The following is a 60,948-nucleotide window of genomic DNA, read 5'->3' as shown; positions in this document are numbered from 1 at the left end:
GAGTCTGAATTTTCATTGAATTAGGGCGCATCTTTCTAGGTCTCCATTACCTACAAAATAATAAGTCTTTTAATGTGAGGAACAGAAGGAGAAACCTATCTATACAGCTGACTGGTTGGAAGGAGAAGAGATCTTTCAAAATCCTAAGTTCATGCTTGTGAGAAAGACATAGCTCTGGAAGGGAAAAAGGAAAAGGAAAAGGAAAGTATAGGCTAGAAAAAGAGGCTCAGCGATATATTTTTTTAAACCATTACATCCAGATAAGCATTGCAGTTTCTAAGCTTTGCATATGAAAGAAAATTACAGAACAACTAAACACAACCCACCAGGAGGCAATGTACTCTCTTTGTAGGCATGTAGACTTTAGTATAGACTGATAAAAGCAACATTGTTTATCATTAGGCTTGAGAACTGCCTTCAGCTCAGGGAAGTTGCTTAGGCTGCTGATGCCAGATGAGTGTGATATTAGCTTTAGCTAATAGCTAATAGCTAATAGTGGATCATTTGAATGTCCAAGTGAGTAAGTCAGACCTAGTATGTACTGTGGTGGAGGGATCTTCCATACTTTTCATCTTCTTAATGAGGGGAAATGGGTATTGATAGAAACAAATACTACTAGTTTTGTTTGTAACTGGGTGTTGGATCAAACAGGGTACTCAAAAGATTTTAAATTCCGTCCTGCTAACCACTGACAATGTGATGTTGTAGGATGTGTTCTATGTTGTTCATTCATGTGTAGGCTGTCATTGCATAATAATAATTATAGTAAATGCCTTATTTATTACTCACTTTTAGTAAGACAACAAAGTATTTAGTTGTAAGTTTTTTTCTTTTTCATTTAGTTTATTTTTTTAATGCAAACAAACAAATAAAGTAGTTTCACTGCATCAGATCTCTTTTTAATAAAGTTTCACATATTATAAGATGGCTATTTGCATGGTTTAAAAAATTGTCATGAATATTTTTAAATGTTATTTTTATTATCTTTAAGTAGTTGCACAAAGGGATTACCATTCAATATGTCAGTTTGAGTCAATGCATCTTGATAATTATCACCCCTTCCATCATTCTCCCCATCCCTCCCAACCCCACATATTCCCTCAATTTTCCTAGCTTTATAGAATATGTATTCAATATTATGACTGCATTCTCTTAGTGGTTTTTTTCTTTCTCAAAATTACCTATCATTAAACAAGAAGAAGGGGAGGGGAGGAGTAGTAAGAAGAGAATTGTCCTTCAAGTATTTAGTCACCATACTATGGCAGTTACACATCTCCCCAAATCACAACTCTCCAAACTTATCTTCTCAGACCATTCCCTTCAATCTCCAACTCACTGGGATGAATCAGCCTTCTCTTTATTTACTCCAGTCTCTCCTCTTGGGCCTAGAACTCATCTCTTCCGACTTTCTCAGACTTAATTTTCTTTCTTTTTTTTTTTTTTTTACAGATTAATCTTACTTTATTTTTTATGAGTACATTTCTTTTTATTGTAAAGATACTGTACAGAGGGATTACAGTTACGTGAGTAAGGTAATAAGTGCATTTCTTTCTTTTTTTTGGGGGGGTCCGGTCATGGGGCCTGAACTCTGGGCCTGGGCGCTGTCCCTCAGCTCTTCAGCTCCAGGCTAGCGCTCTACCACTTGAGCCACAGTGCCACTTCCAGCTTTTTATTCTTTGCTTATGTGGTGCTGAGGAATCGAACCCAGGGCCTTGAGCATGCAAGGCAAACGCTCTACCACTGAGCCACCTTCCCAGCCCATAAGTGCATTTCTTATCAAGCATTGTTACCCCCTCCTTTGTTTTCCCCTACCATTCCTTCCCTCCCCACCTCTCCAACTCCTCCCTCCCCCAGTTGCAAAATTCATTTTCAACATAGTGTCTTGTATATCTCATTGTTACAATGGGTCAACCTGTATCATTGTTTCAGCATGTTATTTCTCTTTCCCTCCCCAAATTAGAAAAATGTATATACAAGATGCAGGACACCGGAATCAAAATACAGTGAAAACAGGGGTTATACCATGGGGGACGAACATACAAAAGAAACAAAAACCCCCATGTAGTACATTAACAGCAACAGTGACAAAGATAAAACCTCTTGTGTCCCTATCTTGGGGTTCATTGATTTTCTCCACTATCAGTTTTTCCTTTTGCATTATTCTATGAAATCATCAGCTGTGTTGCTTGTTAAGAATGGACAGCAAAGCAAGAGCTGTCTGCCTTATCTCCATATCTCTGAAACAGTGTCTTTCCTCCATTGATAGCAGAAAGGGTTGTCTACACACTACGGCCTGTTCCACCTGTTCTGCATATCATGAGGAAAGCCTCAGACATTTCTCAACCCAGGCCACTGACTCCTAGTAGGCATGCCCAGGCCCCACATCACAACTTCTGTTGTCAAGATGACCAACCATCATATGCTCTTTTCAGTGGCTTCTCTAGCCTTCCCTTACCCAACTTCTCAGCAACAAGCGTTAGTGCCTTCCTCTGGACAACTCTTCTGGCCCCCTGGCTCTGCAGCATGATATTTCCTGTCAGCCTTCCTTCCTTCTTCCTTAATTTGATTCTTTGCAATACTTTTTGCTAAGCACTCTCCTCTGACTTCAATGTTAGCATTTGTCAAAATTTGATATGCGGCCCTTTTCATTACTTTTCAATAGTTAGCTGAAGAATGTTCCCAACGATTCTATATCTGAATCCCTGAGCCTGTGCATTATCTTATATTGTAAAAGAGACATTGTGGGTATGATTATGTTAAGGATCTGGTGATGGAGAATTTATCTTGGATTATTCAGCTTGGTCTTAAATTTAATCACAAGTGTCCTTATGAAAGAGAGGCAGATGGAAATTTGACTACAGAAGAAGAGGCAGAAGCAAGATAGGGGAAGAGGCCACAAGGAACACACAGCTTGAGAAAGCAGAAAAGACCGGGAATGGAGATTCCCTTCTTGAGTATTATCCAGAAGAGTTTGATACTGCTAACACTCTGAAACTAATTTCAGACTTCAGAGTCCAAAACCATAAGAGAATAGACGTGCGCTGCCAAGTGTTTCAGCCCTCTCTCTCCATAGTTAATTTCACCCATCTGCAAAGCTTTGAAACACATATTTATGCTAATTGAGTCAGAAATGTAAGCTAATTAAGTCGGCAACACATTTCTCTAACCCTACAGGTCTCATCTGCTCGAAAGAGTGCCCTGCAGTAGTCTTCTGGCCTTCTGCATTCCTCTGTCATGCCTGCCCTTTCCACACATCCCTGTAGTATTCTTCCAAATATGACCATATCACTTTTTCTAGTTAAACGCGTTAATGTATTTCCACAAACTTTTAATAGCCCCTAGAGTTTTTACCTTGGCTATAAGACCCAGTCTAACTTGGCCAATGCTTTGTCTAATTTCTTGGATTCTCTTCTGCTTGAGCTTTTATCAGTTCCTATATCTTTGTAGATCTTTCTTGTCTGAAAGCCTTTGTACATGCTCCTTGCCCTTCCCCTTCACCCTCTTCAACATCCAGATTCCATACTACTTTATGAGCTCCTTAGATTACCTTCTCTCAAATGAGTCTCTTCTATTATCTCCCATCTCTACTGATTTCCTTTGTAGCACTTATCTTACGAAAAAACAATTCTATGTTTATTAGTTTGACTTTTGTCTGCCTCTGCCTGGAATATATAAGGTCCATAAAGCAATGACCCAAGCTTGGCTCACTTATGCATCTGTAGCAAAATGATAGCAAAATTACATACCAGTTGCTCAGCAAATACATCCCATCATTACTATTTTGACTTTATTTGGTTGAAAAAATTATTTTTATTGTGAAAATACCATACAGAGGGGTTACAATTACATGGGCAAGGTAATGAGTACATTTCTTATCAAGCATTGTTGCCTCCTCCTTTGTTTTGAAAATGTTATTATATTCAAATGCCAAGTACCTTAAACAAACAAACTAGAATTATGGGAGAAGCTGTGACCTCCTCCTAACAAATGACACTGTGGCAATGGTTAAGGGAAGGGCAGACTTGAGAGGAGAGTGTGTAATTTAATCCCTAAATGTATCTTACAATTATGAAATGCACCTTCTCATTATAAAAAGCGATGTTATCATCAAAAGCAAAGTCTGAGAAGTTGTTATGGCCAAGACTGATAACTAAACATATCATACCATCCTACTTGGGATCCTGGAGCAGAAGAATATGCATATATGAATATGTAAAAGAAATGTGAATCAACCAAAACCCTTCTTTAAAGTATTAATAACAGTTTGCTAATTGTCACAATACATTTTGTAGGATAGCAGTAATAAAAGTACATGGGTGTGAGTGGGGTATCCAGGAACTCTGAACCATTGGCTTACTTTTTCTGTAAGTCTAAAAGTGATCTAAAATGAAAACTAAAATAAGATCTAAAAATTCATCTATTTTTCTTAAAAGAAGCAATGTTAGCTACACTTTCACTTGATGTATAAAATTCCTGAGGTTGTTCATGATAGCTATGAAAGATTAAATGTCTGTGTTTCAGCAGACATTATAAATCTATCTATATATCCTATCTAGCTCTTTGATGTAGAGGGTATTATCCCTATTCAGTAATGGAAAAAACTGAGGTGTTGAGATTGTTAGTGACCTATCCCTGGTCGCACAGTAAATATGTGGCAAATTCAGGAGTGAAGGCTGACTTTTGTCTTTGTTCCCTCTGAAAGAACATCAGTCTGTGTCAGGTGGCTTAGTTTAGTTCTTGCAGTTGGAAAGATAGCACTTTTATTATCCCTTAGATGCCACTTTTTCTTTTTCACGCGTGTGCAAGCTTGAACTCAGGATCTTAGTGCTGTTCCTGAGCTATTTTCCTCAAGCCTAAAGCTACTAGTGTGCAACAGCTCCACTCTTGCTGGATAATTGCAGATAAGAATCTGGCTGGTGTTGCAAGGCAATCCTCTAATCTCAGCTGCCAGAGTAGCTAGGATTATAGACAGTGATTCTCAGCTTTAGATAGCTTTGAAAGTCTTCAATTTAGACCATAAAAATTTACTTTTTTTCTTTTAAAATAATCACAAACATGAATGCTGTTACTTCCTTTTTTTCAGCCCCAGATTTTATTATATTCATTACTTGGGACACAAACTATACAAACACACCAACACTTGGTTTGCCTGTCTGCGTGCGTTCTTTATGTGGATTAGCCAAAGCTGATCTTTCTCCAGCAGGTCCCAAGGCCTGTGGCACCCCTGGGAGCTCTCAGAGGTACACCTGTGGCTCAGCTGGTGCCACTTATTTCTACCCTAAAGCCACAGTACCGCCCTTTCTGCCTCTTCCCCCACCGCTTTCACAGTACGGCACTGACTGTTCCTCGAAGCTTTTAAGAAACTACCTTCCTTCCTCTGCACGGCTTTCTCAGCGTTGGGCTGGGTGGAGGCTGCGCCCCGCAGTCGGCAGGTGCCCGGGGCGCTAGGGTCCCCGCGGAGCACCGCGCGCCGGGCAGCGAGGAGGCGCGCACGGCAGCCCCGCGCACCCTGGCGGCGCGGCTCGCAGCGGGGAGACGGAAGATCCCGGTGTGGGGAAGAGTTGCAGACGCGGGGGGGGGGGGGGGGGGGGGGGAGGGACGAGGGGGGGAGGAGACTCTTCGGGAACGCCCCTCTTGCGGGGCGGGCGCGGGGTCTCGGCAGCCGCGCCCACCCCGCGGGCCGTCCGCGCGCTTCCGGAAGCTCCGCGCCCTGAGCCCCGGTTTCCCGCGGTGGTGCCGGAAGAGCACTTCGCGGCTCGGGGCACCGGCGGAGCTGGGGGCCGCTCGCGGGGACCCGGGGCCGCGCCCTGCTCTCGGGGGGCTTTTCGCGCCTGCCCGCGTGCAGAGCAGCCCAAAGGCCGGTCCGCGGAGCGCGCGGGGCGGGCATCGTCCCCGCCCAGCTCTGCCCGCCGCCAGGTCCCGGCCCAGCCCGCGCGGCTGCCGGGCTCACCGGATGCCGAGACAAAGGGCCGCGGGATGCGCGGGCGGCTGAGGAGCGGAGCGAGCGAGAGCGACGGCCGCGCGCGGGGCCCGTGACGCGGCGGAGGCACAGCCCGTGCTAGCGGGCCTGCCCTGGCCAGCCCCGGAGCGCAATCGCCATGGCCATCGCCCACCTGGCCACGGAGTACGTCTTCTCAGATTTCCTGCTGAAGGAGCCCACGGAGCCCAAGTTCAAGGGGCTCCGCCTGGAGTTGGCGGTGGACAAGATGGTCACCTGCATCGCGGTGGGGCTGCCCCTGCTGCTCATCTCGCTGGCCTTCGCGCAGGAGATCTCCATCGGTGAGGCGCAGGGCGCGGGCGGCCGGGCCGGGCCGGGCCGGGTTTGCAGCCCTCGAGGCCGGTGAGATGCGGTTGTGCTGGGGCACGCCCCCCGCCGCACTCGGAACCGCAGTGTGCTGGAAGGCGGGGAAGGAAGGTGGCCCATTTGTTTATGGGCTGAAGCCTTTGTCCACAGCATCTTGTGTCCCCTTCGACCCTACTGCCCTGTTACTCAGCCCTTTTGTGCTCTGGGCCCCACTGATCACACTGTCACAGGTCCTACCCCAATCACTTGAATGGCTTCCTTGCGCCAAGTTCCCCTCCGTCCCCTCCCTACCAGTGTCGGTGCCAGAAAAGTTGGGGTGGCCGAGTGGAGGATGTGAAGAAAGCGCTCCTTAAGAAGTATGTTCTCCTGTTGCTATTTTACATCCTATCGATATTGACTTTAGTTCTCAAGGATTGTGAGTGATGGGAAAGACTCCACTTGTTGGGTATTAGATCCTCTACTTAAACAGAATAGAGATATACAAACCTCTTCACATACATTCCCATTTCTGGGAGATGTAAGTCTGAGATTTAGCCTCCCAGACTTAAAAATCCTCTTCATGTAAATTCCCATTTCTGAGAGCCTATGATTCATACCTTCATCCTAGCTACCCAGGAGGCTGAGATCAGCTCAGGTAGGAAAGTCTGTGAGATCTGATCTCCATTTAAGCACCACAGTCTGGAAATAGAGCTGTATCTCCAGTGGTAGAGCGCCCTTCAGCCTTGAGCGAGTAAGCTTAGGGACAGCGTCCAGCCCGTGAGTTCAAGACCCAGTACTGGCATGCACACACAGGTTTGTGAAATTAAAAGTTAGGTGGATTGGGCAAGATCATGGGGCTCAGTGGCTGGTTCTGTGTAACAGATGTCCTGACTTTCAGTACAGGAGAGTGAATGAATTAATAGGAAGATGGTGTGGGGAAAGTGTGTGGCTTAGGACAGAGGATTGGGTGGAGTTTTGATAGTCAGAGAAAGGTCATTTGCTGAGAGTTTGATATGGCAGAGAATGTTCCTTGTTCCCAGAAGGGAAGACACAGGGAGTGTCCTAGCCAAGGGTTTCTGGGATCCTGAAGCAAATGTGGGCCTGCATCAGATTACAACAGACTAGATGGACAGTCCCAGGAGTGCATAGTGATTGATTGAGTAGAGGACAGACTGGTTGTTAACAGCATTTAGAAATAAGTTGGATAAGGCTGGGCGCTGGTGACTCACGCCTGTAATCCTAGCTACTCAGGAGGCTGAGATCTGAGGATCACAGTTCAAAGCCAGCCTGGGCAGGAAAGTCCGTGAGACTCTCTAATTCCATTAAACCACTAGGAACCCGGAAGTGGTGCTGTGGCTCAAGTGGTAGAGTGCTAGCCTTGAGCTGAAGAGCTCAGGGACAGCGTCCAAGCCCAGAGTTCAAGCCCCATGACCGACCCCAAAAAAAAAAGTTGGATGGTGGTTTGCAGAATCAAGATGTGAAGGAAGAGAGATGGTATGGCTAGGCAGAGTGCATGCCATGGTGGAGGTCATCAGTTGAGATCTGCACAGATGGTGCAGAGAGGAAGGAGAGGAAAGGGTATCTCTGAGAAACCAAGCAGTAATAAGAAGCACTTGACTCCTTGAGTTGTAATCAGACTGTAAAAAGGAAAGACTGGTTGAACTTGTTAAAAAGTTATAGATTGGGAAGAATAGATATTAAGGAAAATGAGATGAGTTTTGTGTTCTGCAGCACTCAGGGTTGAGTTTGGCAGGAAGTTGTCAGGTTTAACTGCAGAAAGTAATTTCAGTTTCCCTAGTCTTTGGCCAGGCATAGTCATATGCATTTCCTTTTGCTTTCTGGATGGATGACAGGGAGTTGTGGCCTCCGGCTGAAAGGGAAACCAAGTTGCATGGGTCTTAGAGATAATTTCTTGCTTCAGCAACCACTTCTTGAGTACCAGCTATATATTGAACCATGCCAGGCAACAAGGACCTAAGAATAAAGGCACCTCATTTGGAGAGTGGACACTTATTTGGGGCAGAGGACTAGGAGAGAAAAGTTGATTACTCTCTCCAGGACTAAAGCCCACTTGTAGTCCATTCCTAAGCCACCTGCATCACTATTGCCTTAGATAGGTCCAGATTGTGGGGTTGTCCAAAAGGTATTTTTTGGAGGGTGGGTTTATCCAACAAAAGGTTTATCCAGCACTGCTGAGGAGGGTGTGGAAGTATTTTGAATCATGGTCTTCTTTGTCCAGCAGGACTGTGCTACTTACCCAGACACTAAAGGGAACTGCTAGTAGGTAGCATCTTTCAGCAGTCTGTGACTCAGTCAGGTGCTGTGCTCCAAGGGCCAGGATGGTGAAGCTTAGCAGGCACTTGGATGAAGCATAGTCAAGGAAGTTCCCACCTTTGAAGTGTTTCAGGAGTGCCACAGCAGGAAGCTAGGCATGTGAAATGAAGCCTAGGACCAGGAGAGACCAGCCAGGTTATTCAACCTACACAACATGTTTAGATACATTAAAACATAAATTTGGATAAAACCAGAGGGATCTGCAGAAGTATATATGTAAATACATGGAGTTTGTACCTGGGATCTTATCATACAACATTTAAATTTGTTCAGCAATAGAGTTGCGTGTCCTCAGACCAGGAAAAACAACAACAACAGCAAAAAAAGAGAGAGAATCATAACAACAAAGAGGAGGTGGAGTAATTTAAATGGAGCGTGTGACAGCGCTGCATCCTTCCTCTTCTGATAATAGTACCTAGTCTCCAGAGGGGAGAGTCATTATGGTCATCTTTTGCACATTTGTTATGGCCTATTCATGTGTTTGCCTCACATACAAGATACTAAATCTTTTATTGATCCCTAGAGGCTGAAATCTTGCATGGCCATTCTACAAACATTTGTTGAGTAGATGACATGTGTGATTTTGGTGTCTTGAGATGCATATTAATGAGCCAGATGAGCATAGCACGTGTGAGATACAGAATCTGCCCCTTGGAAACACAGTCCAGTGGAGAAGTTGGACACAACCTTAATAATCTAAGAGTCATGGGATCTGGACAGCATCAGCGGTTTAAACTATAGTTGTAGTGGGAAGGGGTAGAAGGAGGGGTTTCTTCTGAATCACAGGAACAACTGGAGGTGTTGAAAACAAAGTTTGATTTGAGCCCTGGATTCAAATTCCAAGGTTATAAAGCAGAGTGAGATGAAATAGAGAGGTGAGACACATGGGGATGCCAGAGTTTGAATGTCATGGAAATGTGTGAGTTGCAGTTGGTATGCAAGGGGATACAGGTGCTTCTACTGTTTTCCTATTTACATTGAGGTACATGCATTCAGTTAGACATAGGAAATCACCATGGATCATCACACATGTCAATTTTCCTTTTTTCTGTTTGGACTGATGAACTAATGTATATAAATTTGACTGATTGTTATTAAAATCACCACAGGGGGCTGGGAAGGTGGCTCAGTGGTAGAGCGTTTGCCTTGCATGCCCGAGGCCCTGGGTTCAATTCCTCAGCACCACATAAGCAAAAAGAAAAAAGCCGGAAGTGGCGCTGCAGCTCATGTGGTAGAGCGCTAGCCTTGAGCTGAAGATCTGAGGGACAGCACCCAGGCCCAGAGTTCAGGCCCCACGACCGGACCAAAAAAAATAATAATAAAATGAAATCACCACAGGGCCTTAGGTCCTTTCACCTATATATTCAGTAGCTTACAAGTATAAGTCCTTGTGTGGTGGGTGCTGGTGTGGAACTGTCTGGGCTGGTAAAGATTGTGGTGGAGGGCTGGGAATATAGCACAACTGGTAAAGTGCCTGATGAACAAAAGTTTAAAAACAAACAAGTGATGGGGACCAAGAGCAGAGTACCCCTGCCTTTCTCCCTCATCAGATCTTGCTCTGCCCACAAGTGAGGTGACCAAAAGTTAGGCTTGGCTTGGTCACCAAGGTGGAGGGCAGCTCTGGGATCTTTTGCAGCAGCCCTCATGTTCCCTATCATTCTCCCTAGTCACATCTTCCCTGTGGAAAGTGCTCAGTAGAAACTTGGTGAAGGAAGTGCTGGGACCCAGTAGTGTACTCTCCTGGGTCCTCTCTGGCCAGACACTGCCCTGAGGGAACAAATATTTCAGGTATGGGTCCCAGTTGCTTGAAGTTTTTCTCCTAAATGCCATTTAGTAAAAATTAGTGCTGTTCTGTCAGGACAGCTGGACTTCCTCACAGATTGCCTCTGATAAAAGTCATAAAGGATATCCGTTACTGGGGCTTGATCTAAGGGCTTGTACATCACCCCTGAGGTTGTTTTGCTCAAGGCTCACACTGTACCTTGTATCCACAGCTCCATTTTGAGTTTTTGATGTTTAATTAGAGATAAGAGTTTTATGGATTTTCCTGCTTGAGCTGGATTCAGACTGGGATCCTCAGCTCTCGGCATCCACAGAGTAGCTAGGATTGCAGATGTGAGACACTGGTTCCCTGCTTCCTTAGATAGTACTTGCGTGGTATAGATAGTACTTTTGTGGTAAAAAGGAATCTGTGTTCAGATCCCCGCAAGGCTGTACTGTGGGAGGATGAGAGATATCATTCTCTGTGGGTCAGATATCACACATCCTCACTGTCATGAAGGCAGGAGAAAGTACAGCTCTATACCACACAAGGCCCTGTATTCTTTTTTTTTTTATTGTAAAGATACTATACAGAGGGTTACAGTTACATGAGTGAGGTAATGAGTACACTTCCTCTTGAACATTGTTACCCCCTCCATTGTTTTCCCCCTACCATCCCCTCCTTCCCTACCTTCCCCAAGGTTCTTTTTTTTTTTTTTTTGATTGTGATTAAGTGATTACATAATTTCTGGAAATTCACAGTATTGTGGAATAGTGATGCTCATTTAAAGTCACAAGTTCATTCTAACTTTCCTGGAGCAAATTGTCTATCACAGTCTGTAACATATAACATGTTATACACCATACATGTGATCAGCAGCATGGGGATATTTAGTAGTGGTTCGACCAGATGAGTGGGAGTTCTTTTTTCTTAAGTCCTGTTAGTTTTGTCATATCACCTAACATTTTGGATTTAGCATCCACTTAGGGAGACCATGTACCGTTTGTCTCTTCGCTCGGCTTACCTCGCTCAACATGATTCCTTCTAGCTCCATCCATTTCCCTGCAAATGCCATTGTTTTGTCATTTCTAATGGCTGCATAATATTCCATTGTGTATAGATACCACAATTTTTGGATCCATTCATCTGTGGTGGGGCATCTGGGTTGTTTCCATATCCTAGCTATTGTGAACAGTGCCGCAATAAACATGGAGGTGCACGTGTCCTTGTATATTGGTTCCTGTTGTTCAGGGTAGATGCCTAGAAGTGGTATGACTGGGTTGTAAAGGAAGTCAATCTTTAGCTTTCTAAGGACCCTCCAGACTACTTTCCAAAGTGGTTGTATAAGTGTACATTCCCACCAGCAGTGTGATAGGGTTCCTGTTTCTCCACATCCCCTCCAGCATTTGTCGTTGGCTGATTTGTGGATGTGAAGGCCCTGTATTCTTAACACGTCTGTTCCTATGGAGGTGCAGAGAAGTTCAGGAAAGAGCGAGATGACGACTTACTGTAGAATACAAGCTCTACATGGAGTCTCATGGACTTCTCTTTTTAACCATCATCCATCTGAAGCCTCAGCCCCTGATGCCCAACTTAAGACAAAACTTTAAGTAGACCAGACACTGAATAGAATTCATATTCTTAGGGTGTTTTTCTTTTGTTTATTTTTGGTTTTGATGGTACCCTAGACTTAGGGCTGTGATAGGTCCAGTCCTTTGATTTTTGGGTGCCATAGCCTGGCTTATACCTTCAGGAGAAAAACAACCCAGGCTCTTGCTAGGATGTTTCTTGTACCAGCATAGCCTCATTTCTGGGCACAGACAGATAGGGTCCTTAGGAATTCCGCCGTGCTCTTGTGCTGTCTTTTCGGGCAGGCATTCGGCCAGTCCCAGTGAGTCAGACGGAAGATACCATGGCTGCCACTTAAAGAATCCTTGCTTTGCAGGGGGGGAAGGGGGAGGAAGGAGAAGGATTGGGATTGGGGGGGATGGGGGAGGCTGGGAAGGGATGTGAAGGGTGAGGAGGCTGCAATGCTTGGTAAGAAATGTACGCATTATCCTGCCCATGTAATTGTAACTCCTCTGTACAGTATGTTCACAAATAAAATAAAATAAAATTTAAAAAAAAAAGAATTCTTGCTTACAGTTTCTCTTCTGTACTTCCCGTAACTGTGGCTGGAGTCATCTACTCTGTTGTGGTTGAATTTAGTCATGTCACTTAGAATATCCTCAGGCTACTTTTCTGTATGTGCCTGCTGATGAAGTTGGTTGATTCTTTTGGGAGGGTCTATGAGAGTGTGCTAGTATTTACAGTCTTATGGCATAGGTTCCATAACAGCACACCTTCACACCAAGTGAAATAAATGTAGGAACTTGAAGAAAACTAAAACTCTCATGTTGGTGTGGCAGATGGTGAATGTTCTGGCAGAGAGAACAAGTAGGCCCCTTATAGACTTGGTGCTTCAGCTGGCTTGGAGGCTGGTGCAGCACCACTGCCCTGAAGCCTGACACCACTGCATGACGTTTGTGGTACTAGAGGGCATTTTCCAGATGAATTTAATTTCCTGTTGCCATATATACTCTGCGTCTCTGTGTTTGCATGTGCCTGTGAGGAAGTTCAGATGATGCAGAAAAACTATTTTGTTGGAAAACTCAATTTGTGCTCTCACAAGAAAATGAGAAAGGCAGCTGGGTGCCAGTGACTCACGCCTGTCATCCTAGCTTCTCAGGAGCCTGAGATCTGAGGATCATGGTTCAAAGCCAGCCCAGACAGGAAAGTCGTTGAGACTCTTAGCGCCAATTAACCACCAGAAAACTGGAAGTAGCACTGTGGCTCAAGTGGTAGAATGCTCACCTTGAGCTGAAGAGGGGTAGCACCAGGCCTAGAGTTCAATCCCTCTGACCAACAAACCAAAACAAAAACACAAAATGAGAAAGGCAAATAACACTGTGATGTTACCAGGAAATACTGTTACATATCTCTTCTACAACAGGTGCCTCAGCTTCAGAGCTCGCCGCACATTGAAAATGATTTTTCTGGAGTCACACTCCAGAGTACAGGCTGAAGTCCAGGTTTCCAAAGGGGTGTATTCCTTTAAGTTCCAGAGGCCCTTCAACACCAGTTTGTTTCTGTCACTGCTGACACTTCTAGTGTTTAATGTGCTATTCTTACAGTTGAAGTGACATCTTGGTTTTAGCTTGTAGTTCTGTATTTGCCTTGGGATTTCACAAGATGTGTTTCTGTGCTCTCACTGCTGCTCCTGGCAGTATTTGGAGACCTTTCCTTCCCTTCTGGCTGTTTGCCATTGTCTTTTGGCCTGACAGCTCTCAACTTGTTATTCTTTGCCTATGAAATCCTTCCCTACCCCTCAGATATCCACCTTAACTATCTCTTTTTAATTTTTTTTTTAAAGCTAAACATGTAAAAAAACATGTTTCATTCTGAAACAACTTGTTTCCTATTTAAATTAATCAGGTAAAAGTATAGACATGATTTATTAGGAAGTGTTAAATTTCTCTCCCCCCCCTCTCGTATGTGTGTTAGTATCAGGGCTTGAACTCAGGGCTTAGAGGTCTTGCTTGGCTTTTTGTTCTCAAGGCTGGCACTCTACTACTTAAGCCACACTTTACTTCTGGCTTTTTGCTGGTTAATAAGAGTCTCCTGGACTTTCCTCTCTGAAGGCCTGGCTGAGATCTGAGTATCTCAGCCTCCTGAGTAGCTAGGATTACAGGCATAGGCCATCAGCACCTGGCTGAAAATGTCTTTTTTTTTTTTTTTTTTTTGGTCGGTCATGGGGCTTGAACTCTGGGCTTGGGCTCTGTCCCTCAGCTCTTCAGCTCAAGGCTAGCACTCTACCACTTGAGTCACAGTGCAACTTCCAGTTTTCTGGTGGTTAATTGGAGATAAGAAACGCATGGATTTTCCTGCCAAGGCTGGCTTTGAATGTGATTCTCAAATCTCAGCCTCCTGAGTAGCTGATTACCGGCAGGAGCCACCAGGTCCCAGCTGAAAATGTCTTTTTAAAACTGTCTTTCTTTCAAGTGTTAATATCTGCTCTACATTCGAGGTTCTGGGATAAAGATTCTGGACGTTCTCAGAAAGCACAGCTGTGCCTCTTGTGGAGAGACTACTTTTCTGAGAGCTCTTACTTGGTTGCACCTTGGTAGGTAGGATGGGTGTTACTTGTTGGTACTAGGTGGTTGTTTGCAATCAGATAGCTGTGCTGAGGCAAAAATAGAATGAGGTCAGAGTGGAATGAGGCTGGTGCTCAGTAAAAGTAAGTTAGCTGACTGAACCCTGGGTAAGCGTTATAATCTGAAGGCACTTGGCAGAAATGTGAGCCACCCCTGGATTGGAGTCAGGCTCAGGCCTTTCTGTGGGCTCTGCAGGCTTGGCTGGGGTGAGTGTTGGTGCTGGTGACTATGACTGTGACCATCTGTCGTTCCCTCAGTGCTCCTGACAGGAGGACAGCTCCAGGACTAATAGTTATAACATTCTTCTTCTTAATAAGGCTTCATTCCTTTTGTGAAAACACTACTGAGCCTTTGTGTTCTCATTCATGGGAGCAGAACTGACATGTTTTCTTTTAAGAAATGAAAGAACCCTTTTATGTGCCTCTCTTCTTCCTCCCTCCCTCCCTCCCTCCCTCTCTCCCTTCCTTTCTCCCTTCTTTCCTTTTTTTTTTTTTTGCCAGTGCAGGGATTTGAACTCACAACCTTGTGCTTTCTTGGCAGGAATTCTACCACTTAAGCCACACCTCCAGCCTGGCTTTTTGACTGGTTATTCTAGATATGGAATCTTGTGGACTTTTGCTGTACAGGCTAGCTGTGACCTGTGAACATTTGCATCTCACCCTCTTCAGGAGATAGGATTACTAGCATCAAGTGGTTTTTTTTTTTTAAATAAGTTTTTTTATTATGAAACTACTGTACAGAGTATAGTATATAAGCAAGGTAATGAGTACATTTCTTATCAAGCATTGTTGCCTCCTCCTTTGTTTTCCCCCTACTATCCCTTCCCTCCCATCTCCACAACTCCCCCACCCCCCACTAAATTGTAAAGTTCCTTTTTCAACATAGTGTCTTGTACATCTCACTGTTACATTGGGTCAACCTGAATTCCTATTTAAACATTTTGTTTTTTCCCTTCCCCTCCCCAAATTATACCGACATTGAATACAGTGAAAACAGGGGTAATACTGTGGGGGAGAAACATACAAAGAAACCAAAGAAATCACATAGTACCTTATAAATACGTTAGAAACAATAGCAAGAAAGAAAAAAGCACTTGAGTCCCTATCTTGGGGTTCATTTTGCTTAACATCATCTTATCTGGTCATATGTACATAGCTTTTGACCTTTTCTGCTTGTCCCAGACATATACTAGTTATCCAGGCAGTATTTTTTTTTAACAGCCAGGTCCAGATATCCATATGTGTGACCACAAGCCATCTCCCCTTGGATTATCATCTCCTCTCCCCCTCCCCTAGTATGAGGACATGACTAAAGTTAGTTTTTGGATGCAATCCTGTACTTTCTCAGTTCAGGAACCATTATGTTTCATGCCTGCCTTGTCCTTTTCTTCATTGTTTTTCTCCCTTTACATTGAGCACTCATGCGTGTGCTTTATTCTTGCTACAAACTGGAATCTTCCAGCGAAGCAGTGGACAGGTCCTGGGAGCTCACCACCGCCCAGGGGAGCTGGCTTCCCTGGGATGCTGGCTACATAAAGTGCTGTGGACAAGAGCTGTGGTGAGGGAGCCTCAATGGTGTGGGGCAGACCTAATGGCTTTGCCCAGGAAGAGAGCCGTGGGCTGGATGGCCCACTAGTGAACGAAGCTGTTTAGTTTTTTGTTTTTTAAAGAATGGAGTACTTTATTTTTTTGAGAAACTGAAGGAAAGTTGTTGTAATTGGTCCTGAGTGTGTGAATGTATGTGTATGTGCATGCATATATGTGTGTGCATATACTGTTCATGGGTGCTGTAAAGAGATGAGCAGGGATCTGATCATGAGATTTGGGAAATTGGATTTTAGATTTCATTCAAAGTAAAAATCAAGGCTCTCTTTTTGCTATGAAAATTTTGAAATCTTAGCTCAAGTCTGGGTGTGATGGTACACTTATGTAATCCCAGTTACTCTGGAGACAGGCACAGCCTGGGAAAAGTTAGGGAGACCTTGTTTTATAAAACAAATCAAAGGACTAGGACATGGCTAAAGTTACAGTGTTTGGCTAGCATTCAGGAGGCCCTGGGTTCTATCTCCAGTGCCAAAATAAAATTAATAAAGTAAATATTACCTAAGATGCTTGGTGAAGAATGGACAAATGTTGGCCATTACTCACCAACGGGTGTACTTTGAGACCTTCAGCGTCAGTATGTCTTGGTGCTTTGAGTAGGGCAGCTGTTTCAGAAAAGTTCATCAGAAGCTTTTGCTGATAGCTCTATAGGAAGCCTGGTAACTCCTTGTCCTGAAGATGCTGCAGTTGATGTGGTTAAAACTGAGGCTTTTTTCCCCTTATAGTGCTTCATTGGAGGTAACAGTCTCATGGACTTTCCTGCCTAGGCTGGTTTTGAACCATAATCTTCAGATCTGAGTTTTAATTTTCTTTTCTTTTCTTTTTTTTTTTTGGTCGGTTGTGGGGCTTGAACTCTGGGGCCGGGCGCTGTCCCTCAGCTCTTCAGCTCAAGGCGAGCGCTCTACCACTTGAGCTACAGCGCCACTTCCCTGAGTTTTAATTTTAATATTATCTTTAAGTAGTTGTATAAAGGGATTTTACTTCAACACATCATTTTATGAGTACAATGTCTCTTGATCAGCAGCACCTCTTCCGTGGTTTTCTCCTGTCTATCCCAATGAAAACACCCTCCCCCTGCCCCACCTCAAGTTAGGTGGTTCCATTTTCATCTATGTATATTTTGAGCATTGAGTATTGGGGCTGTGCCACCACTCCTCTCCATTTGTCTGTCACCCTCTCATTAAACTCCATCAGCTTCATCCATTTTGTTAAACTGTTGGTTTCAATCCATTCCAGAACATACCATACTTTGGTTAGTTTAATTGCGTATTATTTGCGTATGGCCTTGTATATGTAAAATCAAGATTTTTAGACACCAAGTCCAAACTTCAAGAGTTTCATGTTTTTAGTCTGGCTACTCACCTGTACATACCATATAAAGAGACATGGTGAAGGGCAGAGAAAGGAGATGTATCCCATGGTAACTGTGGGGAGACAGCATTTCAATACATCTTCAGCCACTTTCAGGTATTTTCCTCTGGGTACAGACATTTTTCTTGGGATAAGTAGAGAGATTTGGGAGCATGGAGTAAGAAAGTTATGCATAGTTAAACCATCCCAACTCACAGGCAGGCTCTGAGGTACTTACAGGTGAGAAAGTTTATGTAGTTAAAGCAGGTAATTCAATTCCAAGGTCCCTTATCTAAGGATTGATAAGGATGGGTCATTGGCAGATGGTCGTAGCTTTTAATAGCTTTCTTTGGGGGCAGTGTCACCTTTTGCCACAGGAAAATGAGGGGAACTTTGCCTTTTTTCCACAAGGTGCTTATTAGGTAGTAACTTGTCCTTCCTGGTGGTGTCTGCAGAGGAGAAAAGGGCTCAGATCAAAGGGCACAGCTACAAATAGGGGTTGTGCACTCAGCTTTTATTCTGCTATTCACTATTTATTAGTGAATTCACAGGCCTGGTAAAAGCAGCTTTTAAGCTGCCTCTTGCATGATTACATTCATCAGGTATGCTCTGGGCTGTACGGTAGTTTTTGGAGCTTGGCTGGCATGGAGTTAGGCTGTGCATGGTGGTGGTGAGCCAGCCGTGGGGTAGGCCTCCACAGTTGGCTTGTTACCTGGCATAGCAGGAGCACTGTCTACTGAAGGCCTGAGAGAAACTGGCAGTCCCAGAAGGCCTACCTAGCTAGGTCCCTGGAAGGAGCCGCTTACCAGGGGGGAAATGGGCTCCAGCTTCTGCACTTAGACCTCCCTTGCCCTCAGAACCCTCTGCATTTTGGCACACAGCCTCTGTATGTTGATACCCTTATGTGCTGCAGACATGTAGGCATGACATTTTCCTTAACAAGTCTTTAAAAATGTTTGTGGATGGTGGGGTGCTTAAGATGTGAGCTTCTAAGTCAGACTGCCTGGATTTTGAACCCTTTGGTTTGAGGCCTTGAACAAGCTGTGTGATTTCCCCCTGCCCCAGTTTTCTCAGCAAGTGAGATGGTCGTAAAAAGTATCCGAGCTCTAAATACACTGAAGCTGCAAAGCTTCAAACACTTAGTGTAAGCTATTTGTTAATGACACAATCCTTCTTTTAAAAAAAAATCAAACATGTTTTTAAACTCTCATCCCACCTCTAACCCCACTCCTATTTTGACCCTTACAGAAGAGCCACAGTTCTTGGCTAGTGGGGCTCAGGTTTCATGTTGTGGGCACCTAGAGCTCTGCATATTCATTCCGGAGCCTGAGTTCTCAGCTCCTGCTGTGTAGACTGTCTGCCCTTTTGTTGTATGTTTGAGTGAGTGACCTGAGCCCTGTCAACATTTCCCCAGCTCAGAGGTGGCTGATCAGCATGGACAGAATCTCTGTTCCTCTCCTGAGATTCCAATTGGAGTGCTTGCTTTCTGGGACTTGCAGCTAGCTCTTCCCAGTTCAGTGCCTCATCCCCAGCAGATTGTGGTGGGGCATTAGGAGTATGGGTGCATGGATTATAGTGCCTGAGATGCTAAAGCACAAGTCCTGATCCCCTGCTCCACCCTGCCAAGCCCTCTCCACACTTCTAGAATCAAATCACAGAATGCTCCTGCTCTTGACACCCAGCTATATTTTGTGATTTAGGGAAGTATTCTATACCCTGTTCCAAATAGGCTGTCCACACTCCAAACACTCAAGGTACTGGTATGTGCTGTTTTCCCCTAGATTCTTTCTGAATATGAGTTTATGCTGTGGTTCAGCCATTATCCTCTTATGCGATCTTTGTTTTTATTTTTGTCAGTGCTGGGGTTTGAACGCAGGGGCCTTGTCCTCTCTTGGTTTGCTTTCTCACTGTTGATGGTTTGCAACTTTAGCCACATCTTCAGTCCAGCTTTTTGCTGATTATTAGAACATGGAGTCTTGTAGACTTTTCTGTCTAGGCTGGCTTCACACTGAGATCCTCTGATCTCAATCTCCTGAATAACTAGGCTTACAGATATGAGTCCTTGGTGCCTGACTTCTCATGCAATATTTCTTTTCTCATCTCTTCCCATTTGGACTCTTAGCCCTGGGAGGACAGAGACCATGGCCCCTTTTTCTTTGAGTCCTCAAATATGTACCGTGCCCATGGCAAGTCCCTTCCCGTTTTTGTTATTATATATTAACGGAACAAAGGGATTTCATTGTGACATTTCCATACAGGTACACAGTGTACTTTGATAAAATTCACCCCCTCTTGTATTACATTACCGTCCTCTGCTCCCTTTTCAAAAACATTTTTAAACACAGTGAATGCTTTTTGCTGTAACCTCAGTGCTGTTGCTCTGAGTGCCTTCATTTGTGTTGCCTTGTGTAGAAATGAAAGCATGCAGTCTGTAGGAGGGCATCACTTTGCCTCTTTTTGGTGTTTTGTTGTCACAAAGAACACCTGGGACTAAACTCTGCTCTGGTGAAAAACTTGAAAATCTATTTTGTTTATTGAGATTCCGTGAAGAAAAATAAAGAGCATGTGTGGCATTAGAATCTGCATCTGTACTGTGAAACTTACATCCATTTAGAATGTCCTTGTTCTCTGGAGGTGTGGCTCAGCAGTGTCCCTAGGGACTACAGTGTCCTTGTATTTGCAGAAAAGTCCCATGACTCATGGTCTGCAGAATGGTAACAGTTCTTGGAAGTTCTTTTCAATTTCTCAGTTACTAATCTTTGATTCAGTGTTGAGTGTAGCCCATGGCCTTCTCCACCAAAGGGCTCTTTTGTTTCAGGAACTTTTAAAAGATAGCTTTTTCAAAAAGATAGCTTTTTTTTTTTTTTTTAAGACATCTGTGAAAGAGATCATGAGAAAGGACTTAATGATGTTGCATTTTTCCTCTTTAGGCCAAGTCCCTCTGTCACTAAATAACTTCCATTTTGTTTCATGAAAAATATGTGATCTTTTAAAATATCAGCTTCAAGGTTTTCAAGGCTTTCCATGATGTGTTTGTTTCAGTTTTAGAAAACTATAGGTAAATGGGTAATTTAAATAACCATAAGTGCACTGAAGAGATTATACATACACTGTGCCAAAGGAGTCCTGCAACCTACACTGTGCCACTGTGCGTGACAAATAGAAATAAAAACCTTAGCTGTTATTTATTGAATTTTGGTCACATGCTAGGACTGTGGCAGGCATATTCTTTTATGATTCTAGGAATCCTATAAAGTTTTACAAATGAAATTTAAGTTTAGAGAGGAACATGTTAGGAAGTAAAAGAAACCTAATGCTTACTGTATATAATGAGATTTTTTTTTTTTTTTTTGAGTCAGTCTTGTGGTTTGAATTCAGGGCCTGAGCACTGTCCTTAAGCTTTGAGTCACAGTGCCATTTCCAGCTTTTTGGTTGTTAATTGGCAATACGAGCTTGATGGATTGTCCCATCCTTCTTGGCTTTGAAGTGCAGTCCTTAGCTCAGCCTCCTGGTTAGCTGGGATTACAAGCATGAGACACTGATGCCTGGCTTATGTGATCTTTTTTTTTTTTGTTGGTCATGGGGCCTGAACTCTGGGCCTAGGCACTGTCTCTCAGCTCTTTTTTAGCTTAAGGCTAGTGCTCTACCACTTGAGCCACAGTGCTACTTCCAGCTTTTTCTGCTGGAAGAGTCAAACCCAGGGACTCATGCATGTAAGGCTAACACTCTACCACTGACTGAATCACCTTCCCAGCCCATTATGTGATCTTTTTAAAAGTAACATTCAGGAATAAGGGGTTTAAAGCCTCTATAGAAGACTAACATAATTTTTCCTCTTTAGGCTTAAGTCCCTCCATTGCTAAGTAACTTGTATTTTGTTTCACTGTATTAGTGAACATCAGTTGACAGTAGTTTTGTTCTGACACTAGTACTTAAAGGCATCTGTCAAACAGCCCCCAGCCTTAATGGGTCAGTTCTTTAACATTTATACTGACCTCTCTTCTCTCTCACACACTTTTTTTTTAGCTGCATTTGTTTCTCATGTTCATCTTGGGACCACGCTCAGTTTCTCCCAGTGTGCAACCCCAAAACCGGAAGTGTAACCAGCATAAGTGGACGTATAACCAGTCAGGTTGCTGCAGGATTTATTTCCTGATTCTGACATGTCAGGTTCTTGTGACTTTTGATGATGTTTATTCCATCTGACCTTTCCTTCCATGGATAGATCTTGTTTTTGTTGTTGTTGTGTTTTGTTTTGTGCAAGTCCTAGGGCTTGAACTCAGAGCCTTGGTATTCTTTTTTTTTTTTTTTTTTTTTTTTTTTTTGTCGGTCGTGGGTATTCTTTTTGAGCTAATATTCTACCTCTTGAGCCGTAGCTCCACTTCCAGCTTTGGAAGTTAATTGGAGATTAGAATCTTATAGACTTTCCTGACTGGGCTAGCCTCCAACTATGATCCTCTTTAGCTAGGCATGAGCCACTGGGACCTGGCTGACCTATATATATATATATATATTTTTTTTTTTTGGTTGGTCATGGGGCTTGAACTCTGGGCCTGGGCTCTGTCCCTCAGCTCTTCAGCTCAAAGCTAGCGCTCTAGCACCACTTTTTGGTGGTTTATTAAGATAAGAATCTTATGGACTTTTCTGCCTGGGCTGCCTTTGAACCTGATCCTCAGATCTCAGCCTCCTGAGTAGGTAGGATTACAGGCATGAGCCACTTGCTCCCGGCTGACCTGTATTTTTTTTTTTTTTTTGGTCCAGTCATGGGACCTGAACTCTGGGCCTGGGCGCTGTCCCTCAGCTCTTCAGCTCAAGGCTAGCGCTCTACCACTTGAGCCACAGCGCCACTTCTGACTTTTTTCTTTTTGCTTATGTGGTGCTGAGGAATCAAACCCAGGGCCTCATGCATGCAAGGCAAGCGCTCTACCACTGAGCCACCTTCCTAGCCCCTGACCTGTATTTTTTGATGACATTTTTTCAAGAACATGGGCTTTGATCTCAGGATCACGTTACAGGAGATTGATGCTGGCCCTTTCCTTGTACCTCATATGTATTGGATGGTCTCATGTACTAGTCTAATCTCAGTGACACCTCCGACCGGGTTTTCCAGGTTTTCTTCTGCTTTTACTCCTCCCCTGTCACTGTTCATGTGTTCCTTTGGTGTCATAGTGGTGAGGGAAGAGTACAAACATACTCATGTTTGAATTTTACCTTGGCCAAGTATGGACTCATTTAACATCTCTGAACCTCTGTTTCCTCATCTTTAAATGAGAATAATGTTAACTAGCTCACAAGTTTCTGTTATCAGATAGAACGAGAACATTGAATTCTTTTCTCACAGGATGTTCACTAAATACTGTCCCTTCAAAGGGTTGATCCTGTGTTAGGATGGGGCAGTGATCAGAGCTGAGGTAAACAGTACTGACTGAGGGGAGTGATAGCAATATGATATGGAAGTCACATTGGTTTATGTGTGATTTTTTTTTTACCATATGAATGGTTTGAGCTATCAAATAAAAGTAATGGAGGAAGCAAGTAGAAGAGGAATATGATGCATACCTAATACAATATTGACATGGTTTCCAAGAATCTTCACTTAGATGTCTCAGTATTTTACAGGGGAAAAAGGCACTTTTATAGTAGAGACTTGACTGATGGAATCTTGACCAATGTCATCATGGAAGAACTGTCATCCGGCACTTCTCAAGGTGGTATCCTGGAGAAAACCCAAGTCCTTCCATAGAATTCCTCCCATACTGCAGAATATACAAACACAAATCTAGGCAGTGGGATGGGATAATTGTACAAAGCAGTGAGCTTGTGACTATCCGCTATCACATCTCAGTGTTGTGAATGATAGAGAAAGGCTGTAGACCATTCCAGGATCAAGTGACCATGAGAACTAAACTCAGTGTGCGGTACAGAATTGGGTCCTGATTGGAGAGCAGACAAGTTGGTGTAAAGAATAGTTTTGGAAATATGGATATAGATTGGGGATCCCTAGTTTGAAAAATCTGAAATCCAAAATATTCTAAAATCTGGAGCATTTCACATTTTTCAGGTTATGTGAATGCTCAACCATTAAAGTTTACACAAATATTCTGAAATCTGAAACACTTCATATCGAAGGGGATAAGGAATACTCAATCTGTATAGATAACAGATTATGTCCAGGGTATGTTTTAGTTGGGTGATTGCATTGGGTGAAGAGAATGTTCTTGGATTTAAGGATGATAAATCTCTGCAAGTAACCCTTAAGGGACTGGGGGAAAAAAACAAAAAAAACAAAAAAACCCAGGCACCAGTGTTGCCTGAAATCCTAGCCACTCAGGAGCCTGAGATCTGAGAATAATGGTTCAAAGCCATTCTGGGCAGGAAAGCCCAAGTGGTAGAGTGCTAGCCTTAAGCACAAAAGCTTAGGGACAACACCTAGATCCTGAGTTCAAGTCCTAGGACTTGCGTGCATATATGTGTGTGTGCATGCACTTGCATGCGCGCGCGCACACACACACATAGGTGGATAAGAATGTATATGTTCCAGGGATGGAGAATATTTTTTTCTGCCAAGGGCCAATTTTGTGAGTCTTATGAAAGTATTAATAAAGGCCCATGGCTGTTGGCAGCTAAGAAGATGAGAAGAAAATGTGTATAGCCATATATATATTTGTATAGCCGTGTACTAAATGACTTTTCCAGTCATGTATGGCCCGTGGGCTTATAGACATACATAGAGAGAGGGCTTATGGCCAGGTATGAACAGTATGAGATGTCTTTGTAATATCCTTTTAACTTTTCTGTAGGTCTGAAAAAAAATTGAAAAACTGGGAGAAAATGAGGGAGTTAGTAACACTGTTCAAAAAGAAATATTTGTTACCTGTCATATAACTGTAACCCTTCTGTACATCACCTTTACAATAATTTTTTAATTTTTTTATTGAGATTAAGTGATTACATAAATTTCACAGTATTGTGGGATAGTGATACTTAAGGTCAGAAACACATTTTAATCTTCACAAGGCAAATTGTCATTATCATGGTCTATAATGTTCGTGAATTCTATGAGTTTTGACAATACAACTGTTTCTTCCAAATCGGGTAATATGTACATTTCTTTCCTTTTACTTAGTGTAAGCTGTTCCCTCTTTCCCTCTCATTCTCTCCCTCCCATCTTTGCCCTTGAGTTGCTTAGTTCATTTTCATCAGTGTCCAGTGCAGCTGATGGATTCCTCTCTTGTATATTTCCCCGTTTCCCTCTAAGGTTTCTCCTCCAAGGTTTTTCTCAGAACTTCAGAGATATAGAGTTTGTCTTTATCTTTCTTTTCTATGTTGTACTTATCTAATCATCCATATTCTGGTAGCTTTTAATAGATTTTATTTTCTTTGGATAAAAATTTCTTTGTGTCCAGAAAAATTTTCCTTTTCTTCTAATAAACCAGGTTTCAGGGGTGGGTGGGGGAGGATGAAGCAAATACAACAAAATGTCAATCACTTTGACTGTGCTAGGCATCTCTGATGTTATTTCTGAGATAGTTAATCTCAGATGAGAAAATATCTTTAATGTTACTCTTTTTTACATCTTTAATACATAGTTGAATGACTCTTTTGCTTTACTTTTCAATGTGGTATGTAGTCACAGAACTTTTATTCATGAGATAGTTGTCGTGTGTGTGTGTGTGTGTGTGTGTGTGTGTGTTTGTGTGTGTGTGTGTTCACACACACAGACGCTAAGATCCTGGATTTGCCACCACAAAAGAAAAACCCCACGTCGGCCACTTAGTTCCCTGTCTTTTGCCCCTGATGGGGAAATACGCCTGGCCCCATGGTTACTTGTGGTCATGGCCCCTGTCCAGTTTCTCTTCACTTCTGTTCTAGTACTTGGAAGATCCTATTGCTACACCAGTGTTCCTGATAGAATTAAAGGAGCCTTGAAGAGGCTCTGGTTAGGCTTACTAGCTTATAGTTTCATCTTTGGCTGTGGGCAATGTGGGTCACATCTAGACCATGTAGTCTGATCATTCTCTTCTGGTAGTAAGAGAGTTGCTTTATTGATCGGCCTTTTGGAACATTAAATAGGAAATTATACATTCTAAGATGATGAATGTTTTGTTTCTTGTTCTGAACAGTGGGGCTTAGTAAAGTATTTGGAACTTATTTAGAGAGAGATGTATGCCGGGCAACCATGGCTCATGCCTGTAATCCTAGCTACTCATGCAGCAGAGATCAGAAGATCACAGTTGGAAGCTGGACTGGCTTTAAATATTTTAAAAAATATTTTTATGATATTAAGTGATTACATAAATTTCACAGTATTGTAGTATAATGATATTTAAAGTCACAAACACATTATAACCTTCACAAGGCAAATTGTCATTATCATGTTCTATAATGTTTGTGAATTCTATGAGCTTTGACATTACAACTACTTCTTCTACATCAGGTGATATGTACAGGAAAGTCTGTGAGACCCTTATCTCCAATAAACTACCCCAAAAATGCTGAAAGTAGAACTGTGGATCAAGTGGTAGAGCTCTAGTCTTGAGCAAATAGCTCAGGGACTGCTCAGTTCTTGAGTTCAAGTCCCAGGACAGCACAAAGAAATTTTTTTAAAGAGGAACATATCGTTCAGTGTTCATATGTGAAAATGGAACTAGGTAAGTTGAGGGAATTGGTAGATCTTGGAAAGATAGGGAGAATTGATGGAAGGGATGATATTGATCAAGTTGTATTGTACTCACTGACATGCTGAATTGAAACCCTTTTGTACAGCTACTTCAGGATTTTTTTTTTTTAAGATAGATACATGTGTTTGCCCATTGTCACAAAGGAGCCCTAGTACATTTTCTTTAAAAGCCAGGATTATAAGGTATGAAAAAAAGAATCCTATGAACCAGCTTTGTCTGATGAGAAAGAAATTTATTTCCATTCCATTTTCAGGTTTTGGTTATAAAGAGCACTTATATTTTCTTACAGGTATGAAATACTCCCTCTTTTCCCCTCTAAGAAACTCTGTAGTTTATTTCTTCTCATTCCCCATTTCTGACACCGTTTTCTTCAATAACCTGTGCCTTTGTCTCTTCTTCCTTGTGATTGGAGGTGTAGGCCAGGGTTGATGTTCCAGTGCTGCTATTGTGAGGTCTTGATCTCTCTCTTTCCTCACCTTTAAGTCGGGGTCAGAAGTACACAGTAAGGGCTAGTTCTCATCAGCCAGCCTTTCTTGGCTTCCTGAAATGGGACTCTGATTTCAGCTTATAATCCCTTCCATGTGAAAGTTCTTTTCAAGTTCTATCAGCAATTTAACTGCATCTCTCTAGTCATATTTTGATTTTTGATGCGCTTCATTAGCTCCTCAGGAGGTTTGATTCCTATGCTGCCCCATAGCACTTTAGTGTGGAGGCAACCCAGAAAAGATATTCCTACTCAGGGTCTTGGGAGGGAGGGAAAGGAGAGGAATGGAGGTGGAGTGGGGGGAAGCCCAGACCTCAGCTCTCAGCTGCTATCCTAATAGCCCATGTTAGTAATGTATAAGAAATGAAAGAAAGTGTATTGAGAGTGGAGAGAGAGAGAGAGAGAGAGAGAGAGAGAGAGAGAGAGAGAGAGAGAGAGAGAGAGAGAGAGAACAGTAACAGAAATAGACAAGAGCCTCCCCTGCTGCCGTTGGACAAGAATGGAAAGAGTCCTTGTGCTCACACTGGTGTCGTTGAGAATCCAGGGGCTAGCTCCTTGCTCTCCTTTGCCCTTCTTCTCCTCCCCTTGACCTGTGTCGCTTTCCACTACATCATGAGCCTCTGCTGCACAGTTCACACTAAGGACAGCCCGGACTGCACCTGAGGAGAACATACGATACGATAGTGCCCTGGGCTCCAGGCTGAGACATGTGGAAGATGACAGAAGATGTTTGGTTTGGGTCACTTACCTAGCAGATACTATGAGTACCTCCATGTGGCCCAGGGAGCATGTTTCTTCTGTGTACTTATGTCATATTTGGCTAGTCACTCGCCTATAAAGCCACACAGCTACCCCTGAACTTTGGGCAACCAGAAGTAGTATACTTTAATGTTCTGGGTATAAGCTTTAAACTCTTACCTTGTCTGCATCATGAAAGGCCCTTCCCTAGGACCTTGTTTAGAGTGCTTGTTTAGCCCATACAGTGGTGCAGAGTATGTGAGCTTGGCTGCATGGTCGTGTGGAGCTCGATTTTCTCAAGTGTCTGATGGCAGCAATTGGTTGTTCGTGAAAACATCGGTCACAGTAGTACTTCGTTTGTTTCACAGGTAATGTATGAAGTTGAGAGAGACAGGGAGTGCGCCCTGTCTGCCAAGACTTCAGATATTGCCAGAAGAGATAAAAACACATCTGCCTGTATGGCTCATGGTGATTTTCTGAGCATCTGTGATAGTTTTGAAGTGCTGGTGGTGTTGTGGGGATGGCACTTCATGCAGAGGTTGGTGCCTGAGCCTGGCCTTGGAGGATGGTCTGTCAAGGTAGCATTGTTGTACACAGGCACTATAGGACAAGCCTTTCGGGTGCTGGAATAGCATTAGGAAAGGCACAGCTCTGGAAACCTGCCAGGCCTAGACAAGTTACAACAGTTGTTGGTTTGGATCAGGACCCAGAGCAGGAGTAACCCAGAGCAGTGCTGAGCCAGGATGTATCATAATCAGGTGGGAACTTTAGGATGAATAATTAGGCAGCAGTTTATGTGGGTGGAGGAAGGAGATTCGGGAAAGTTTCTTTAGCGGAAGACTACTAGGAAAATGTAGAAATACCAAACCTTCTTGTCTCCCAACTGTTGTTTTTTGTTTGTTTGTTTGTGTGTTTGTTTTGTCGGTCGTGGGGCTTGAACTCTGGGCCTGAGTGCTGTCCCTCAGCTCTTCAGCTCAAGGCAAGCGCTCTACCACTTGAGCCATAGCACCACTTCCCCAATTGTTGTTTTAAAGAGTAAGTGAGGTAAAGGATGCTGCAGTATGATTTGGAGACATGAGTCAGGATGGTCCAAGGCCCAAACTTCCATCCCTCTGCAGCAGCTGGCTACACTGACAGGATGCCTGGAAGTCAGGCTCTCTGTCCCCAGGGTGAGGGTAGAGGGCTGCACAGCCCAGCTTGTATAGTCCCTGTTGCTGTGCCCTGAGGTTCTGTGCTGTTCTGTACTCCTGCTTTTCACTCTCAATTGGGCCTCTACCTTAGCACAAGCCTGGCTCTCAGTTTCCTGTCCTTGGACTAGGAATGGCTTATAGTGAAACGCAATCTGTTTCTTTTCCTAGACTCTTTCCAGGCTCCTCGCCCCTTTCCTGCCACTTGGAGAGAGCATCTGCTGGGACTAGCCATTATGTCAAAGCCTTGTAGGAAATTCTGTGGCTTGGCCACATGATCATCCTGATGAAGAATGCTGAGAGGAAGGGAAGAGCTGCGGAGCTCCCTGAACTTCAGTTTTCTCCAGGGTAAAAGGGGAGTAGGCTTTCTCCCTATTTGGCTGTGAGGTTATTAAATGAGGGAGTGATTGAAAGGGCTGATGGTGTTAGAAATCCTGAGATCCCAAGATAGAATTCGATACACTTTTTTTCTAGAGAATGTTAATAAATGTTGAAAACATTCACTGAGGACATTGCCTAAAGTACATCCTGGCCAGGCAGGTGTTAATAACATTCTAGCAGCATTGCTTGTGTTCCTAAGTATGTGTTTGGCTAGATAAACATTCCCAAGAAATTTATCAGAAGCCATTGATTTGTAACCGAGCACTGCCTCTCTGCCTTGTATTCCTGTTGTGTCCCCAGCCTTGATAATTGATGGCATAGGATGCATTTGAAGAGTTACAAATGCTGGAGCAGTGTGAGGTTGAGTCCTGTACCATTCTGATTACTTTCCTTTATACCGTGCAAGATCTCAAGTTTAGGGCTGGGAAGGTGGCTCAGTGGTAGAGTGCTTGCCTTGCATGCTTGAGGCCCTGGGTTCGATTCTTCAGCACCATATAAGCAGGAAAAAAAAAAAGCCAGAAGTGGTGCTGTGGCTCAAGTGGTAGAGTGCTAGCCTTGAGCTGAAGAGCTGAGGGACAGCGCCCAGGCCTAGAGTTCAGGCCCCACAACTGGACCCCCTCCCAAAAAAAAAAGAGAAGATCTCAAGTTTAATAGAATAAGAGAGACTTAACTACTCCAGCTCTTTCTTATTTATGCCTTCACTGGATAGCAAGAAGTGTCCCTATTATAGGCCTTTTCCTCATGAACTCCTCCCCAGGGTCTGAGTTCTTTCTTGGTATCTTTGGGCATGAAGGTATGTGTTGAAAAGGAAGAGGTGCTAAGATCCTCGGGCCCCACAGAAACCACCATCTTGACAGTATACTCCTCATTTCCCTCTCCTGTTCCAGGCATATAAGCCATACATACACCCATCCAGCGAGAAAGTTGGCTTTTTTTTTTTTTTTTTTTTTTTCCTATCCTGGAGCTTGAACTCAGGGCCTGGGCACTATCCCTGATCTTTTGTACTCAAGACCAGTACTCTACCACTTGAGCCACAATTGCACTTCGGATTTTTTTTTTCCCTCTGGCGTTAACTGGAGATAAGGATCTCATGGACTTTCCTGTCTGGGCTAGTTTTGAACTGTGATCCTCAGATCTCAGCCTCCTGAGTAGCTGGGATTAGTGTTCCCAGGGTCTAGGGAAATCTGGCATGGTATCTTCCTAGTGTCCCTGTCCTGTCTTTATGAGGTAGGAAGGGAGAATGTTGGCCATACATTAAAGGAATACCAGAACGATTTTATTGCTTCACTTGGAAAATATGACACTTAGCAACTGGCAGGAACCAGGTACTATGGTAAGTGCTGTCATGACTATTCTTGTTTTATTACAACCAGCACAGATCTGTGAATCTGTAACCTAGTGTTAATGTCATTCCTGTTTTGGAGATTTTGTCAGCTGTGAGTCAGATATGAGTGGCAGGATCCATTTTACATGCAGTTTGTGTTGGAGCTCAGGCACTTAGGTTCCAATGTTGAGTGGAATGTGCTGCTTGTGGGGGTGCTGTCCACTTGTCCCTCTGCCTGTACCGTAACCTTCGGTAACACTTGCTGGGGCCTGGGGGGCGGTGGGGCCAGGAGCTTTCCAGGGAAGCTGGCTCCAGGCACACACACTCAGTGGGGAGGACACGGCTGTTGGCCAGTTCTTGCCATGCTATGTGAATCAGGAGTGTGGAGTGTCTGTCAGGTGTCAGTTTGACCTGTGTAGAGGCAGCATTTCAGGGTGACACCTCCAGTTTGATTTGAGGAAAGCTGAGTCCTACAGTCCCTTCTTAGGAGAGCATATTCAGCACAGCCCCAAGCAGAACCCAGCTTTTCCCATTTCCCATTCAGCCTCCATCTCTGTTGGAAGCCATAAAGTCTTCTAGATATAACCTGATGGGGTGCAGTTTTGGCCTATGTCTTTTTTAACGACAACATGTGAAGTGGTTGATTTGCCCTCCAGTGATCTATTACCAGTGTTCCTTCAGCTCTAAATGCTCCAGAAAGCCGTTTCAAAAACAAAGGTCAGTTTCCTATACCGATTCACCTTGTCACTTACTCATTGAATCCTAACTCTTCCCCTAAATGAGACTGGCTGTGTCCATGTTTAGTCATATATTTCACTTTGGTTCTTTTTCTTTTTTATGCTGGTTCGCTTCTTCCAAGAGTTTCCTTTCAGCTGAGCCCTAATGATCTGTGTTGCTCAGAATACCTAACACTTTTGTGTGTATTGATACTGGTACTTGAACTGGGTCTAAGCACTGTCCCTAGCTTTTTCTCTCAAGGCTAGTGCTCTATCTTAAGCTACATCTCCACTTCTGGCTTTTGGGTAGTTAATGGAGGATAAGAGTCTCATGACTTTCCTGCCTGGGCTGGCTTTGAACCCCTGTCCTCAGATCTTAGTCTCTTGAGTAATTAGGATTACAGGCATGAGCCCCTGACACCTGGTCCAAAGCTTTCAATGAACTCAGTGTTGTTCTTAGTTCTACCCTCTCCTGGCAGGTGACCCTTAAAATCAGGACCAATGAAGAGTAGAGGGTGGTGTGGGAAGGGTCTGGAACTGCATTGTCACTCATTCAGAACAATATGTTTTGCTTCTCAGGTACCCAGATAAGTTGTTTCTCTCCGAGTTCTTTCTCCTGGCGCCAGGCTGCCTTTGTGGATTCTTATTGTTGGGCTGCAGTTCAGCAGAAGGGCTCCCTGCCGAGCGGGTCTGGAAACCTGCCACTGTGGCTGCACAAGGTAATGGACATGCTTTCACCTATGTTCTGTGTGCTTTATAGAAAGGAAGGCTAGAATCTGGAGAGGCCCTGCCTGTGCACAGCTGCACGAAGATGTGTGGCTGACCACGAAACCTGAACAGCGGAAGGAACCCCAGGAATGATGTGGTCTGACACCATCATGTAGCAGATAGGGAAGCAGGTACTCTTCAGATTTGAGCTCTATGATGGCAGGCACCTTGTAAGTCGTCCTCGCCTTTGTGGAATGATACCTAGCAGAACCTCTGACCCACAGCAGACTCTCTCAGTGCATCTGAAGGTGTGACTAAGCAGAGCTAGCTAGTGCAGAGCTAGGATTCGTGCATAGATCCTTAGGTAGTCAATGGCCTTTCTGTCACACACAAGGTCTCTTGGTCAGAGTAAGGACCAACATAGTTCAGATGCTTTTAGCTGCTATGTTACTTAAGCATCCTGAAGCCTAGTGATGACTCTTTCTGGGTGGTAGCTACAGCACAGCTCTGAAATAGATGCCTTTGCTTTCTGGTAGGAAGCAAATACTGTGTAAGAGACATCAATATCTAGGTAATGTATCCTATGGAGAAGAGGTACAGGTTGAAAGTACTGTGAAAGAGAAGTATATAGCAACTCTGTGGTAAGGAGCTAGGACTAGAGTTAGCCAGTATGTGCAGAAGAATATTCTCTAACTAATGAAGTGATGAAATTAAGTCTTCTACATGCAAAAGTCTTCCAGGACTTTGTTTCAGCCTGTCCTCAGTTTTAATCCCTGGCTCTCTTGTCCTTCATAAAAACAAACAAAACATTGCTATATCTTTTGGCACTCTCATCTTGGAGGAAAGCACAGACACTTAACATAAAGAGCCAAAGGCTCAAGTTCGTTTAATTCTCTGATCTACTAGACACCCAGTAAACATTTTTTTTTTTTGTCAGTTGTGAGGCTTGAACTCAGCCTGGGCGCTGTCCCTCAGCTCTTCAGCTCAAGGTGAGAGCTCTACCACTTGAGCCATAGCACCACTTCTGGCTTTCTGGTGGTTAATTGGAGATAAGAGTCTCACAAACTTTCCTGCCCAGGCTGGCTTTGAACTGCGATCCTCAGATCTCAGCTTCCTGAGTATCTAGGATTACAGGCATGAGCCACTGGTGTGAGCCCAACAAGAAACATTATTTTTATTTTTGGTTTGTTATGAGTCAGGCCTGTTTTCCTCCATGTTTGTTAATAGCGTTCAGTTTGGCATGGTGATAACTTGCAGTGACTCCTGTCTGTATTTAGGTTGGGCTTCCCTTCATTTTCAGCCTTAGCAGTGGGCAGGTCCTCATTAGCTCTGCATGGTTTAGTAGCCAGGGCAACACATCACATGGACCTACAGCACAAGTAGGCATAGCTTCACAATTCAAACAGCTTGTTTGTAAATTTCATCCACACTATTACAGTTTCATTGTTATAATGCTATTACAGAAATGTGAAGTTGTAACCAGTCACTGGACTAATAAACACTGAGGGAGCCACGGAAGAAAAATGGATAACTGGATTGCCTGATATGAGTTGGCAGGGATGGTAATGAGGATTAATTTTTTGAAGAGAACAGAAACTCAAAAGATTTTTATCTGGGTATGTTTTACTAATAAAAATAATGGAACCATCAGAGGTCAGACCCAGGAGTCCTAGGGCTTGTTTTGACTAGACAGACTAGAACCAGCTTGTAGATTCCCAGCCTGCCCTCTTTCTAGGTGGGGAAGCTGGTATCTATTAGCAGTGTGAGTAACAAGCCTTAGTAAGAGACTAGCTTGTTTTCTTGGACATGTGGCTGAGTATCTGAGCAGAGTTCTTGATAGATTTACAGTGCTGGGATAGAAATGATTAGGTCCTACCAGGTTGGAAGGATCCTAGTCAGCACCCCAAGTTTTTGAGTTGAACCTCAGGGGCTATTCATTAAAAGTAAAGTGTGATCCAGAATTTATCTGACCCTCATAGGACTATTGCCTGATTTGAATCATTTCGTACCAGTGGAATGAGGAGAGCTGGAATGATCAGTGTCTCATCTACCCACCTGCAGGAAGCAACACTGACTTCTTTCTAGAGGAAGGTGACATTGTGCTCTGACTCTGTACATAGCATGTTCAACATTCTCTGAGGAATACCAAGTATGAGGGAAGAATCAGAAATAGAGACAGGCCCACTGGACATCCAAGTCAGACTTTTATTATAAGTAGTCCTTAGTAATGTGTTCAGAGAATTTTAATATGGATCTAGACACAAAAGAATCCAATGGAAATTACACCAGGTGACTGGAGAGTTGTTCTTACCTGACCATTGGGTGCTTTACTTACGATAGGAAGCAAAGAACAACAAATGACATGTCCCTTCCTGAAGGAGCTTACTGGAAGAGAACTGGACATGGGAGAGAACACAGGGAGGGAAGGATTAGAAAGCTAGGTGGAGAAGGGAGTGTGTGAGTTTCCTAGACACTCAGGGAAGTGTTACTTCAAAGAAAGCTGAACTCTTACAAGCAGTTTCAGGGAGATCATTGCAGTCAGGATAGAGCAAAACTTAGGCAACTAATGAAATTACTCATGATCCTGGCAGGAGGAAACCTAGTGGAGAAGCAGCAGCCAGACAGATGTGGGTGAAGAGTGAATGGAAGGGGAGGAAATGAAGATGATGTGAATAGACAGGTTTCTTCAAAATTAATTCTTTTCCCTGTTTTAGAGGGTCTGTCTTCTGGAAATGGAAGAGTGAGTAACTGGAGGGAAGGCATGTGGCCCTGCAAGATTTTATAATATGAGAGTTCTGAGAAAACTCAGAAGAGACATTGTTGAAGAATCTAGGCCCCACAATCACAAAGACATTGCCTTGGGAAATGGTGGGTAAGCAACAGTAAAGCCTTGAGTACCTTCACAGGAGGCTTAGTTAAAGAGGCTCTTTGAAAACTAGGCAGGAACTTAGGCTAAGTTCTGGGTCAGTGGGAGCTGTTGCAGGTTCCTGCACAGGGTGAACATGATGGTTCCAGGGATACTACTCAGTGATGGAGTGCAGGAGAGAGGAGCGGCAGAAAGAGATAGAGTGAGGCACAGAGGGAGAGTGTTGACCAGGGGATATAAGAGGAGAGAAACATGTTTCTGGAAGGCAACAAATAAATCCAGTGGAACATTTGGTATTTGATTTTTTTTTTTTTGGTGCAAGTCCCGGGGCTTGAACTCAGGGCATGGGTACTGTCCTTCAGCTTCTTTTGCTCAAGACTAGTCTTTACCACATGAGCCACAGTGCTCCTTCAGCTTTTTGCGGGGGGTAAGAGTCTCATGAATGTTTCACCCTGGGCTGGCTTGGAACCAATGCTTAGATCATAGCCTCTTGAGTAGCTAGGATTACAGGTATGCACCACTGGTTCCTGTGAACACGAATATTCTATTGCCAATTGGATCACACTAAAGAAATTGGCAAAGGGGATGTGAGAGTTTAGGCCAGAGATCAGCAAACTTTCCTCAGAGAGCCAGACAGCAAGGTCTTTTTGACAATACAGATCAGATAGTTGCTGATATAGCTACTCAGTTCTGCTGAGCTGGAGTATGCACATGAAAGGTGTGGCCAGATGTGGTAGCACTGGAGGTGGAGCAAAGTGGACAGGCACCAGATGTCTTAGATGGGCGTCCAGAAAGATGTACTGATTGGAAGTAGGAGGATGAGGGAAAGGTCAGAATCTAGGATGTAACCACAGTGTTGGGTAAAGGTGGGGTTGCTTACTGCTTTGATGAAGTCCAGGGAAGCAGGTATCTGAGTAAAACCACAGAGCTCTGTGTGGCTCAGTGGATATTCCAAGTACATGGAAGGATATGGTTTCTGAGAAGGCAGGGTGGATTGGAGCTATAAATATGGCATCTGTCAGGAGCTAGATTGTATGGAAGGTGTGGAACTGGAGGAATTTCCTAGGGAAGGAGTGTAGGTGAGGGGGGGTCTGGAGAGGTGGAATAGGAACTGGCAGGGAAAAGAGTTGGGAGTGGTGAGGAAAATGTGAAAGCTATGATGAGGGAAATGAAGGTCAAACAGCCTGTAAATAATAATAATTAGAAAGCATTCAAAGCAGCCTGTGCTGATTACTGTGCCAAATGCTGCTAAGAGGGTGAGAAAGTTGTGAGGACTAAGACTTGGATAGTGTTGTGGGTTGAAGTACGTCTCCTACAAGGTATGTTGATGTCTTAACCCCCTGAACTGTGCAGTGTGTCTTTATTTAGGAATAGGTTAAGAGGAACTCATCCTAGAATAGGGTAACACCCTGATCCAATATGACTCCAAAGAAGAAAATTGGATATAGCCACAAAGGGAAGGAAGACAGTGAATTTGAAGACACTGGTGGAAAGGATGGTCATGTTGCCACAGAGGCAAGGAAGGATTAGCAGAGGCTTTGGAGGGAGGAAGGCTCTGCCAGTGCTTTGGCTTTGGGCTTCAGCCTCCAGAGGTTTAAGAGAAGTGAATCCATTGAATTGCACCATTCACTTTGTGGGATTTGATTGTGGTAGGCTAGGAGGCCAACACAGGGCCAAGGAAGGAACATTTAGCCTTACTGGAGAAGTCAGCCTGTACCAGATGTGAACACTAGTGTGGCTTTCATTCTATTTTTTTCTTTTCATATTATTTTTAATATCTTTTATTTTTATCTTCTAAAGGTTATTTCTGTTTATTTTAAGTACAAAGTAGTACAAAGAGATTTCAATTCAACATGTCAGTTTCTGAGTACAACAGTGTGGCTTTCTTAACGAGGCAAGAGTTGGAATCATAGCTCCTTTGTTTTTATGTTCCTTCATTTTCTATACTGGTCTTTTTCAGTCTTTCTCCTGCTCTTTTTTTTTAAATTTTATTTTATTGTAAAGATGCTGTACAGTGGGGTTATAGTTACATGAGTAAGGTATTGAGTACTTCTTGAACATTGTGAAATATATGCCACATAAAGTTTACCTCTTAAACCATTTTTAGATAGACAATTCTGTATGAACCAATGATGGTTTAGTATGACTACATCTCTCTTGAACTCTATCCTCTTTCCAAACCAAAACTGTACCCATTAAACAAGCTGACTTTACATCTGTGAGCCACACTACCAGTCACCCTGTTGATCAGCCATTCTAACTTTCTCTCTTTCAGCCCCTCATGTTGTCAGCCACTGTAATAGTCACTTTGTGTCACTATGCCAACACACCTGGCCCAGACAACTTAGGAAGTAAAGACAAATTTATTTGGGCTTAAGCTTATGTCCAAAATGGTGTAGTCCCAGGGGCTTGGGTCTAGGGTGAGTGTAGCACAGCCTATCGGGAACATGTGTTGGAGCAAGTGCCTCCCATCTTAAGCTAGCAACAGAGAAACACACTGGAAAAGGCAAGATCCTCCGGTCTCCCCTCAGGCATATCCCCAATGATGTAAGACCCTTCTATTATGCATTAGTCTTCCAAGTCTCGCCATACTGTAGACCCAACTTCTCACTGTGGACCTTTTGGGAATGTTATCCATACTATAGCAGCCATCATACTCATCGGTCCCATCTTGAATGGGTCTGAAATCCTCTCGCTTCTCCAGCCCAGTGTCTACCCTTGTGGACAGCAGTCCATCCACTGTCAGCTGCTGTTTCTCTCCCTGTCCCCAATGGCGCTCATGACCTTCGTTCCCACCCTCGTCATCTCCTACTCATTTCTATCATGGATGGGTTTTTCTTTGTTGTGATTGACAATCTGATTCTGTCATTTCCTAACAAAAACTCTACAGTATGTAATATTGTTATTTCTTAAAAACAATTTTGGCTAACAAGATAGCCTGTGAGCTATGGTGGCCTTAGCCCCAGCTCATCCTTAGCACACACTCCTCCCTCTGCATAAGAGCTCTCTCTAGTGTCCTCCCTTTATCTGCTTACTGTGTCTGTTTATGTGCCATTCCCGCCTAGAATTTCATTTGAACCTTCAGGCTTAGGGTTGTTGGCTAAGTCAAATTGCTTTAAAGGCCAGTGGGGTCAGAGGGAGGCTTTCAGTAGTAAGATGGGAAAGGTGCTCTGTGGAGAGGAGAGCTGCTTCATGCCTGAAAGCATTCAAATTCTGAGACTGGAGTGCATTCAAAGACTTGTGGTGCCCACCTTGGTCTACGACATTGTGTGGTTGTACATTCCCAGAGCATCTGCCCTTTCCTGAAATTACTGTCAATTATAGTAATTGCTCATTTTCATTCTACTTAGTTTATTTTCAAATTTGAAAGTCCCATGTGGGCAAGAGAATGTGTCCATGTCTAGTTTCTCACGTACCCCTCAGTAATGCATGGCCAGGTGTAGTGGTGGTACACCCTTGAAATTCTAGCACTCAAGGTATAGAAACAGGAAGATAAGCCAGGAGGTCAGCCTGAGCTCCATAGGGAAACTTGTGTCAAACAAAACTCCCATATGTATGGAAGGAAAAAGAAGAAGGAAATAGTAGGTGTGTTCTGTACACAACCATTTTTAATTCTCCAAGGGCATTCTGACTAACTTGGGATTAGAGGCATAGAGTAAACACTTCCATAGCCATTGCTACAGTCAAAAGTAGGAGACACCTTCCCCTGAAGATGTTATTTGGTATAGTATTTAAGTGAGTATTGGTATAGGCGGTTTAAAGCACCAGTGTAATCAATAGGGTTGTTATTCCCCATCTACATTCACTTTTTTTTTCTGTTCCTCCCATTTGCTCACACTCCATTCATTAATGACAACCTCTGGTCAGCTGAGAATGGACATGGTCTTTGCTAAGGTGTGAGTACACTCAGTGACCAGTAGGTGGCACCCAAGGACTGCTTGATTATTGGCCCTTTTTGTTTTATTTTGTTTTGTCTAGGTACTGGAGCTTGAACTCAGTGCCTAGAGCTCACTCCCCTTTCCTAGTGGCTAGTACTCCACAACTTCAACCGTGCCTCTACTTACAGCTTTTTGCTAGTTAATTGTCTCCCAGATTTACCTCCTCAGGCTAACTCTGAACCCTGATCTTAAGATCTTAGTCTCCTGAGTAGCTAGGATTATAGGGATGAACCATAGGTGCCCAGCTTGTGATTGAGTGAGTGTGTGTGTGTGTGTGTGTGTGTATGTGTATGTGCGCACGCGCGCACATGTGTATGTCAGAGAGAGAGAGAGAGAGAACCATTCTTTGTTCAAGTTAAAAAGGGGGGGGTCAAGTTCAGATTATAGGTAATTGTGAGATTTCCCTCTGAAACAGAAACCTGGAAAAACCAAGATATATATATATATATAATATTTTGTGTATATATATATGTTATATATGTATATGTATAAAACAAATCTTAACAAAGTGGGCAGATCTTTATTTCTCTTTGGTAGAGTCATGAAAATTTAATGGCAGTAATTCTGAAGCTGCCAGCTGCAGCAATACAGCTTTGTGAGGTATGCTGTTGCTGTAGCCTTAGCCCACTGATCTGGTGTGGAACTTCTCAAGGCCTCTGAAAACAGAGCTTCCCATCCCATCTCACCAGGAAGGTGGAACCTCTGGGGTTAAAGCCCAGAGCATCCTTCTATTCGCTTCCTTGGACTTCCTGGTACTGCTGGCCTGGTTCAAGGTCAGTGTGGGGACCCAGGATGTTGACCATGGGTGCATGCCCATTGCCTGGACATTGTGTGGAAATGTAAGCTGATTTGGTAGGCCGGGTGGGGACCTACATGGCTGAATTTCTAACCGCCAGGCAATACCGAAGTTACTAGTCTGTGGACCATACAGCAAGAATCCATTTTGTGATTGACAAACTATGATACAATTTTTAGGTCAAATTCAGCCCTTTTTTGTAAGCTAAAGTTTTATTGGAACATAACCTTGTTACTTGTTTATACATCCTTGGTAACTGGTTTCACACTACAGTGGCAGAGACACATGGTTTGCAAAGCCTGGCCTTTTGCAAGAAACCTTTGCTCACCCCTGAACTACTCCCAGGCAATCACATGCTCTTCTGAAAGAGAAGGTAGAAGCACGTGAAGACTCTTCTCTTCTCTTGGAGTTCCTCTTCTCTTCCATGCATAGGTGCCTTCATTCACTGTCTTCTTTGAGTCTCTCCAGGAGCTACCCCTCCAGACACAAAGCACCGTACCTTGGGTTTCTGCCCTTTGGTAAAGAACTAAAGGCACGCATCTTTATTCTATGCCTTCTGAAAGATGCACAGGGAAGCATTACCTTTTTGGGGTGGTTATTCACTTTTTGAGCTTCCCTCCCTCTCTTTCTTCTTTCCCTCCTTCCCTTCTTCCCTCTTTCCTTCTTTCCCTCCTTCCTGTTTCATTAAATGAGTAAAAAGTAGTCCACTTATATTTATCCCATAATTACCATTTTATTTACCTTCTCGGCTCTTTCCTTCTGTTTCCCATACCCAAGCAATTTCTATTTTACATTTGTGTCATTCTTCTTTTTTTTTTTTTTTTTAAAGTAATAGGGTTTGAACTTGGGCTTTGTGCTTGTCCCCTTATCCTTTTGTGGAGAAATAAATCCTACCTGTGAAACAAAATGTGTGATTTTGTCTTTTTCTGTCTGGCATATTTCTCTTTAGCGTTGTCCCTACAATAATATAAATTAATTCTACATGGCTGAATAATATACTCTTTATGTATGTATAGCTCACATTTTCTTTTTTCTTTCCTTCCCTTTCCTTTTTTTTTTTTTTTTGTCCTGGGGCTTGAACTCTGGGCCTGCGTGCTGTCCCTAAGCTCTTCAGCTCAAGGCCAGTGCTCTACCACTTACATTACATTAAGTTTTAGTAGTATAATTTTACAAAAGGGTTTTATTGTGATTTTCCATATATGTGTATATATTATTGAATTTTTATAATTATATAATAATATATTAATTGAATTTACCTACTCTAATATACTTTTTTTGTGTCTGTTCCAGTACAATGGCTTGAACTCAGGGGTCTCTCACTCTCATTTGGCTTGCTTGCTCATGGTACTCTACCACTTAAGCCATGCCTCTGATCTGGCATTTTGCTGATTATTTGGACGTAGAATCTCTGAGACTTTTCTGCTTGTGGTGGCTTCAGACTATGATCCTCTGATACAAACCTTGTGACTAGTTAGGATTATAACCATGAACCACTGGCACCCACATTTGCCCATCTATTAAAATTTCTTCATTTATTGTAAGTTTGACTTTTTTAATATAGTGTGGATATTCCTTTTTTTGATGAATAGCTTACTTCCATTTTGTGAGCTGGGTTGTTTGATCATTCTGGTAATTGTTTCTTTTGATGTACAGAGCTTTTATAGCTTTGGAACTTATCAGTTCTTGCTCTTCCTGAACAATTGGAGCACTATTCAGGAAGGTATAACGATATGTTTTTTCCTAGTAGTTTCAAAGTCTTAGGTCCTACATTAAGATTTTTACCCATTTTGAATTGATTTTTGATGAGGCTAAGAGATGAGAATCTAGTTTCAGTATTCTCTATGTGCATATCCAGTTTTCCCAACACTGTGTATTAAAGAAGCTGTCTTTTATACAAAATATGTTTTTTGATGGCTTAGCTCTGTAGGTGTATTTCCTGCATTCTATTCCAATGTTCTGTGTGTCTTATTTTGTATCAGTACCATGCTGTTTTCATTATATTGATTCTGTAATATAATTATAAGTCAGATATTGTGATGCTGCTAACTGTTGCTCTTTTTCCTCAGGATTGCTTTGAGTATTCATAGTCTTTTATGTTTTCATATGAATTTTAGGGCTGATTTGCCTATTTCTGAGAAAAATTACATTGAAATTTTGGTGTGGATTGCATTAAATGTAGATTTTTTTAAAAATAGCTATAGCCATTTTCATAATATGGACTTTACCAATCTGTCAATATGGAAGGTCTATCTTCTACTGTTTTTTTTTTTTCAATTTTTTTCTTCTATTTTTCTTCTTTTTTTTTTTTGAGATACTGAGATTTGAATTCAGAACTCATGTTTTGCTTGGTTTGTGATCTGACACTTGTTTTTTGCTAATTATTTTTGACACAGTCTTACAGACTTTCCTGTATAGGGTTACTTCAAACCTCAGGCTTCTGAATCTCAACCTCCTGAATAGCTAGGATTATAGGTTTGAGCCACCTGCACTCAGCTTTCAATTTCTCTCTTTAAGGATTTACAATTTTTTTTGTAGATATCATTCTCGTTTTCACTTAAGTTTATTCTTAATTTTAAAATGTACATCTGGAGGCTATTATGAATGGGATTGTTTCTCAGTTTGTTGGCATTTAGAAAAGCTAAATAGTTTTTATGTGCTGGGTTTCTATACTCTGTTGCTTTCCTGAAAGTGTTTATTAGATCTAGGTTTTTGGTGGAATCATTAGTCTTTTATCATCTGTAAATAGAAATAATTTTAGCAGTTCTCTGTATCCTTTTTATTTCCTCTGCTGTCACTTTGACCAGGAATTTCAAGCACTGTATCGTTGGTGACTTCAGAGGAAATAATTTCTTCTCCCCATTTAGTAAATGTAGGCAGTGAGTTTATTATATAAAATTTGTATTAGGTTGAAGTGTGTTTCTTCTATTCCTAGTTTCTTTAGGATTTTTATCATGATGGATGATGACTTTTTTTCTAAGTGAATTTTTTTTCTGTGTCTTTTGAGATATTTTTTCTCCTTGTTTCTCTTCTGTTTTGTGTATGTTAAGCCATCCTTACATCCTTGGCATGAAACCAGCTTGATCATGCTGTATGATCTTCATAATGTGCTCTTGAATGATATCTACAAAAAAAATTGTAAATCCTTAAATTTTGTTTTCAAAGATCTTCTTGAGAATTTTTTTTCATCTATTATCATCAAGAAAATTGTTCTACCAATAAAGAAAAGGAAAATGCTAATTAAGGAGTATGAAGTTTCTGTCAAGCAGGAAGCATAAACTTTGATCATCTATTATACAGAATTGTGACTGTAATAAATAATAATACAATGTATATTCTAAAAAACTATTCTGAGCAACAACAACAAAAAAAGAAAATGGTTCTACCAATTTTTCTTTGTCATGTCCTTTTCTGGTTTTGCTATCAGTCTAATATTGGCTTCATACAATGGATTTGGTAGCATTCTTTCCCTTTCTGTTTTATGGAACCATTTGAGGAAAGTTGGTGTTAGTACTTTTTTTTTTAAGTTGGTACAGTTCAGTAGTGAGCCTAATTGTTGTCAGCATTATTGCTTGTTATACATTGTCATTTATATCTTCTTGGTTCAGTTTTTGTTGGTACTATGCATCTAAAGTTTTATGTATTCCTTTTAGATTTTCCAGTTTATTAGAATGTTTTCAAAGTATTACCTAGGGCTGGGAAGTTGGCTCAGTAGTAGAGTGCTTGTCCTGAATGTATGAGGCCCTGGGTTCGATTCCTCAGCACCACATAAGCAGAAAAAGCCAGAAGTGGTGCTATGGCTCAAGTGGCAGAGTGCTAGCCTTGAGCTGAAAAGCTGAGGGACAGCGCCCAGGCCCAGAGTTCAGGCCCCACAACCAAAAAAAAAAAAAAAAAATCAAATATTACCTAATATGATGCTCTGAATTTTACTTGTATTTGATGTAGTATCTCCTCATCTCCAATTTTGTTAATTAGTCGTTCCAACCTTTTTTGTAGTTAATTTAAGAGTTTATTAGTCTTGTTTATTGTTTCATTGATTCTTTGTATTCTTTTAGTCTACAATTCAATCATTTCTGCCTTACTCTTTGTTTCTTTTTATCTGTTGGGTTTGACTTGACCTTTGTTGGTCATAGGGCTTGAACTCTGGGCCTGGGCGCTGTCCCTGGTGCTCTTCAGCTCAAGGCAAGCACTCTACTGCTTGAGCCACAGTGCCACTTCTGGTTTTCTAGTGGTTTATTGTAGATAAGTCTCACGGACTTTCCTGCTCGGGCTGGCTTTGAACAGCGATCCTCAGATCTCAGCCTCCCAAGTAGCTAGGATTACAGGCGTGAGCCACCGGCGCCCGGCTTTGACCCATTTTTCTTAGAGTGTTTGTTTGAGCTCTCTCAGGTTTTTTAATCTAGGCAGTGAGAAGTACAAACTTACTCCTAGTACTGTCTATGCTGTGTCCCAAATGTTCTGGTAAGTTGTGTTTACATTTTGATTTTATTATGGGATGTTTTTATTCCCAGTTATTTCATTATTCAAAAATTAATTTTTCATTTTCCATGTGTTTTCTATAGTTTTTCTTTCTATTGATTTCTAGTTTTATTCCGTTATGTTCTGATAATGTACAGGAAATTATTTTGTTAAGACTTGCTTTATGGGGCTGGGAAGGTGGCTCAGTGGTAGAGTGCTTGCCTTGCATGCCTGAGGCCCTGGGTTCGATTCCTCAGCACCACATAAGCAAAAAGAAAAAAGCCAGAAGTGGCGCTGTGGCTCAACTGGTAGAGCACTAGCCTTGAGCTGAAGAGCTGAGGGACAGCGCCCAGGCCCAGAGTTCAGGCCCCACGACTGGACCCAAAAAAAAAAAAAAAAAAAAAAAAAAAAAAGACTTGCTTTATGTTCTAAAGTATGATCTGTTTAGTAGAAAGTTTTATAAGCTCCCAAGAAAAATGTGTATTCTGCAGCTGTTGGGTGAAATAGTTTGTACATGTCTGTTAAGTTCTTTTTTTTTTTTTTTTAAGAAACCATCAATTTATTATTAAAGAGAGACATGGAAATTATTTACATCGTGAAAGATGTTAGAACTTCCATGGTATGGGTAGCTTCACATGATGCCATTAGAGAGATGTATTCATGCTTCGTACTTCCCCAAGAATCTCATTATCCCTAAATGAAAAGTAATCCTTGTCATCTAGAATTGCTTTGGTGCCTCCATGTTCTGGAACAACTTTCACACTAACTGGCTAAATCTCTCTACCCTCTCCTTTAGAGCCTGATCCCACAGCCACTACTGTAGTTTGCAATCCTTCTCCTTGAGACTTTTCTGGAAACATAATGCCTCCTTTGGTTCCAGTTCTAGCTGTATTCCTTTCAAACAATACTCAAACAGAGAAAGAAACTTCCTAAATACTCATCCAACCATGACTCTTACGTTCACTACTCAGACCCTCTTAATTTCTTAATTTAATCAATAGTAGCTTCTAATTCTGAAATTTGCTTTCTAATTTTCTGTTTTTTGGTCTAGATGACCTGTATAGTGATGAAAGTGGTATATGAAAGTCAGACTCTATTACTGTATTGTAGTCTATTGTATTTTTGGGGGGGGGGGTCCAGTCGTGGGGCCTGAATTCTGGGCCTGGGCGCTGTTCCTCAGCTCTTCAGCTCAAGGGTAGCGCTCTACCACTTGAGCCGTAGCACCACTTCCAGCTTTTTTTCTTTTTGCTTATGTGGTACTGAGGAATCAAACCCAGGGCCTCATGCATGCGAGGCAAGCGCTCTACCACTGAGCCACCTTTCCAACCCTAGTCTATTGTATTTTTATGTCCAGTAGTACTGCTTTATGAAATTGGGTGTTCTGATGCTGAGTGTGTATATGTTACCAACTGTCACTGCCTCTTCGTATCCTTTTACCAATATGAAGTGACCTCTTTGTTTGGAATCTGCTTTGTTAAGTATGAATATAGCTATCCCTGTACTCTGAGTGCTTACAATATCTTTTCCATTATTTAAATTTCAACATGTGTTTCTCAGTAACATGTAGTTTTTGTTGGTGATAAGTTGTAGGATTTGTTCATAAATCCAGTGTGCAAGTCTGTGTTTTGGTTGAAGAATTAAGATTATGAATAATATTTAATCCTCAACTGTCCTCCCACTTTTCTTGGCAGTTTTCCATATTTTTTCCTTGTTTTGTGTACCTAATGCTTTAAGTATAATATGCCTCAGATTTTTCTCTTCTGGTCTTGTCTTTGGAGTCTTAACAGCTAACTGTACCTGGATGACCATTTCTTTCTCAAGATTTGAGGAAGTTTTCATTGTGAATATGTTTTCTCTGCCTTTAGTTTTCACTTCTTCCCCGTCTGCATTGCCCAGGGCCTGATTCCCAGCACTGTTCTGGTTGAAGAGAAGCAGATGGAATCTATACTGCTGGACTCTGTCCATCATAGAAGCTTCCTGTTGTGGCTTGGGAATGCTGCTGGCGGAAGGGAGCCCTACACACTGTGGGTTAGGCAGGCTCCCACTTGACCTATATGCCTTTCCATTGTGTCCTCAGGAGCAGCCAGTGTTCCAGCCTAAGAATGCCTCCTCTAGGATTGTCTTTAGATGGTTTCATATTTGAACAACATAGAGCCAGAATAGACACCTTCATTCCTTTTTATTTCATTCCCCCAATACATATGTAAACCAAAACCTACGTTCTACTTTCTGACCCTTCTTATATCTTCAAAGGTTTGCTTTCTGCTTGACTCTTGTCTTTTCACATTCTACTTGGGTAATTTTAGCCATGCTCTTAAGTTCAGTCATCTATGTGCTTCTGAATACTGAATCAAAAGGCTGGCCAGACTCTCTCTTCATTGATTTTTGGTTATCTATGGCATTATCTATGGCTTTTCTTCAGAGTTCCCCCATGCTTCCCCTCTGCTCTGAATCTAGTACACTTAAAGAGGTGTACTTGCTTCAGCTAATGGTACAAAGTCCATACCCTTGAATAAGGGTAACGTGGTGTTACTCTCAGGTCTTCTCCTTTTCCACCTTTAATGTGTGTCCTTTTCTCCACAGTTCTCGGTTGCCTCCCCTCCTGCCAATGGCTCAGTTCTGTCACTTCCAGTCTCTGTTGTAGTGAACCTTCTATCTTCTCTCCTGCATGTTCCTTCCCCACGGTTGTAGTAGTTTCCCCAAATGATCATGCTCTCTACAATGGGTTTTCATTGTTTATAGGAATCTGGGACTTCATAATCTAGTGTCTGCATGAAGCAAGTGCCCAAAAGATGCTTTTGAACAAATATGTCCATCTGTATTTTATTCTGTGAGACATGTGGCATGCATCTCATGGAAGAGTTGTTCAGTCTTTGCATGTGTAACTTGACCATAGAAAGGGGCTGTACTGGGTTATCATCAAGGCTTCTCCTTCCAGGAATGGTACATTTTGTAAACTTCTTGTTGTCATTATTGTTGGTGGTGATGGGGCTTGAACTTGGGGCCTGGGCCTGAGCTCTTTTGCTCAAGGCTAACATTCTACCACTTTGAGCCATAGCTCCGTTTCTAGTTTTCTGGTGGTTAATTGGAGATAAGAGTCTCACAGGGACAATTCTGCCCAGGCTGGCTTTGAACTGCAATGCTCAGGTCTTACTTAGCCTCTTGAGTCGATAGGATTACAGGCATGAACTACCAGCTCCCAGTTCTTTGTTTTTTTTTTTTTTTTTTTTTTTTAATCTTTAAGTAATTGTACAAAGGAGTTGCCATTCAACAAAGCAGTTTATGAATACAATGTGTCTTGATCAATTTCATCCCTTTCAACATTCTCACCCATTCCTTTCAACCCATCTCTTACCTTACTTTTCTTAATTTTGTAGGATATATGTTGAATTTTTTTTTTACTGCATTCTCCCCCTTTTCTTCTCTTCTTTCATATACCTACCTCCCCTCGACCCCACCCTATCCCTTTCAAGTATTCTTTTCCTGGTGTTTATTTTGTTGAGCTATGATTTTGCCTTTCCTAGGTATTATAGTTACTGTTTTTCCCTGAATCTACTATATTTCAATTAATAAATTTTTATATTCTTCCTTACATACTACCTAACATATTCACTTGTTTATAAACTAATTCTAGCTTCCACATAGGAAAAATTTGCAACCTTTGTTTCTCTAGGCCTGACTTACTTCATTATCATTTTTCTAGGTCATTCCATTTCTTTGCAAATGATGCACTGTCATTCTTTCTAAAGAAGGAGTAAAATTCCATTGTGTATGTATACCCGATTTTTTTTTTTAAATTTAATTTAATTTTATTTGTGAACATACTGTACAGAGGAGTTACAATTACATGGGCAGGATAATGCGTACATTTCTTACCAAGCATTGCAGCCTCCTCCTTTGTTTACCCTTCACATCCCTATACCCGATTTTTTTTGATCCATCCGTCATCCCTTGAGGGACATCTGGGCTGAGGCCATACCTTGGCTATGGAAGTAGTGCTACAATGAACATGGTTGTGCTGGTTGTTTTAGTGTTTCCTGGTTTATAATCTTTGATAAATGCCCAAGAGTAGAATTGCTGAATCATAAGGTAGTTCTGTGTTTAATTTTTTGAGGAACCTGTACACTGCTTTCCAGAGCAGTTGAACAAGTTTACATTCCCACCAACAATGTGATAGATTTCCTTTTGGCCCACATTCATTTGTTTTTTAGACAAGGTTTTGCTGTACAGCTCATGCTAGCTTTGAACTTGTGATCCTCTTGGTTCATCTTCCCAAACTGAACACTTAAAGCCAATAGGCCGAAGTTGTGATTGGAACAGCTACTTCATTCCCCATTGCTTTGAAGACTGTCACTGTGTTGAGGAGGTCAGTGCTAACTGAGATGTTTAGATAAGAGGACAGGTAGAGTTTTGAGCGATACTGAGCATTTCCGCTCTAAAATGGAGTAGGCAGAGCTTAGGAAGAAGTTTCTGGTCTGGTAGTTGCCCTCTTAAAGTGGAGGACTTTTTTTTTTCAAGTTCTTTAAAGACTATAATATTATTTTGAATTCTTGTTTCAGTTGAATTGGTTTTGCTACCTTGTTAAAGGCACACTAAAAATGGCCTCTTTGTTTTTGATGGGGGTGGTGAAGAAAGTTTTAACTCTTAAAGAAAACCAGAAAATTGGATTTTCAGCTACATTCCTGCAGAGGTGGTCAAAGTACAAGGGTATTTTAGGAAAAGAGCAAATACTTGGTGTGTAATACTTTTAAACATTCATTTTCCTAATTACAATGAGCTGTGTTGAATTGTTCTTTGGTGCTAATTATTGTACCACTTGGGTATGTGAACTGTTTTTAATTTAGGAGAACAGTTTGAGGTAAATGCTGTTATTCAAATAGCATTGAAACAAAAGTGACTTACAAAAATATTTCACAAGCCCAAGTTAGAAATAATTTCACTCCCATGGTTTCCAGAAAAAAAAAAAGCCTGAATCTTTAGTTGTGGAAGCAGTACAAGCTGTTGTGCAATTTCTATAATAACAGCTGTCAAACTGGGTGAGGATTGAGTGAACATTGCTTCTTCCACTAGCCAACTAACTGTGTGAACTATGCATCCCATAGCCAGACAGTTAGTAACAGAGTGAGTGCTTTGTGTGTTGCTATGGGTCGGTCAGCTCTTGGCACATTAATTTAATTTTGAGACTATCCCAGGCTAGAACCCCAAAGTGAAGCTGTGAGAAGGTAGAATTCTCCCTCTCCCCTCTCTCCTCCCTCTCCCTTCTTCCTCTCCTTCTCTCTCTCTCTCTCTCTCTCTCTCTCTCTCTCTCTCTCTCTCTCTCTCTCTCTCTCTCTCTCTCCCCCCCTCTTCTCTCTCTCCCCTCTCTCTTTTTCCCCCTTCCTTCCATCAGTCGTGGGGTTTGAACTCAGGGCCTGAGAACTGTCCTTGAGCCTCTTTGTGCTCAAGACTAGTAGTGCTCTACCATTTGAGCCACAGTGCCACTTCCAGTTTTTGAGTGTTTAATTGGAGATAAGAGTCTCATGGGAACTTTTCTTCCTGGGCTGGCTTTGAACTGCGATCTTCTTGAGTAGCTCGTGTTATAGGCATGAGCCACCCGTGCCCAGCTCACTTCTCTCTCTTACGGAGTAAAGAGAGATGGACTCACAATGCTATCAGGAGGTCTGGCAACAAGGATAGGAAAGAAAATAGCTAAGACCTTTATTTTTCATTGACTTTTAAACAAAATTTAACATTAAAAGTAGTAGGAACAAAGGAAGGGATGATGTTGACCAAGAAGCATTGTACTCATAAACTGACTTAAGAATTGTAATCCTTTGTACAACTCCTTAATAACAACAACACTAATAATAAAAATTATAATCTCAAGCAGAAACGGTCAGATAAGTTGATGTGAGGTGAAATGAACCCCAAGAAAAGGATTCAAATTTTTTTCTTTCTTGAGATTGTTTCTAACATATTTATAAGATGGTTTCTTTGTTGCTTTGTATGTCCCTCCCCCATGGTATAACCCCTGCTTTCACTGTATTTGATGTTGGTATACTTTGTAGAGGGGAAGGAAAAACACAAATTGTTTAAATAGGGATACAGGTGGACCCATTGCAACAATGAGATGTATAAGACCTTATGTCGAAAAATGAACTTTACAACTTTGGCGGGAGGTGGGGGATGGGGAGGGGATGGAAAGGGATGGGAAGGGGAAACAAAGGAAAAGGCAACAATGCTTGATAAGAAATGTACTCATTACATTGCCCATGTAATTGTAAGCCCTCTATGGTATTTTCACAATAAAAAATTATAATCTTAAAAAATAGTAATAGGCAACAATATATGGAAATCATAGATACCCAAGAATTCTAAAATAACTTAGAATATTGTTTACTCTATGAAAATAGTTATTGGATGGTCTGTTGGACACTATTTGGTATATAAAGCAGCACATGGGGCATTATTTTCACTGTGGCATTGGGGATTCATGCCTGTAATCCTGTAGGATCACAGTTTGAGGCCAGCCCGGGCACAAAAGTTCACTAAACTCCATCTCCAAAATCACTAGCAAAAAACAGGACTGGAGGTATAGCTCAAGTAGTAGAGTACCAGCCTAACAAGCGTAAGACACTGAGTTCAAACTCTAGTACTGCCAAAACGAATAAATTTCATGAAAAGCAAGGGAAGATTGAGAAACTTTCACAAACCAAGAAAATTCTAGCAGCCTACCTCAGTGGGTACCCCAAATTGGGTCTTGGAATAGAAAGAAGACAACAATGGAAGAACCAGTGAAATACAAATAAAAGTTTATTAGTTCATAGTAATGTGCCGATGGCAGCTCTCGGTGGTTCCATGTAAGATACTCTCCGTAGAGCAAATTGGGTGAAGAGATCAAAGGACGTTCTGTAGGTCTGTACAGAGAAGCTTCTCTGTACATGGGTAATCACAGGGATGTGAGTTCCATGGCTCATTTCCAGAGACGTGTGGCATGGAGGTGATGCGTTAAGGCCATTGTGACCTTCATCCAGTTACCACTGCAAGGAACTGCAGAGAAAGAGAAATCCAAACAAAACGAGAGAGAAGTTTCCAGAGAAGGAACATGATGTAGAGCCACAGAGAAGGCATGGCTCTTTGGTCAGAGTTCAAGGGTCGTAGTCTGGCTCTGGTTTTGTGATCTGGCACCAAGCTACCCCTTGGCATAACGGAGCCATCCACACAGCCTTGCCAAGGACATCGTGAGGACCAAAGGTGATGTACTCACCTCAAAAGTTGGTCTTTTTTCTCAGTTGAGCAAGCTCAGTGCTGACTGGTGATGGTTTGTCTAAGGCTCTGCTAAGCACCCAGTGGACAAGCTTCCACAGGGTCCTTACTGTCTTTGTCCTTCGACCTTTGTCCTTCGACCTGGTATCCTCCTTTTGGTTCTTTTTCCTGTAGTTGTTGGGTTCTTTGGACTTCATAGTATCCAACTATAGAGAAGGAGGAAGAGAACTTTGGACTGTCCTTCAGGTCTGATCCGGTACTGTGGCCCCTTCCACATTCTGTGAATTTTAACTGTGTATTTCAGCTGTTTCATTGGGGGTAATTACTGGATTACTGAAGGCAAAATTAACCACTTTTTTTGTGTGTGTCAATTTCCCAGATTTTAGAGAGGAACAAAACCAAAGCTTTAAAGCCATATTGCCTCTTAAAAACACAAAGTAGGAAGTGGTGCTGTGGCTCAAGTGGTAGAGCACTAACCTTGAGCTGAAGAACTGAGGGACAGCACCCAGGCCCAGAGTTCAAGACCCACGACCGACAAAAAGCAAACAAACAAAAAAACAAACAAAGTAGCCAGGTGCTCATAGCTTATACCTGTAATCCTAGCTACTCAAGAGGCAGGGATCTAGAGGATCATAGTTTGAAGCTAGTCCAAGCGGAACATTCCAAGAAACTCCATTTCTAGTTAACCAACAAAATGCTAAGCTGTAGTTGTGACTCAAGCAGTTGAGACTATACGCAGCATGTACAACCTCCACACACACAAAGTGATAAAACAAATAAAAAACTATCAAAGGCCATTGTGATGTTCACCTGTTTCATAATTAGGATTTTGTTCAGATATTGTACTACAGAATACAGATGTTTTCCTCCCGTGATCAAAAAGGAAATACCATCTACCTATCTATCTGTCTGTCTGTCTGCCTGTCTATCTATATCTAGTTTCCAGTTACTTCATAGGAATGACTACCAAAAAGTACCCCATTAAGTATTACTTTAGCCTTAAGTAGTAGTGAGCACAGTTTCCAAAAGGAATGTGGGTAAATGGGTTTGTCTCAGAATGAGAAGGAATGAGAAGCGCTTAGCAGGGTTAGGCTACTGTGTAAGAGGGTCTGTTAACCTATGACTTGTCTTATTTTTTTCAGTTTTTCCCCTACATCCTATTATTATTTGCAATCCTCCTTTACCTGCCTGCACTGTTCTGGCGCTTCACAGCTGCTCCTCACCTTTGCTCAGACTTGAAGTTTATCATGGAAGAACTTGACAAAGTTTACAACCGTGCAATTAAGGCCGCCAAGAGTGCACGTGACCTGGACCTGAGAGATGGTGCCTGCCCCGCTCCTGGTGTTAAGGAGACTCTAGGGCAAAGGTAACAGCCCCCAGGAAGTTTTATAATACAGGTTCTCTGGCATTTCTCTTGTTCATCTAGGCCTTATGCTATTTCCAGGCAGTGGGAGAAAGGGGTGTCTTCCAACTAGTGACAGTTTGTGAGAGCCAGAGACGTGCACTGTCCCCCAGATCTTACCCCATGCATGTGTGCCTAGCACCTGTTCCTCTGTTAGGATGCTTTTCTTTGCTACATGAAATTTCTGTCTCTTCCTTTGCAGTATGGACCTCAGAGGGGTAACAGGTCAGGGTATTATGTAAAGATAAATTGCTTTAATGGGAAAGCAGGGTTTTGGAACCATCAAGCTTAGAGAAAGGTTGAGAAAGGAAGACAGTGCCTTGCCTTTTCACATTCTTCTTCTGGCTCATGTTATTGCCAGTAGTATTGATAGTGTGGGTATCTACCTTGTCTGTGTAGGTGCGAGCATGCATTTGTGTATATGTGAATGCCAGTGTTGGGACTTGGACTCAGGGCCTGAGTGGCACTCTTAGCTCTTCTACTCAAGGCTGGAACTCTACCACTTGAGCAACTCCTTTATTTCTGGCTTTTTGATGGTTAATTGGAGATAAGAGTTTCATGGACTTTCCTGCTTAGGCTGGCTTCAAAATGAGCATAATATCCCATTTAACTCTTGAGAATGTCCTTAATGCAACTTATTAGCTAACTTACTATGTGTTTGTTCCTCTTTTTTTTTTTTTTTTGGTGCTGGTCCTAGGGCTTGAACTCAGGGCCTGGGCACTGCCCCTGAGCTTTCATGATCAAGGCTAGTGCTCTATCACTTGAGGCACAGCTCCACTTCCAGCTTTTTAGTAGTTAGAGATAAGAGGCTCACAGATGTTCCTGCTCATGCTGGTTTTGAACCATGATCTTCAGATCTTAGCCTCCTGAGTAGCTAGGATGACAGGCATGAGCCACTAGCATCCAGCATCCTTCTTTTTTTCCCAGATTAAAAATACTGTCTCATAGCTGTAAAGGGGATTGTGGGACCAGCACCATGCCAGCCTGGTCTCCATAGCCTTACACATGTTCACTGCATGTCTCCAGCTGTTCTGTACAATCATATGTATATATTCTACTTGGGTGAAAATTTCCTTACCTTATTCTGCACACTTTAGTAGAAAATGGTAGTTTTTTTTTTTAAAGCAACATTTCCTATTCAGAAACTGGTAAATTTATTTAATATTTTGCATGAGGTTGCTAGGCATTGTTCTAAGAATTTTTAAAGACTCATTTAATTAGATGCTCTTTAAAATATTGAGAAAAAGTGTTTTATTATTGTTCTGTTCTCTCTCTCTTTTTAAAATCTCATTTTATTCCCCAATACTCTGATGAAGTTATAAGTATAGTGGACGTTTGAAACTTTTTTGTGTGTGCTGATCCCACAGTTTGAACTCAGGCCACAGGGTGCTGTCCCTGAGTTTTTTGCTCAGCGTTAGTGCTTTACCACTTGAGGCACAGCTTCACTCTTTGCTGGTTAATTCGAGATCAGAGTTTCCTAGACTTTCTGGCCCAGGCTGGCTTTGCATTGCAATCCTCAGATCTCAGTCTTCTGAATAGCTAGGATTCCAGTTCTGAGCCACCAGTTCCTGGCAAGTGTTTGAAACTTTTTAGTCTGACATTATTTTTTTTTTTTTTTTTTTTTGTCGGTTGTGGGACTTGAACTCTGGGCCTGGGCGCTGTCCCTCAGCTCTTCAGCTCAAGGCGAGCGCTCTACCACTTGAGCTACAGCGCCACTTCCGGTTTTCTGGTCGTTTATTGGAGATAGGAGTCTCACAGTCTCTCCTGCCCGGGCTGGCTTTGAACCGTGATCCTCAGATCTCAGCCTCCTGAGTAGCTAGGATTACAGGCGTGAGCCACCAGCGCCCGGCATAGTCTGACATTATTATATCCGCATGCCTTTAATATTGATTATCACAGGAAGGGTCTAAATTATTTTTGTTTCTTTTTAGTTTGTGGGAAATATCCGAAAGTCACTTCAAGTACCCAATTGTAGAACAATACTTGAAGACAAAGAAAAACTCTAATAATTTAATCTTCAAGTACATCAGCTGCCGGCTAGTGACACTCATAATCATATTGTCAGCAAGTGTCTACCTGAGCTATTACTTCAGCCTGTCCTCGCTCTCAGATGAGTTTGTATGCAGCATCAAGTCAGGAATCCTGAGAAATGACACCGCCATCCCTGATCAGTTCCAGTGTAAACTTATTGCAGTCGGCATCTTCCAGCTGCTCAGCTTCATTAACCTCATGGTGTATGTTCTGTTGGCTCCTGTGGTAATCTACACTCTGTTCGTTCCCTTTCGGCAGAAGACAGATATTCTCAAAGTATATGAGATCCTGCCCACATTTGATGTCCTGCATTTCAAATCTGAAGGGTACAATGACTTGAGCCTCTACAATCTCTTCTTGGAGGAAAATATCAGTGAACTCAAATCATACAAGTGCCTGAAGGTACTGGAGAATATTAAAAGCAATGGTCAAGGGATTGATCCAATGCTACTTCTTACCAATCTTGGTATGATCAAGATGGATATTGTGGATGGCAAAATGCCCAAGTCAGCAGAAACCAAGGAAGAGGAGCGGCAGAGCCAAATTGCTGAGCTCACAGGTAGGGTCAGCTCTCCAAACCCAGCCACAGAGTTCCTAGAGCATCTTTGCTGCATTTCCTTATCGGTATTGACCATTATTATCATTTGAACCATTAGCCCGTCATTGTTCTGTCCTAGGGGAAACCCAAGACTGAGGGGAGGGGAGGAATGAATTGATGCTACCCTAGTGCTTCCAAGGAGGAAGAACGTTGTGCTTTTTCTGATGGTGTGTCTCTTGTTTCTCAGTCTCTCTGCCTAATCCTCGCCATCTTGCTCCAGCACTCTTCCTGGTTGTGTTTCTGGCTTATATTTGTCTTGTCATATGGCTTTTGCCTCTGTAATCTCTGGTTCCCTTGTTGTCTCTGACCTTCTCTTTAAAGGGACTGAGAATTTATCAATTTAATTACTGCTTTGATTTCACTGTGCTTTGAAAAGTTAGGATACAAAGCAAAACATAGTGAAGCCAAGTATTAAAGTGTGAGAAAAAAGTTGTTGCTGGATGCTGGTGGCTCACACCTGTAATCCTAGCTGCTCAGGAGGCTAAGATCTGAGGATCATGGTCCAAAGCCAGCCCAGGCAGGAAAGCAAATTGTTTTGTGTTCTAGTATTGAGGCTTAAACTGCAGGCTTCTCAATATTGCTTGGCTTTTTTGCTCAAGGCTGACACTCTACCACCTGAGCCATACCTCCACATCTGGCTTTTTGTCTTGAGATTTGACTGGTTGGGCTGGCTTTGAAACTTGATTCCCAGATCTCAGCCTCTTAACATAGCTAGGATTATAAGCATGAGCCTCTGGAGCCTGGCAAGAATGTTTTTCACAGAGAGAAGTTGATTAGTACCAGTATTTTCTACTACATATATGTCATGTGTTTTCAATTTTGACAGATTTGAACCTGCACAATGAAACTAAAGCAAATAATGAAGAGAAGAATGCTCGCCAGAGACTTCTGAATTCTTCCTGCTAAAGTTTTGTTTTGATGAGGAAATCTCTTCAAATCTCTTGGCTAAGGCATCCCTGTTGGGGTCACAGCTGGTGCAGAAAGTGGCATTTGGTAGAGATAGTCTCTCATGAACACAATGGTCAACAAATGTTATAAAAGAAGCAACAGACAATATACAAGAAGAAGCATTAAACTAGCAAGCCATATGTATGTGTGTCCTCATCAATGAGCCGTGGAAGAACTAGGAAGAATGGCAAAGGGCCTTTTAGAGCTTTGAAGAGACAACTTTCTCTGCCAACAGTACAAGACATAGAGCTACTTGAAATAAGCAAAAGATTTGTTTTGCTTTATGAAATAATTATAAACATATCAAAACTAGACACCAGTGCCTCATGTTCTGTAATCCTAGCTATTCAAGAGGCTGAGGTCTGAGAATCATGGTTCGAAGACTGCCCAGGAAGGAAAGTCCATGAGACTCTTATTTCCAATTACCTAGCAAAATGCTGGACGTGGAGCTGTGATAAAGCTAATGGACAGCCTGTACGCCCTAAGTTCACTTCCCAGTATTGGCACATATACAAATAATAATGATAGTAATAAACATATCAGAATATAATTTAATAGTAAATTCATGTGTACCCTTACTCAACATTGGACAAGAAAAGAATTCTCTGGCTAACTGCAGGCCCAGAGGTCAACTTGTGCTTGTCAGGGCCCTGTGTTGGCAGCAGCCTGGTGCTCTGGCCCTGCCACACCTGAATTTCCTTTACCATTACTTGCCAGATGCTGCTAATTATACCTTGTATCTGCTGATGGTTGCCCTCTTCTCTGCAGGGCAGCAGCCCAGCACTGCTCTGAGTGAAATCACAGTTAATGAGACAGAGTTGAAAGGATGTTCAGTTCATACCATTCTCAGTTCAAGAAAGAAACCCCAAACATTGCCAAGTGGAGAAATCTGAATTTATAGATGATAACCCAGTCACTTCCAAAGAGATCGACACGGTGTTACGAAAGCATTTGAAACAGGATTTTACTTAAACACATGAACAACACAGGAATATTTACAGAAGCCTAATATGACCAGGCACATCAATGACATTTGTTGTCTGGTTGGAGCCAAGAAAAGCTTAACAGTTGATTTGGTTTCTATTTAAGCATAGTCTTTAAAAATGCATTCTAAGCCATGTGCTGATGGTTCATGCTTATAATCCTAGCTATTGAAGAGTCTGAGATCTGAGGATTGTGGTTCAAAGCCAGCCTAGGCATGAGTCTGTGAGATTCCTATCTCCAATCACCAAAAAGCTGTAAGTGTAGTCATAGTTCAAGTGTTAGTGCACTAGCCTCCTTGAGCAAAAACACTCGAGTACAATGCCCAGGCTCTGAATTGAAGCCCCATGACCAGCACCCCAAAAAAATTTTTTTAATGTATACAATGTTAGGATTTAGGTGGTTGAGAAGAACTTGCTAGCATTGATGAAGAATTCGAGAGTAATATTACAAATGGATGTCCAAGTCTAGTATAAGCATTATTTCATAAACATTTAAGGCTGATTCAGAATATGTTAAAAACTCTATAGTCTGGTCATGGAAATCTATTAGATGTTCACATTTTATAAATAAAGACTGTATTGTCTATGTACCTTGAATTTTATCTTTGGTCACTAAAGTGGCCTTCACAGTTTACTTGGTCTTTAGGAACCATTATTAACCTTCATGCAGCTGCTTTCTAGTGAAGAACAGTAGAGTGTAGAAACTTTTGTCTGCCCTTCAGGGTACACAGAATCACAGGTTTCATTTGTACTTCTGTGACAGTTCTGAGATGAAAACTAATGATATGAATGCAACCAGTTCTTTAAATTATTCACTTATTACCTGACATATATTACAAATAAATTGTAGTGTGTTAGAAATGATGTTAGCCCAGATAACTGACTTTGTTATACTTCATGTCACTTACTGAACCATTCTGTCCTAATTCTCTACTGTGGCTTTTTTTTTCTTTGAAATATTTTTCTAGAATGTGGTTTTAAAAAATACCATCTTCCCTGTAAACTCCACCTAATTTTTCATTTTTATTTTACTTTTTTGTCAATCATGGGGCTTGAATCTCAAGGCCTGGGTGGTATCCCTGAGCGCTTTCACTCAAGGCTAGCACTCTACCATTTTGAGCCACAGCTTTCTGGTGGTTAATTGGAGAATACAGTTTCACAGACTTTCCTGTCCTGGTTGGCTTTGAACTGTGATCCTCAGATCTTAGCCCCCTAAGTAACTAGGATTACAGGAATGAGCCACTGGTCCCCAGCTTCTAATTTGTTTTTTTGAAGTGGTAAAAATGAATGTTTTAGGAGAGCAGGAACTTCAAACCCTACCACTTATAATCCGAATGTGTATAGTTGGAGTCCTTGGTCTCTCTGCTTCATTTTCTCCTTCTGAGGATGAGAATTCACAGTAGGTACTGTTGTGCAGACAGGAATAGATAAACCCCACATCTGAGGGCTGTAGAGTCCAGTACGAGGCAGCCATGGGAGGCAGGCCTAGAGGGGAGAGTCCCACAGTGAAGGTCCTGCCATAATACCAGAGATGCTCCATTGTTCCTTTTCCTGCCATAACACCTCCTTTCTTCCTTTTTCCCCCATCTTTTTTTGTTGTTGTTGTTGGTCATGGGGCTTGAACGCTGGGCTTGGGCGCTGTCCCTGTGCTCTTCAGCTCCAGGTGAGCACTCTACCACTTGAGCCACATTGGAGATAAGAGTCTCATGGTGTTTCTTGCCCAGGCTGGTTTTTAACCGTGATCCTCAGATCTCAGCCTCCTTAATAGCTAGGATTACAGGGGTGAGCCACCAGAGCTCAGCTTACTATACATTTTCTTAAAGGCAGATGGTCCTCTTAAAGTTATTTTACTATTATTATTAGCTTACATTAAGTTATACTCCTCTTAAAATTCTTTAGCTACAAATCTTCTGTTGAAGTTTGAGCACAACAGAGTAATTTTGCACCAGAAGGGCTCTGGCGCCATCTCTGTGCCTTTTCCCATGAGGGAAGGGAGAACAACCCTGTGGCCATGTGGCCCATGGAGAGGGTTCCAGAAGGCTAGTGTGGGGCCTGGCAGTATTTTGGCCTAGAAAGTGAAATCTTCCATTCGCTACCTAACCTGGAGGACTATCTTTAGGCTCCAGTTTCTGATGGCAAATCAAACTGCTTTTATAAAGCACGCACAGCTTTTCACAGGGCGCACAGGTCTGAAGCGAGCTGGTTCACTTGGTGCGGGGCTGCTGTACCTGCAGTGAGCCACAGGATGCAGAGCTCACCTGCTGCAGACAGAGCTCACCTGTGGCGCCTGGGACCAGCACAGGTCAGTCTGAGATTGGTGTGCCAGAACACCTGGGATCTTACCAGGCAGAGGTCATTCCTGTGGAGGTGAAGACTGTAGGCAGCATTTTTAAAGCTACAGGCACTCTGCTCAGGTGGACACATTTTAGAAGAAATGGTATGCATTCAGAGTGGTCTGACTGTAGGCAGTACATACCACTTTAAATATTCTCCAGAGGTCTTTGTCATCTAAGATAAGTGGTTCATGGCTGAAAATCAAGCTCCACTCAGAGGAGCTGCCTCTTGTCCTTGAAAATGTAATTCTACAACCTTAGAGCAGCGGTATGTTTGTTTATGTAACATGTTTGCACACTTTCGAGTGTTGAGTTGATGTCATTTTTCTAGAGTCAGACTGAGCGGAATCAGTAAGGAGGGAGTGGCAGCAGTGTGTGTGATAGCCAGGCCACCAGCCCTGGCTGCTGTTCCCTTCCAGATCACAGGCTTACACATTAGTACCATCTTCCAGTTCAGGCCTAAGGGGCAAGAGACACTGGTAGCTCAAGCCTTCCTATTATTCTATCTACTCAGGAGGCTGAAACATGAGGAATCTAGTTCAAAGCGGGCACGGGGGGGGGGGGGGGGTGGTCATCCTGTTTTGTACTTGTACTGTGAACAAGCTAGGAACTTTCCCGTTCAGTGGGTCTGGTTTGCATGTTGGTTACATATCAATTTCCTCTTTACACAAGTGTGAGCTGAGGTGGGGGGTCATTGGGCCCCTATCACTATTCCTACGGGAATTAGTTCACCTGTAAGAATCAGATGGAAGGTATTGGTTTGCATTCAGTTTATTCTGCGCATGACAGTCCAGAGTAAATAGGTCTGTGGGAGCGAGTGTTTTTATTTACTGCTGGCTTGCCACCATTCTATAAATACTTGTTGAACAAAAACATGACCCCTTAGGACAAAGTGTGTTGACAACTCTTAATCTGATCCTCTGTAGGGGAGGGGAGGCAGGGGAACATTGAGCCTTTTGGTTGAGAAGGAAATCTTTCTGCAAATGAATAGCTTTCCATTGTAAATAATGATAATTCTCAGTGTTTTAGTGTGGAATGAGTCATGACCACTTTCCAAGTTCAATACAAGTTCAATGTTGTCTTGCAGTGACTGCAGAAATTGAAGTTTTAAAGGTCTTGATCTCAGTAATTGTCCAGAATAAGCCTCTTAAAAGGAGATGGGAATTGAAATGTGCAATTACCACTAACTGAGGTTTTTATCTGAGCCTTAGGGATGAAATGGCTCCTTTTAGGCAATCACTGGCACTTCAGCCCTATTTTTCACAAGTATGGAGAAACCTCTCAAAGATGTATAAAGATGTTATTGTGTTATTCATGCAATATAATAGATAATAATTTGTGATTAGTCTTTCTGCCTGCTTTAAATTAAATGTATTGTATATTTGGTTCCCCTTTGACTGTTAAAAAAAAAGTACTGTCACTTAAGCATGCAGTTTGTGATCAGTAGTTGTTCTAGTTCCTGAAAGTTACAAGTATCTTGAAGTGCTTCTTTCCCTGCCCTACAGAAGAAAAACTTCCTTGTAGGATTTTCAGTGTTACAAGTGATCTCTACAAAAAGGAAAAGGAAAATAAATACCACAACACAAAAAAATGAAACCATCAGCTCTTCTT

The 60,948-nt window shown here is 42.3% G+C and overlaps 1 protein-coding gene across 1 annotated transcript; it reads left to right on the top strand.

Moving 5' to 3' along the window:
- Positions 1-5,862: 5,862 nt before the first annotated feature.
- Panx1 (pannexin 1) lies at positions 5,863-59,880 on the top strand. The gene is made up of 5 exons (XM_069989504.1): positions 5,863-6,279; positions 31,614-31,753; positions 52,185-52,408; positions 54,376-55,034; positions 55,900-59,880. The coding sequence occupies exons 1-5, from the start codon at positions 6,099-6,101 to the stop codon at positions 55,977-55,979; spliced, it is 1,284 nt and encodes a 427-aa protein (XP_069845605.1). The 5' UTR covers positions 5,863-6,098; the 3' UTR covers positions 55,980-59,880.
- Positions 59,881-60,948: the final 1,068 nt, after the last annotated feature.

The sequence above is a fragment of the Dipodomys merriami genome, unplaced genomic scaffold (genome assembly GCF_024711535.1).
Source record: "Dipodomys merriami isolate MVZ:Mamm:240054 unplaced genomic scaffold, mDipMer1.0.p SCAF_38, whole genome shotgun sequence".
Lineage (NCBI taxonomy): Eukaryota > Metazoa > Chordata > Mammalia > Rodentia > Heteromyidae > Dipodomys > Dipodomys merriami.
Note: the sequence above shows the minus strand (reverse complement) of the source record. Positions and strands in the feature narration are given on the sequence as shown.

What these genes read in the sequence shown, in the direction of transcription:
- Panx1 (XM_069989504.1), top strand. Translation starts at nt 6,099, where the DNA reads ATGGCCATCGCCCACCTGGCCACGGAGTACGTCTTCTCAGATTTCCTG. An exon ending in CGCGCAGGAGATCTCCATCG is followed by an intron (nt 6,280 to 31,613) that starts GTGAGGCGCAGG and finishes TTTGCTTCTCAG; the next exon opens with GTACCCAGATAAGTTGTTTC. An exon ending in TGCCACTGTGGCTGCACAAG is followed by an intron (nt 31,754 to 52,184) that starts GTAATGGACATG and finishes TATTTTTTTCAG; the next exon opens with TTTTTCCCCTACATCCTATT.